At 35.1% G+C, this 72,089-nt stretch overlaps 4 protein-coding genes across 8 annotated transcripts; 3 read left to right on the plus strand and 1 right to left on the minus strand.

The window, feature by feature from the left end:
* The first annotated feature begins 10,047 nt into the window (after positions 1 to 10,047).
* Positions 10,048 to 12,740, plus strand: LOC137816953 (UPF0426 protein At1g28150, chloroplastic). Of its 2 annotated transcripts, none has more exons than XM_068620144.2 (4): positions 10,048 to 10,115; positions 10,199 to 10,303; positions 10,379 to 10,537; positions 12,416 to 12,740. In XM_068620144.2, exons 2-4 carry the CDS (start codon positions 10,259 to 10,261, stop codon positions 12,590 to 12,592), a joined length of 381 nt encoding a protein of 126 aa, XP_068476245.1. In that variant the 5' UTR covers positions 10,048 to 10,115; positions 10,199 to 10,258; the 3' UTR covers positions 12,593 to 12,740. The 2 variants fall into 2 exon arrangements, with proteins under 2 accessions (XP_068476245.1, XP_068476246.1); XM_068620145.2 differs by having other exon boundaries at positions 10,094 to 10,115; positions 10,394 to 10,537.
* A 1,165-nt stretch (positions 12,741 to 13,905) lies between these two features.
* On the plus strand, positions 13,906 to 14,935 carry LOC137816979 (NDR1/HIN1-like protein 6). The gene has a single exon (XM_068620172.2). The coding sequence runs from the start codon at positions 13,992 to 13,994 to the stop codon at positions 14,739 to 14,741; it is 750 nt and encodes a 249-aa protein (XP_068476273.1). The 5' UTR covers positions 13,906 to 13,991; the 3' UTR covers positions 14,742 to 14,935.
* A 710-nt stretch (positions 14,936 to 15,645) lies between these two features.
* On the plus strand, positions 15,646 to 20,190 carry LOC137816949 (Cwf18 pre-mRNA splicing factor). Its single transcript, XM_068620136.1, has 4 exons — positions 15,646 to 16,217; positions 16,298 to 16,421; positions 16,516 to 16,630; positions 19,812 to 20,190. Exons 1-4 carry the CDS (start codon positions 16,075 to 16,077, stop codon positions 19,871 to 19,873), a joined length of 444 nt encoding a protein of 147 aa, XP_068476237.1. The 5' UTR covers positions 15,646 to 16,074; the 3' UTR covers positions 19,874 to 20,190.
* Positions 20,191 to 22,879: 2,689 nt separating this feature from the next.
* Positions 22,880 to 37,969, minus strand: LOC137816946 (uncharacterized). 4 transcript variants are annotated; one of them, XR_011081904.2, is made up of 13 exons: positions 37,333 to 37,949; positions 36,415 to 36,473; positions 35,684 to 35,955; positions 35,528 to 35,602; positions 35,385 to 35,443; positions 35,117 to 35,252; positions 34,517 to 34,613; positions 34,337 to 34,403; positions 26,524 to 26,622; positions 25,834 to 25,923; positions 24,825 to 24,979; positions 23,623 to 23,973; positions 22,880 to 23,511 (listed from the first exon to the last, which is right to left on the minus strand). XR_011081904.2 is itself a non-coding variant. In XM_068620133.2 (13 exons), the coding sequence occupies exons 3-13, from the start codon at positions 35,934 to 35,936 to the stop codon at positions 23,367 to 23,369; spliced, it is 1,278 nt and encodes a 425-aa protein (XP_068476234.1). In that variant the 5' UTR covers positions 35,937 to 35,955; positions 36,415 to 36,473; positions 37,333 to 37,969; the 3' UTR covers positions 22,880 to 23,366. The 4 variants fall into 4 exon arrangements, 3 of the variants coding, with proteins under 3 accessions (XP_068476234.1, XP_090160438.1, XP_090160439.1); XM_068620133.2 differs by having other exon boundaries at positions 23,623 to 23,724; positions 37,333 to 37,969; XM_090304312.1 differs by having other exon boundaries at positions 23,623 to 23,724; positions 37,814 to 37,962.
* Positions 37,970 to 72,089: the final 34,120 nt, after the last annotated feature.

Here is a 72,089-nt window from a genome sequence, read left to right on the forward strand (position 1 = left end):
CCCTGCTCAAGGACTAGGCGCCCGGGTTTTAACTGTTATCTGGTACCGGGGCTAGCTATTCATACTTGAAGAGGGGGCATCCCGAAGGAATCCCTTAACCCCTGCTCAAGGACTAGGCGCCCGGGTTTTAACTGTTATCTGGTACCGGGGCTAGCTATTCATACTTGAGGAGGGGGCGTCCCGGAGGAATCACTTAACCCCTGCTCAAGGACTAGGCGCCTGGGTTTTAACTGTTATCTTGTCCTGAACTCTCGCCTATACTCGCTCCAGGCGAGTAGGACTTCTTCTCTTGCCTCAAAATGCACGAGAGCGCCGAGGGCTTTTTGCACTACTGGTACCTCCGATCGCCAAAAGACGATGAGGTCTCTAAAACTTTTAACTACTGCCATCGATCGCCGTAAAACGACAGGGTCTTTAAAACTTTAACTATTGCCACCGATCGCCGAAAAACGATGGGGACTTTAACTATTGCCACCGATCGCCGAAAAACGATGGGGACTTTAAAACTTTAACTATTGCCACCGATCGCCGAAAAACGATGGGGACTTTAAAACTTTTACTATTGCCACCGATCGCCGAAAAACGATGGGGACTTTAAAACTTTAACTATTGCCACCGATCGCCGAAAAATGATGGGGACTTTAAAACTTTTACTATTTGAAGCATGCAATATGACTTTACTGTTGCCCTATATCACATACGAGTAATAAGGCCTTTTTTCTAAAACTCTCAAAGCCATAAGCATGCAAACTTAGAAGCTTTAAACTTTGAAAAACTCTTCTTTATTGGGTGGCCTCATTAAAAACCCTCCTTAGGGGAAAAAGAGTGCCCCCTTGAAATTGTTTTAACAGAGACTATTCAAATCTCTTCATATTCGTCTTTACTTACAAGACTTTAACTGTAATACAGCTTGAGATGTGTGGCGCTCCAAGTGCGAGGAATCGCCCCTCCTTCTAACGTCTCCAAGCGGTAGGTGCCATTCCCGAGCACCTCGGTTATTCTGAACGGTCCCGTCCACTTAGGCGATAACTTGTTCTGCATCTCATACTGGTGGGCCTTCCTCATCACTAGATCGCCACTTCTAAACTGCCTTGACATTACCTTAGAGTTGTACCTTCGCTCAACTCTTCTCCTTATTGCTTCGGCCTTCACTCTCGCCTCCTCCCTGACCTCATCCAGCAAATCCAGATTCATTCTTCTTTCTTCGTTCGAGTCTTCCGCCACAAAGTTCTGGAATCTCGGCGAGCTTTCCTGGATTTCGACTGGAATCATCGCATCACATCCATAAACCAAACTAAAGGGGGTCTCGTGGGTTCCTGACTACTCAGTGGTATGGTATGCCCAAACTATGCGGGGTACCTCTTCAGCCCACGATCCCTTAGCTTTCTCTGATCTTCTCTTTAAACCTCTCAGCAACACCCGATTGACGGACTCCACTTGGCCATTCGTCTGTGGGTGCTCGACAGATGCAAACACCTGTTGTATCCCCACCTCTTCGCACAGCTTTTTCAAGAGGTGACTTGCAAACTGAGTCCCATTGTCTGACACCAGGCGTTTAGGCACACCAAACCGGGACACTATGTTCTTCCATACAAAGCTCTCGATCTTGTGTGCGGTGATCTGGGCCACTGGCTCCGCTTTGATCTACTTGGTGAAGTATTCAATCGCCACTACCAAGTACTTCATATGCCTGATCGCCAATGGGAAGGGTCCCAGAATGTCAATTCCCCAAGTATGGAACGGCCAGGGGCTGTAAATCGGCTTCAGCTCTTCTGGGGGTGCCTTGTGCCAATCGGCGTGCTGCTAGCATTGCTTGCAACGCTGGGCGTATCTCTTGCAATCTTCTCTCATCGTGGGCCAGTAATAGCCTGCACGGATAGTCCTTGTCGCCAGGGATCGACCTCCAATGTGGCTCCCGCAAATTCCCTCATGGAGCTGAACCATAATCCTCGTGCACTTCTCTCCGTGTCTACATACAAGAAGAGGGTGTGTGAATCCAAACCTGTACAGCTTGCCGTCAATAAGGGTAAACTTGAGTCAACTGGAAGCACACCATCCGCTAAATAATGTTGGTAAGGCGTTATCCACGTGTCTGGCTCGTGGACAGCGCAAATCTGCATCGATCTTGCCCCTTCCGCTGGGCGCTCTCTGACCCTCGGCGCCCTCAAAGTTTCCTGCGTTAGGGATCTATGACTTCTCGCCGGTCTTCCCATTGATCTACAAACATGGAGAACTTGGTGGTCTGCCACGAATGCTCGAGGCGCTTTCAAACTTTCTTGAATGACAGTCCTCTGCCTACCCCCCTTGCCCGAACTGGCGAGCTTGGCTAGCAAGTCAGCTCGGGCATTCTGTTCTCTTGGCACGTGCACCACTTCAAATGAAGCGAAAGATTTTCTTAGCTCTTGCACGTACTCCAAGTAGGCTGCCATCTGCGGGTCCTTGGCTTGGAACTCGCCAGTTACTTGTCCTGTGACCAACAGCGAGTCGCTCTTGGCCATCAGCACTCTCGCCCCCATTTCCTTAGCCAGGAGGATTCCAGCGATCAAAGCCTCATACTCTGCTTGGTTGTTGCTTGCTTTGAAAGCGAACCTCAATGACTGCTCTATCAACACTCCGTTGGGCCCTTCCAAAATGACCCCAGCCCCGCTGCCCAGCTGGTTGGACGACCCATCAACAAAGAGTACCCAGCGAAAGTCACCCTCGGCGTTCTGTGCCACCTCGGAGGACAACTCGACCACAAAATCGGCGAAGACTTGCCCTTTGATCGATCCCCGGGGTTCATACTTGATGTTGAACTCCGAAAGCTCGACCACCCACTTCACCATCCTTCCAGCCACATCGGGCTTCTTCAAAACCTTCTGGATTGGCAGATCAGTCATCACCAGTACCGTGAAGCTCTGGAAGTAATGGCGCAATCTCCTCACCGAGAATACAACCGCCAATGCTGCCTTTTCTAGGGCCTAGTACCTTACCTCCGGGCCTTGCAGCACCTTGCTAACGAAATATATAGGCCTTTGGATCTGGTCCTGATCCTGCACTAGCACTGCGCTGATCGTCATCTCAGTTATGGCAAAGTACAGCCTGAGGGGTGTTATGTCTTGGGGCTTGCACAGAACTGGAGGGCTCGCCAAATATTCCTTGAGCTTTACGAAGGCCTCCTCACACTCCTTTGTCCAAACAAATCTGTTGTTCCTCTTCAAACATTGGAAGTATGGGTGGCCCTTCTCTCCGCTTGCTGATACGAATCGAGATAAGGCGGCCATCCGCCCCGTGAGTTGCTGCACCTCCTTCACATTGGCGGGGCTCCTCATTGCCAAAATGGCGGCGCACTTCTCGGGGTTAGCCTCAATTCCCCTCTCTGACAGAAGAAACCCCAGAAATTTCCCTGCTTCTACACCAAAAATGCACTTTTCAGGATTCAGTTTTAGCTTGTACCTGGCTATTGTGATGAACAACTCTTCCAAGTCTGTGACGTGCTTGTCTTTCTCCAGGGACGTCACGACCATGTCGTCGACGTATGCCTGCATATTCCTTCCGAGCATGGGCGCGAGCACCTTGTCCATCAACCTTTGGTATGTGGCCTGATGGAAACCGTCCAGCCTCAAAACTTTTGGGCAAGAAGATAGATGAAGATCGAGCTTTAATAAAGAGTTTGTAAAGTTTTTTTCTTCTTCTTAGCCTTGTAAAAATTGTATAGAGTAGTTAGGAAGTTTTGGTCCTTGTATTTTGGGCCAAAGTAGAGAAAGATGTAAATAGAAAACAAAGTAATGTGTAAAATAGTAAAAGAGGGGTGCAAATAGAAATGTAGGCAAGGAAGGCATGAGTCTCCACATGTCTTCTCCTTAATGGAGAGGATTTGCACCAATAAGGTGGTGACACTTGTCACACTCTCATTTGAGAGTTTTTTAGAGACTTTATCCTATAAATAGGAGTCTCTTATACATGTATTTCTTTAACTTTGAATTAGTAATGAAATGCTGCCTAATTTTGGCCATTCTACTTGTTCTTAAGTTCTCCCTAGGTTAGTCTCCTTCAAGACTTAGCCTAGACTCTTTCCTAGTGAGTTGGCCTCACCTCTCACTCTCACAAATTCCTACTCCACTTCAATCCATGGAAACTCCTCTTGAGTTTCTTTAATGCTTCCGCTCATCATATCTCCTTCATCATTCATCCAAAGACGAAATTACAAAGATCATTACTAGAAGAAGATCGTTTTTCCATCATGGCCCCTGCATTCTTCAACCCGAAGGGCATTACCTTGTAGCAATAACATGACCTTTCCGTCATGAAGGCGGTCTTTTCTTCGTCCTTGGGGTGCATTTTGATTTGGTTGTACCCCGAGAAGGCATTCAGAAAATTGAGCAGCTTGCACCCTGATGCACTGTCTACTAGGGCGTCTATGCTTGGCAAAGGGTAAGAGTCCTTCGGGCAGGCCTTGTTCAGGTCTATAAAGTCAACGCACATCCGCCATTTTCCGCTGCTCTTCTTGACCAGGACAACGTTAGCGAGCCATTCTGGATATTGGATTTCCCTGATGTGGCCCGCTGCAAGGAGTTTCTGCGTCTCTTCTTTGATCGCCTGTCTCTTCTCCTCATTGAATTTTCTTCTTCTTTGGCGGATGGGCCTAACTTGGGGGTCCATTGCCAAACGATGGCACAAGAAATCGGGGTCGATCCCCAGCATATCTGAAGCAGCCCACGCAAACGCATCCAAATGTCTACTTATTACCTCGGCGATCTGGTCTTGCGTCTTGCCATCCAGGGTTCTTCCCAACTTAAACACCTTACCGCTGATCTCCTTCTCGAGCCATTCCTCTACTGGCTGAGGTTTCCTCTCGCTGGCGATCAGCGCCCTCGCGATACCGGTTTCTCTGGCGGTCTCCGAGCAGTTTCTCTCCGACCTCGCCTCTACATTCCCCATCGGCACATCGCCCTCGGCGACCACCTCTAACACCGCATCCGAAACTCGCCAGGGTTCGCGCTCCGGCTCCACGCCAGGGGGAGGCGTTGTGGTTACGTGACACACAAACCTCTTGTTCTTGAGGCTGTTTTCATAACACTTCTTCGCCTCCTTCTGGTCAGAGCAAATAGTGATGATCATACCCTCCATAGACGGCAGTTTGACCTTCATGTGCCTTGTCGAAGGCACAGCTCCTATTCTGTTGAGCGTTGGCCTTCCCAGCAGTATGTTGTACACTGATGGGGCGTTTACAACAAGATACCTGATCTTCTCCGTTCGTGAGGCCAAGTCGTTAGTGAAGGTCGTCCTCAGCTCGATATACCCCCTCACCTCCACTTGGTCGCCGGGAAAACCGTACAAGCAGCCCCCATATGGTCTTAGCTGATCAGGGGACAGTTGTAACTTCTCAAAGGTTGGCCAAAACATCACATCTGTTGAGCTTCCTTGGTCGACCAGCACTCGGTGGACGGTCCTTCCCGCCGTGACAAGCGAGATCACAATAGGGTCGTTGTCGTGAGGCACCACGTCCCTGAGGTCCCCCTTGGTGAACGTGATGTCCAGGTCGGGTGAGTGATCCTCAAAGACTTCCACTGACATTATCGACCTCGCGTACCTCTTTCGTTGCGACGCTGTGCACCCCCCGCCGGAGAATCCGCCAGCTATGGTGTGGATCTCGCCGTGAATAGGCACCTCGTGCTGTTGCCCTCCGCTGCTCGCCGGTTGAGACCTTGATGCCTGGTCTGCTTGCTTCTCTAGCAAGTAATCCTTCAGGAAACCACATTTGACCAGCTCGGCGAGCTGGTGTCCCAGAGCCAAACACGAGTTGATAGAGTGGCCAAAACTCTTGTGGAACACGCACCATGCGTCTGGCTTTGGCCCCAAAATCTTCTCCGCCGTTTTCTCAGGCACTTTGAGCCTGGCAGCTATGTTTGGGATGGCGATCAAATCAGCCAAACCCATCACAAACTCATACCTCGGGGGGCGATTACTCTCCCTGGGCGCCCTGGTCCCTTGCTCTTATTTTTCTTAGGGTCGTAAGGATGACGCGTCCTTTGATCCCTCTTTCCCGCCGCCGCCTCCACTACCCTCTAAGGTTGTACCCTTGCTTGGGTGCACGGTTTAGTTGGGGCCACATTTCCTCTCTTCTCGGTGACCTCGCTCTCGGCGGCGATGTGAGCCACAGCACGTCGCCGGATTTCGGCGAACTTGGCGGGGTGGCTCCTGATGAGCCAAACATGAGCCACAACACGCCCTTTTTGAAGGCGTGCACGAACATCTCTTCGTCCTTTCCTGGCAAACAGACTATCTGAGCTCCGAATCTGTTCAAGAAATCCTTCAAGGACTCCCCTTGGTACTGCCTTATATCAAACAAGTCGTAAGTCACCAAAGGTGGCGCCTTGTTCACTATGTACTGCTCAACAAACATCTTGGAAAACTGTTGGAACGTGGTAATGTGGCCAGTGGGTATACTGACGAACCAGTCCAACGCCGTTCCGCTCAAAGTGCTCATGAACACCTTACAATACACCGCGTCTGAGCCCCCTGAGAGCATCATCTGAGTATGAAACGCCGTGAGATGGGCTTCAGGGTCCTCCACCCCAGTGAAAGACGCTTTCACTGCCACAGTGTTAGCCGGGACTACCGAGTCCATGATCTCTTGGGAAAATGGCATAGGAAAGCTGCGTGGTGGGGATGGGGGTGCAGATCTGTCCCCTGTCGCACGCTCCTCCCGCTCCTGAAGGGCTTTGCGCAGCTCTTCGTTGATCCTGTTGAGCTCTTCGTTCCTTGCTTGCAAGGCCACCAGCGCCTCGTGCATCCTTTCCTGCTCAAAACGCGATGCAGCCACGTTCTCCTGCAGCGTCCTCATCATGTCCATCACTTGCGTCATGGACACAGCATCTTCGTATGTTGATGGCGCAACTGAACTGGAGCGCGTTGTCCTCATCCTTCCTCAACAAACTCATCAGCTCAAAGAACTCCAAACAAACGGTGAAGACTCCAGGAGTCGACTGCGATAGCGAGCAGTCGAATAGGAAACACTCGAAGCACCACAAACACAAACTATGGTTGGGAATCACCTTTTATACGGCCCCACGGTAGGCGCCAGATGATCCTGCCGGTTGACTTGAGCGTCGGAGCGCCACCGGCCGCAGAGGCGCCACTGTGTGTTTTTCAGGTTCTCAGAGAGGCTATCTGTGGAGTGGACTTGGAGGGCACGTGGTGTCAAGCTGGTGAGGAAGATCGTGACGAGGCAACGCTCTTGCGCTAAGTCAACCGGCAGGATCAAGAATATTTTTGGGATCTTCTTATTTGGGAAATGGTGTGATCTTAGGTATCATATAGTCAGGTGGTACTAACTCGTCCATGAATGCTTAGGAAAAGGGTTATGGATTTGCTTGGTGTGGATTGGACATGGGTCAGCATGTCTGATGGCCTTCTTCTCCATGCTTATGTATTTTTTTGTTTATCTTTGGATGATGAGGAGAGGAGCTTGCGAAAATACGGAGGAAGTGAAACAATGAGCCAATAATTTAGAGTGGAGAAGTGGAAGTAGCCTAGTGAAAGGTTAGGCCAATTCACTGGGAAATGTTTGTGGGGAGGCTAAGAAGAAGACTACCCTTAGGCAAGTGTTTTGGCTACAATTTGGTAGCATAACACTAATCAATTCCAAGCTAATTTTACAAAAGGCTAGCACACTTAGTGCTAGGATCAACCCAAAAGAGAGCCAAAATTCACAAGTTCAAATTATAATCCTAGATCTACAAGAGGCAATGAAAATGTGCCAAGTGGAGCCCATGCTTTCCATGTGCCTTGATCCTCTCAAATGAAAGGTTGACAAGTGTCTCACCTCTTCATTAGTGCAAAACCTCTCCATTGAGGAAGTGCCATGTGGTTAGTCACACCCTCCATGCTTTCTCTCATGTGTAGCACATGTTAATTTCGTCCTTCTTTTGTGTGCATGTCCTCTTGGACATCTAGGGTTTACATTAGGCTTAAAGAAGACCAAATGTAACCTAGATGGTTTATGACATCATATTCTGACCCTGTTTTTCACTTGGCACAAATACAAGGCCCAAAATCCTATTATACTTGGCCCAAAATACAAGGCCCAATTATTATTTGCTACTAGGCCCAATACATGGTCCATGATATACTAAACTACTTTATACACTTAAAGAAACTAAAGCTCAGCCCCAAAAAGATGTTGACTTGTCTCCTCTGAAGTCAATTGAGGCTCAGTTTTCTTGTATTCGTCGGATCAATGCTTGTATTGCTTGGGCTGCTTTAATGGTAGTTTTTTCATTTTCCCTTTCCCTTGTAGTATGGGGAAGAAGTGGACTATAGGGATACTCAAAATTGAGTTGAGGGATCTTTTTGTTTTCTACCTGAGTTTTTTAATCTAGTTGATGTTGGGATAACTTTGAGGTCTTCTTTGATATGTTTTATTCATTTCTTCATCCTAGAGTTGTTCTCTTTAGTGAACCTACAAAAGATAGACAAAAACCCAGTTAGACTTGTATGTGCAAGTAAAAAGTTTAGACAAACTCTAGGTCTTCATCCTCCTTATTTTGTGGGTGTTTGTGGTTGGATGGTTTTCATCAGTGTCCTTGACGAGTCATTTGTTTATGCATGACTTGTTGTAGTTCTTCATTGATTTTTTGTGGCTTTTCATGTGCTTTTAAAGCTTTTTCCATTAGATGGAGTGACAACTCCACTTCTCAAGTAGTCGTTCTTGCTCTACTTGAACCTCTTATGTTCTTCTTCTAGCTTATGCATTCTCCTACTGCAAATCTCTCATGGTGTCAAAGATTTGTTGTAGTGTGGTGACATGGTCATCCTCCTCGAGTTGAACATTTTGTTTTTGGTTTCATATGACTTTTTATGATTTCGTCTTGTAGAGATAGAAAAAGTTTTACCAAATCTCACCGTAAACATCAATATGTTCTGATTTAAAAATAAAGTAACTTTAAACCAAAGAGTTCAAAATGTTTAGAGTTTAAAATTTAGATTTCAAGTCTCCTCTTTGATTGAGTTGTGTTGCCTTATAAAAAGTGAATTTCAACATATTTTTCTAAAAACAATCTATGTACAAGAACTTCGATAACTTTAAGAGAAAGGAATGTTTGGAGTTCTAGAAAGTTATGCTTCCATTTATTTTGTTACTCCGAGAATATATGACATGTAATTCCCACAATTCCATTTGTAACCACAGAATCTGATCCTCTCAAATACTATCCCTAGTATTAGTTTGGTTGGCGAGTAACCGAGTCTTTGCCTACATATTAATATATTTTATTAAGTTTAATATTTTTAGCAAGAGGTTCATCCCATAGACTATTGGTGAGGCTCGAATACTCCTCTTAAATGACGTGTCCATGTGGACACACGTATCCAATTCAAAAATAGTTGTTGGATTTTTAATAATCATAACACGGTTCTTACACAACTTTAAAAAAGAGAAATACATTAATTTTCTAAAAACTCAAACTTATTATATAAATTTTTATTATGATTATAAAAATAAGGAACAAATCATTTTGAACCAGTCATAAAAAAACATCTTTCTGCTCCGAAAAAATATCTGAAACATATTTGTGTACATAAATTTTTATTATCAATTTATATAATTATATAATATATAAATCCGTGTCTCCGTGTCTTACATTTTAAAGATTATACATATTTTCATGTATGTGTCTGTGTCGTATTAATGTTTGTGTTGGTTTCTATGCCACATAGGTTATAGGTGATCGTGGAGGTTAGAATGATACAATACCTAATAGCATTTATATGAAGAAAAAAAATTAACATATTTTTTTCCGTATATTGTTTCTTCGAGAAACATCTTTACTAATAAAAAAATAAAAATAAAAACAGAGCCTTTTAGTAATGTTCTTTATCACTGATGGAGTTAGGTCATGTGTTCTAAAATGCTTCATATGACAAAAGGAGATTATTACACATCCAAATTGGTACTTGAAAAATAAATATGCTGAGTAATAAATTGTTGATTAAAATTTACATATAAATATTTTTTTATTAATATTGGATATTCGTATACAAAGATAATTTTTTCATGTTTTATCTGATAAAAAACTTACAAAGACCTATTTTCATAAGACAATGCACTATTTTTGTTTTCAAGACAAATTCGAGTATTTACTAAAAAATATCGTGTTTTGTAGATAAATAGATATAGAAAATTAGCATTTCTGAACTTTATTTTTCTTAATTGTAGAGAAAATTTCAGTTGGTAGAGAAGTGGAATCCATTGTGTTGAAGCTGAGGAAGCATAACAATGTCTCTCCTTCATTCTCCTCTGCTGTCGCTGCCATCTGCTCAGGTTCGTTATCTTCTTCCTCTATTCTTCCGTTCCATCTCAATTCCTCATTTTCCCTCTCATTAATTTAACCCACAGTGCTTGAAATTGAAGCAAGAAGCTAGGTTATTGTCACATGGACCAAGCATAGGAGGAATCAGCAGAACCATCCCTAGAACTGGGAAAAGGAATGGAAATGGGATTAAAGCCTTTTTCTTTAATCCTGTACAAGACCCCATCGTCAAAGACGCTCTCAAGGTATTAGAGAATATAATCTCAATTTTCCTCATGATACAGTGTTTTCATTTGCTGTTACGATTTCATGACACGTAGGATAGCATGTATGAAATGAAAAAAAAAAAAAACTTTTTTTAAGTGAATTTGACTTTAAAATGAAAAAGGAAAGGTGAATCTGCTCTTCAGATTTAATATGTTACGATCGAAATGCACTTTAGATTAAATCAAGAATGCATGGACACTCTTAGAGGAGCCATCTTCATCTGCAACTGAGTTTAGAAATGTCTGTTACTGCGAGGAAGAGGGATACACTACCTTAGTTAGACTTCAAAGTGTGCAAGATTTTTCGAACAAATACAGAAGTATCTCTTAACACCATGGGTAGCCCTGTAAAATACGTTTGGGATTTCAAACTGTGCTTACATTTTACTATCTTGTTGAATGTTTGTGGTTTACTGGTGGGACTATATGGCATGATTATAAAAAAGAACTAACATGTTATTCCAGAGTTGTGTCATGTGACCTTTGCTTCCAACATCAGAAGTCGGGTTAAGCTTAATTGTTGCTCATATTTTAAACACTTTTATCACTGGTCCGTAAACAAATGAGTTAGCAATAGCTAACACTGGTGGTGGGAGGTTTTTGTAGCGAAGTTTCAAGCAAGTTTACGCCAATCTATTGGAAATATGACATTCAATTATCAATTAAATAGATTTCTGTATACTACTGCTACATGTGCTGATTAAATTATCTCTACATCGGTATGCGATTCTTTACAGTTGTTTCTCCATCTTACGGTATCATACCAGTATCGTCTTTTCTAATTTTTGAATCACATAAGTAAACCACTTAATGTGATGGAAATCTTTTTTTTGGTGGATAATTGAAACTGACATTTCTAATTTGAGCATGAGCATTTTTGGATGCTGAAATATATGTCAAGTATACATAGAGATTCTGCTGTCAAAAAAATAGGCAGTCCTAACATAAACAGAATGACAACTTATTTTGAAAAAAAAAAAAGCAAATGATTTGTCTATTTTTTTCCTCTGTGGAAAGGCTTGTTTGACCTTTCCCTATTAATTACATTTATCTTTTATCAATTCGATTGATCTTTAAATGTAGTTCTGCGTTTTTATGTCTGTAAGTAGAGGACAAAGGTTTTCCAGTGCTCAATCTTTTGTGTTTTTTTGTCAATAACTCACATATGAACTTGTTGTAATGTTGATTATTTGTAATATTGCATATGGGATCAGTTTGGAGAAATTTTTCCATAAATGCTTTTAGGAGGACAAATAAGAAAGTAAAATTAAATTGAATTCTTTATAAGCTAAAATTAGCATTTGCATGAACTAATTTGTACAGGCTATTTCTTATTAGCTTCTCCAAAATCTGATTTTTATTTCATGCATGTGCTAATTTTTGCTTAGAGAGAACTTGATTGTTTTTTCTTCTATAAGTGTTTATGGAGAAGTTTTCTCCAAATAAACCCATGCAATTTATGCCTTCATGAACATGCCTCCTGTGTTTGAGTAAATTTTATGACAGAGCTGAGATGCAATTTATTGCGAAAGCATCGAATTCCTGCCCAGTTCATGGGTTAATATTTTATTGATTTTCTTTTTTATCCACAAAAAAATACAATAAAAAGTTGATTTTATGTTGCTAACTTGAAATAATGAAACTTATTACTTTGCTAAAATCCTACCGCCAATAACCTCAACTCAAATGATTACCTGTTAGTATTCCTTGACTTCTGACTTTTACCTGTTAGTATTCCTTGACTTCTGACTTTTAATTAACTTGAATTTTGTCACAATACTGTAGGCTGAAAAGGCCTTCTATTGGATTGAAAATTTGACGTGCTTTTATCACCTTTTGTCATTGCTATAATTGCAGGAACCAGTGGCATTTTTGGGTGGAATGTTTGCGGGTATTTTAAGGCTAGATTTGAATGAGGAGCCTCTCAAGGAATGGGTTACTAGGACTGTGGAAGCTTCAGGTATTAGCGAAGAAGGTTCGAATACAGAGGAGTCAACAACTGAGGCTGCTCCACTAGAGATTCAGATTGAATAACAAATGCAATTGTTTCTTCTGTACACAAATTTTATAAAACTTGCATAGGATTATTATGCTGACATTGCAATGGAAATTGGTTCAATTGGTCATGAATTATAATATTTGGATCTACATATGTGAAAAGGAAAACATCTCTGTTCCTGTCTCTTCTTCCATTAAAGATGGTTGATTTTCGCATTCGAATTGGTGTGGTAACTGGGTTGTTCGGGTATCATAAAGTCTCTGTCTATTGTTATGCCAGCTAAATTTTATCCTCAAGTATTTTTTTAGAAATCAAATACAAATTATGCTTGACATTATTGATAATCGGACACCATTTGTTTTAACCTGATATACAACTTCCAAATTATTTTTTGCCTATCTTTATCTTGATATAATGGTAAAGTTGTTTAGTCTTGTAGGTTAGTCTCAGAAGGAGTTTGCTGAAGATGTATTTAATTTCTTGAGAATTCTGCGCACGAGGTCTGCATTTTAAAAATTGTTAGAGATATATACAAAGTTTCTCAATACTAAGTCAGAGGTGGCCTCATTTAAAGGCAATTATGGTCTACACAATAAATTCAAACACAAGCTTAGGAGTTGCGCTGAATAAACTTGTTTTTATTTAACCAATATAATTCCTAATTGCAACGGGCATGCAATACAAACTACCTCCGTATATTCGTAGTTGTATACACTCTTTGTTTGGTTTCAAGGAACATCCTAAGACCCCAATTGAAGTCAACTAATAGCTTGGTTAAGTTTTGTTAAGACCTAATTGTATTTACCTATATACCATAATGTCCTTTTTGTAAAGTGTGAAAAAGTAGCCTTAATGTGCAAGTAAGGTTTCTTTCATTGCCAAGCAAGTTTGAAAGGACGTGAATACGTCTATCTCCTCATTTGTGGCAAGAATTACCAGCTCTTGCCATGCATTTTTTACTGTCGAAATGATGATGCTTGGTGCATAACGCATTGTGGCAATATCAGTAAAGTGTAAAAATTCTAGTAAGACCAATCATACAATTAAATAATACAAAAATTATAAAGGTGTGAAGTTTGTATACCGTTCTTATGGCTTACTGCGCACGTATCTGTCAACCTGCATCTTTACAGGTGTCGTCGATGAAACAAAATGTGAAAAGCAACTCTTGTATCTGACGCAATGCAATATAGCAGTGTCAATATGTAGATGAACTACCACTGATCTATTTCGGTAAATAACAAGCAGTTTGTAGGTGAGGAAGGTAACCACACCACCGTACCTTTTGACAGGCCAATCAATCCAACTTCCAATAACATTTTTTATATTTAAAAGTCAAATAAGCGTGTATATAGGGGCAACAGGAGCTAGAAATAAAACTGTGCTTGCTATCATAAAATTTGAGAGAGAACAGCCCTCAGTAAATTTGTATTAATGGCAGATCATCAGAGACTGAGGATCCACCCTATGGAAGGGGAAGCACCACCTCCCCCAACAACCCCATTGGTACCTCCCGGCTCCTCAAGATCAGAAAAGGGTATCCCTTTACACCATCCTCCCCTGCTACGTTCTGTGCCAGCAGTATACTCTAAACCACGGAAAAGAAGCTGCTTCTGCAAGTGCATGTGTTGGACAATAAGCTTGTTTGTTCTCCTCCTCGTTATCTTGGCTGCAACTATTGGAATCCTTTACCTAGTCTTCAAACCAAAACTTCCAGATTACTCAGTTGACACACTCAGGATAAGTGATCTGAGGCTTAACTTTGACATGAGTCTGTATGCAAAGTTTGATGTGAAGATCACAGCAAACAACCCAAACAAGAAGATTGGCATCTACTATGAAAAGGGTGGAAAGATAAGTGTGTGGTACACAAACACAAGGCTTTGTGAAGGGTCACTGCCCCAGTTCTACCAAGGTCACCAGAACAAAACAGTGCTCAATGTGTCCTTGAGTGGTCAAGTGCAGTCTGGAAGCACCTTAATGACGGCACTGCAGCAACAACAGCAGACAGGACGCATTCCATTGGATCTGAAGGTGCATGCACCAATAGCCATCAAACTTGGGAGGTTGAAGCTGATGAAGGTCAAAGTCTTGGGAGAATGCCTGTTGGTGGTGGATAGCTTATCATCTAATAATCTCATAAGCATCAAGGCTAGCAACTGCAAATTCAGAATGAAACTTTGATTTCCATTATGAGAGACTTTGCTTTGCTTCATCTCATTTGTTTGTATTCTTTTTTTGCTTTTAAGATTGATTGGAAGACTTTTAATTCTTTCATGAATACTTTTTGAGTTCTAGATTTTGGATACTCCATCAAACGAACACCCGATTTATTTTTATATCATCAGCTATTATCTCAGTATTTTTTTCCTTCCTCTTTGCGGGTGTGTATCAGCATGGGGTGTCCATCAAACATTTTTCATGTTTCTTACACTTCTACTCTGCAGCAGTTCTACACAATTGTTTTGTTATCTTTTATCTTTTATCGTTTTTGATTTTGACAGTATATTCGGTGACAAGAATGTGCGACAAAATCACCCATTTAAGACAAAAAAAAAACACAGAAACGGCATGAATTAATCAAACTTCCTCCAAATGAAGGATTGGATTGAAGGAAGAGAAAAGAGTAAAGAACTACGACATAAAATGTTACAAATATACTTGCATTCTTGGTTTGGATGGTAACAGTTGGAGGACTGTGTCCTACTAACAGTGTTTAAATGCTGGTAAATGAGAAAAAAAAAGTTACAAATATCATAAATATGTTTGGTATATTTAAGATAATTTTAGAAATAAGATAAATAATTATATAAAAGGGAAAAAATTTTCATTTGAAACTTAATTAAAAAAATTGAAAAAATGTTACATTAGTGGATTAATTCTGAATAAGTGTTACACAACACTCAAATTCAATATTTTATTTGTGAAAGATTGAGCACACTAACCAATTTAAAACTACTAGATGTATGCAAAAAAAATTGTTCCAAAATGCACCCAAAAAAATGACTACAAGTTGATTATTCTTTAATATATACAAAAAATACTACCAAATGTATACTTAAAAAAAATCATGCAAATTATTCAAATTATTACTCTCAAGTTAACCTAGTTGATATTCATGCTGGTATTTCATATTTATTTAAATTACTATGTTTCATATTTATCTTAAAATTAATTTTGAATGTTTTATAGAAATATTAATAATAAAAGCAACCTTGTGTTACATTTATTTATATTAATATTTATAGGTTGAAAATATAATTTATGTATCACATTTTTTTAAATTATAAAATAAAATCCAAATAAAACATGGTATAAAGGAAAAACGAAGACAGGTATTGAACAGTAGGCACTGGGTGAGAGATTGGCTATTGAATTTGAAGGAGGTGAAGTTGTGAGTGTGGAGAAGGATTAGGGTTTTGTGTGCGTGTGTATAGAGTAAAAGAAGAAGGATTAGGGTTCGTGTATACGTAAATACAGAGAGATAGAGTAGAAGAAATTTTGATTGAGGGAAAAAATGGGTAGTGAAGAGGATTCGATCGAGCAAAGCGTTGCGTCCCGTCGCGAGAGATTGCTAGCTCTCAGAGCCGCTCAGGAGTTGTCCAGTGCTCCCGAACCAAAGGATGACGACGATGGTGAAGAAGAAGATCAACAACAGGAGTTAATATCTATCTACCTTCGTTGCCTTCTCTTTCTCTGATACACAAAAAATACTCACGGTTCTTGAAATTGCGTTGCAGAATGAAGTTTCGTAACTACGTTCCTCATGACAAGAACCTTCAGGAAGGGAAGCTTGCCCCTGCGGTGCTCCCCAAGTTCGAGGACCCTGTCGATGTGCCTCCACCCGAACCTCAGGTCCAGGAGGTACAACACTACTGCGTACTCCGTGGTGAATCCGTCATCTTTTTTCTCTGTCTCTTCGTTTTGTAATATGTATTTTTTTTATATAAAAAAATAGGATCCGTTTCTGAATATTGCCCCGAAGAAACCTAACTGGGACCTGCGGAGAGATGTGCAGAAGAAGTTTGATAAGCTGGAGAAGCGAACTCAGAAGGCTCTCTATCAACTCATGGGTACTTTCTCTTTGTCTTGTTGATTTTCTATGACACCTTGTTTCATGACATGAATCTTTATGCCATCTGCAAATACTTGCCAACTATTGATTAATGCTGGAAAACTTCGAGTTTGCTTTTAGCTCCCCTGTTTCATTTATTTGTCCCGTCAGCTTTGCCGTAAATGCTAATTCCTGTTGACAGATTAACCAAATTGTTTGTGATGATATTTGATTCATAGTGGTGTAAAATAAATTGCACCGCTTATTTTTTGTTTTCTTTCCCTCAATTTGTTTATTGTATTCAAAGGCGTTGCTGCATTTAGGTAAACAATTTTAGTTCACTGCTGGCTACTTTTTACTTGGCTCCTTTGGGTTGATATTTAGCAAAATGGTGGATCAGTTGGTGAGCAAAATGAGAAGAGACTATCTTGATCTCCTAAACTTGCTAAAGATTATGGAAGGGAAAGACAGATGGAAGAACAGAAACACAATTGATATCTTCTTTTTTACCAAATAGGAAGACCCAAATGTTTGTCTGGCATGTTCTTGCCACTGTGATGCCACTTGTGTGCCATATAGGCAATTTATGCTAGTCAATGAAATAGAGTCACTGTTTAGGACAAGGTGACATTTTTGCTACCTAGTAGCTACAAATTTTACTAAAACAAATAGAAGTGTTGGAAGTAGGACCAAAAACTAAACATTTGTTGAGGCTAACTTAAAAGACTGAAATGAAAGTGTATTCTGTGTCGGTTAATTATATTTGGGTCTTTATTTCCTTAATATTTATAGAAAATAAGTAGGATAAGTTTGTGTTTAAACTGAGGTTATCAAATCACAATTCAAATTGTCAATCAATCACCATTGAATTTTGGTTGTTTGACTAGAGTAGCACTGTTTTAAAAACATTTTACCAAAAAATATTGAAAACAACAAAATACATGGTCAAATAGGCTGATGATATCGCATGCAAGGTGTCATTTCATGTAGCTAGAGTAAGGAGTAATGTAGAACAGCACCTTCAATGGGAATGCAACAATGCATGCATGTAGTTTTTTTATGGTACGTGGTATTATTAATCTATTCTTATATAATAAAATAGTTTTCTTTCTTGAGAATGAAGCACGCACCTAAATTAACCAGCAGAAAAAGGAATGACAACTCAATCAGGTGCAAACTACAATGACTAGATTGTATTTTGTGTGACTTGACCTTCTCATTCCCTTTCCCAAACCGGGGCCCAAACTCTTCCACTGTGTTCCATTTTGTTACTGTGCTTCCTTCAGCCCATTGACCCCTACCTGGCAGTAACCCCTATCGCCTATTGATTTTTAATAATTTCCAAATAGTTGATTTTTTATTTATTTTTAAAATTAAAAAATGTAGCATTGCTGAACCTAAATTGGATTAGGCTGGTTCAGTTCTGTTTGGATTTGTTTTCCCTCAAACTCAAGCGGAACCAAATACTTCCTTTCCATACACTGCATAATGTCTACTAACATGTGATGTATCTGAATTAACGTAAAATATATTTTAATACAAATAGCAAATTTAACAGTTATTAATTTAGAAAACAATATCTATTAGCACAATAGTTGAACCAAATAATCTAATATTTTAGTGTTAAAATGTTATTATTATAAAACAGATAATGTTTGAACTAATATATATTATTTTTGTTTTGTAATACGTTACTATATTAGTAATTTATATAAAAGAACTTGCATGCTTGTACCGCTAGTTCCATCCTCATTGAAGGTGTCATTTGACTCATTTCACATGAGGCACCTTGCTATGAACAATATCAAGGTTTCATTTCCTTGCAAGGTGTCACGTAAAAGATTTATTACATTTGCCACCTTGCAAGAAGCAATGTGGAATGACTGACACCTTCAAAAGAGCCATTTCATGTTATTCCTTGAAGTAAGTCACATAGAAATACAATACTGCATTTCATACCAGCTTGCCTGCGGACGCAGTCAAAGCAACCTCATGTTGGTATTTAGTTTCTATATTTTTTGGTAAATTCTCTTTTAGATACTATTATTTAGTTAAACGGCTGAATTTTGAACTAGGAATTGACAGAACACTTTAACCCCTAAGGTTCAAGAAAGAAAATCATAAACCATGTTTCATTACTTAAAACGAAAACAAAGGAATATTTGGCTAAATAAGGTGTGCATTGAGTGACCGACTGACTGTTAAGCTTTTGTTTTAGAAAAATGAAAACAAAGCCACAAAACAACCAACTAGGATACATCGAGTGGCTGCTTGAAGTCTTCGCTTCAGAAAATTGATAACGAAGCAAGGGAATAACTAAGTAGTGGGGCCTTAGTAGTGCTCCTTCAATTTCTTTTAACAATTTAAACTTGAACTTTTACTTTCTAAAAGAAAATCTGAGTTGTTGAATCGTGTAATTCATATCAATGATATAGAATCACGTCAACTCACAAGGGCTGGTTTTGTGAGTGTCATGACTCATGATGCATCCCCCCTCATGTTTTCACTTGCCTTTTGTGGTTGTGAAGCATAAGTTCTCATGCCATGGTTGATTCACCTACTTGGGTTGGTGTCATCCACGACCTGACCCTTGGAAACTTATGGGATTCCTTCCGGAAACTTGTGGGATTCTGTGTGACTTATTTTAACACCAATGATGCATGATTGAAAATCGTTTTTTGACTTATCAAATTATATGAAATTATGAATTATTAGCTTAATCATATCAAATTATGCAATTCGAATCACAAACGGTAAGAATCTAATAATTTAGGCCTAAACAATAAAATTAATCCATTAAAATCCAACAGAAGTCTTATTCCAGTAGATGAAGTTAGGATCATTATCAGGAAGCCTGTTTAAGCCCGTATATTGATTTTTTAAGTTTACACACCATGTGTTCCTTTTGTTCTTCAATGAACTCTAGGTTGGTCCATATAAACATCCTCTTCTAAATTCCCATTCAAAAAGGCACTTTTAACATCCATTTATGTGAATCTAGGATATGTGACTACTAAATTTAGTATTATCAATTGCAAATAATTTATCTATATTCTATTTAGTTGGATAACAGAACTTCTCTTAGTTTTTCTATGGTCTGTGTTAGTTTTAATTTGTAAATACTACACCTTCATCTGAATTACTTGTGTAGTCGTGCCTTCTAATGAATTTGGAATCACTGCAATGCTTTTTTTAAACAGTGGAACAAGAGAAGCAAAAGCAATTGACTGAAGGAGATGATACAAATGGCACAGCAGAGTAGATTGCAATTTTTTACGGCAGCTGAAAGGTATTGAAGCAATATGTTGAGAACTCCTGTCCCATTTAAGCTTCTTATTATTAACCCATAAAGAATTGGAATCGGACACACTAGTCATTGCAATTTAACGGTGTATCGTGAATGTTGTACCATTCACTTCTCCTTCAATGAACAAGTATGTGTATATTATATCTGTTTCTGGAGGTGTATGTCCCTGGATTGTGTGATAGTTGTATTAATGGTAGTTACGTGCATAGAATTTTATTACCGATTCTGAATGCAAACAAGGATTAATCTGATTGGAATTTTGGGATTCATCATTCCTCTGACTGTCTTTTGTGCCTTTTGTCTTTTTTTTATTCTCAAATATAGTTGCTTAGGCTGCTATTGAATTTTTTTATATTTTTTTTCCATTTATTTTATCAGTTGCCATGTTTTTGTTTTCTTTCATTATTTTTCATGTAATGTCACGTGTTGTCTAAATGAGTTTTTAAAAAAGAAAACACCTTTTCTTCTTTTATGGCTATTGTGGAAATAGGGATTATTGATCTTTTGGGCAATAATATCCGAACCTCAGTGAATTATGTTCAGCATTGATGATATTTTTTTAAATACTTGCCCAAATGACCTATCTACCGCATTGTTTACATAAATAACCAGTTTTACTGTGTTGAGGAATGACACTTGGTGAGGCCCTGATTTCTCATCTGGCTATTCAATTTCTTTTTACCAATTGCTTTGAGAAATCAGTGGATGCTAAATCAATTTCTTAACGTTTTTTGTTTTTTTGAAATTTAGTAAATAATTATTAAAATTCATTGAAATAATTTCTAATTGTTATTCAAAAGGAAATTTGATATTTGTGAATACGTTTTTCTTATTAAATAATTTTTTAAACAATTGTTAAGTGTATTTTTATTTAAATTACGTAATTTGTCTTTGTAAATGCATTAAATTGAGTAATTAAATAACTCACAAATATTATTCAATATTTAAATTAAATATTGAATAAAAATAATACTGCATATAATAGAGTAAATTATTAAACTTTAACTATGACAAATATTATTTATAATTAGAGTATTTTTCTTAAAAAATCATACTAGTCAAGAGCAGAAAGTTAACATAAAAGTCGTAAACTCATCTGTTACTCTACAAATTCAACTTAGCCAAATTCTTATTTGGTCATATTCTTATTTTTATTGACATTTACAAATTGTATTTTCAAAATTTAAAGTTATTTATGCCTAAAAAATCCTAAAAAGAATTAGCTATTTTAATTATTTCAAAACACTACGAGTATAGATGATATCAATGATCACTAAACCTTAACATTTCACTCTATTATAAAAAAACTAAAATTAATTTAATATTTAGTTTAAATATTCATTCAGATTTTACTTTCTGCACCTCCCATTTTTGAATCTGCACTCCTCATTTTGTTTACATGCACCCCTCTTTTTTGAACCAACACCTCCACAATTTTCAAAATAACTATTTTGCTTTTCTTCAAAAGTGACTTTCAGATTATCTATTCTGATTTTATTTTTCAAAACACACCTTTTGGAATTCATAAAATACATTCTAAAACGTTTTCTAGAATAGAAATCTTATAAAAAATTTGGAACACATGAAATATATGGAACATGATTGGCAGAACAAACTTTCTGGAACTGGATTATCAGAAGAAATTAAATTTTCCATAACGTATGCAATATCTTCTGAAATGATTTTTCTAAAACAAGTTTTCCAGAACACAGGAAATAAAGAGCTATTTGTAACCATAATCCTTTGCTCTTCTTCAAAATGTAGTGTTCTCTTTCTCTTCTTCTGCTATGTGCAGCAACAACAACATCATGGCGTGGTGTAAGAGGCGGGGGCAACTTGGTTATTTCCCCAATATGGGGTGCTGGTTCAAAAATGGCGGTGCAGGAAGTAAAATCCTAAAATATTTTATATCTTGTTGACACAACTCAGAAGCCTTTAGAGGGCAAATTTTTCCTACACCTTGATATTCTTTTTAGTTCAACCTTACTCTTCTGAGTATATGTTAGGATTTTTCATTTTTTTTTTTTTCATATATATCATATTATAAAATTTGTAATACGTCTTTACTATGTATTCTAAATTCTAAATTATACAATTTGAAAGGTAATTCTAAATCTAAAAATATTTTTTATGATTGTATAATTTAAAATATATTTTAAAATTACATTGTTCAATTTGAAAGGTTTACTTTTGGATTTAGAAATATCTTCTAAATTATATAATCTCAAATACACATTATAGGAAGTGTTACGAATTGTACAATATCAAAGTTTATTAGCCAATTTGGAAATACTTTTTAGACTTTGTAATGCAGAATGAACTTTTTTAAAGAAAAAAAAATATTTTGGATTGTAAATTTTGGAAAGATCTGAAAATATCTTTGGAGATGTAAATAGAAAAAATAATATTTTCAGATTGTGAAATCCAGAATTTTTTTTTTTAAATAAAATTAGTTAATTTGGGAGATGTAAATAGAAAAAATAATATTTTCAGACTGTGAAATCTAGAATGTATTTTTTTTAAAATAAAATTAGTTTCCGCAGAAGTAGTATGGAGGTGCAGGAAGAAACAATCTTTTTAGAGTTACCCACAACCCACTTATCCAAGTCCAATAGCAGATTTTGTAGAATAGATGCAGTAAAATAGTAATATCAATATCCTTCCAGAGATACAGCTGAATGAGCGTTTTGACGGCATATAAAATAGTTCACTTTTCTTAGTGCGATAGTATCCAAGAAATTAACGTTAAGTTTTAGAAATACATGTAACAAGTTCAGCTTTGGAATTGATGCATTTTCTATTTTTATTTCATCATTTCTAATTTTTCAAAATAATACAAATCAAAATAACGCATCTACATGGAGGGCTTGATTGACATGGCACACCAATGTTTGATAAAATGTCGAGTTCATATAGTTAAACTGTCAAGAACAATAATGCTGCTAACATTTATATCAGCTGTTAACACGTCATAAACTCACTTGCATTCATTCAAAATTCTTTGGAATTTTAACACAACCTTAAGGAAACCATATTTTCTGTGCAATGCACAAGTCAATTATACACACAATCACTTGTACAACTTTGTTTGACAAATGAAGGATTTGACTGATTTTATGCAGAAGCAAAACAGTAATGATCATATTATTTGGGGCATTGGCAAGGAAACCCTTTCTTTTCCTAAAGATGCAATTTACATTAAACCCAACTTGAAGCTCTATTTCCACTTGCTGGCCTTCTTTTTTTCAAATATTGTGGATGAGGGAATCAATTTATGAAGAAAAAACGGGGGAAAAGGTAGACACAGTCAGAAATAGTTAAATTTCAACTATTGACAAGCATTGGAAAATCACCCTTCTGAACTTGAAGTTCATTCGCATCCTTTTTCCTGATATAAGATGACATCTGAGATCTGCAAAGTTATATACTTTAATCCATTTTCATTTTGTCATCCATTGAGATGATTGGTGGCACCACTTTGTGCCCCCTTCACATGTTCTGTTCTCCAAGAGGAATCCACCTGAGGAAGTTGATATTCATCTGGTTTCAAAGCCAAGGCAAAATCAGGCAACGTTGGTGCTGTTTCCATGATTCTGTAGTAAACATTGACACAAGACGCATGATTCTATCAGTCATCTACTTCAATTTTCACTAACCAAGAATCATTAACAACTATGAAATTTCATTTATGCACTAAAGTTTACCTCTCATAGGAATACAGATCCCGGTTTATTCGCACCTTGCTTGAAGTATCCTTAGGAATTTTCTCGAAAAGATATTTCATTGTCCCCCAAAGTGGTGGATTTCTGCACCATGACTGTCAGTTAGATGGACCATGATATTACAGCCACAAATGATATTCTGTTTTAAGAGAACTTAAAGAATGAAGGAAAGCTTTTAAAAATAGTGAATGCTCATGCCAGAGTTGAAGTACACAAAAAGACCTCATTTATGAGGCCATTATGCCTTAACTCTGTTGGTCACCGGTCTCTGGACAAATGAAGGGTGTAGAAAACTGTAGTACAGTTTGAGATTCCTAAAGTCCTGCATTATATCTAGAGAGAGGGAATGCATAACTTCATTCAGAAGCCAAACAATTTTAGCTAAGTTCGTTCAAATTAATAATAACTATATCAGAAGGTATGGCTAAAATATTGTAAGGTTCATATGATTTTCAACGTATAATAAGAGATAATACCAAAGTTTTCACTTTTTATCATAATGAGGGCCTTATGTCATTGTACTTGCAGAGGTGAAACAGGGAAACTTATTAAGTTATTAAAGAATCACAAGCATGACAAATTAAGGCGTTTCACAATTTCAGTTAAGACACAGAAACTGCCGTTGGCCTTCATTTATCGTTCTTCCATAAAAATGACAATTTCCTAGGTTTCCGGCGAGAATAGTAAATCGATAAGTAATGAAGTGAGCTTTGTGTTCACACTTATATCTTTTGATTTTTAATCAAATCTGTAGACAATGTGGGATTGGTCATCTTGAATATAAAACTAGATCTTTACGAGTTGTTTGATACTCACAAAATAACAGATGGTTCAATTGGCCTAACAAACCTCGTTTGATAGATTCTAATACCATCTTAGAATATATGTTTAGGCTTAATTCAACTTTACAAAATAAGCTTGTAAGGTATGATTGGTGTTTACTTATATGCTTTGTTTTAGTTATATCACTTGATGATATGGAATTCACAACATACTCATTCCAAAAAATGGGGTAAATATAGTTAAGGATTCCATCACTTTATATATTAGACACATGACTCGTCGTGATTTAAACGTTGACTCAAGGAGGTTCTAAAAACTAGTATAACTCTTTTTTTCTGAAGATAACATAACATAACAACATAAAAACAAATCAGTTTGTTTAAGGGAATATTGTAAATAACCTTGACAATGGGGGTGCCGCATTAAATGCTTCACACAGCTTCTTACTTTCTTTGAAATACTCATCAGCAGCTTGTAAAGCAGCTACAGCCATCCCATGAGATTTCTCCGTGTTTCCCTCATCAAGAATCAATCCATGATAATAATATGCTGCAGCCTACAAATCATTACAATATACATATGAATAACTCACTTTACTAGCTTCTGCCAAAGGCATCTTCTTTACTTGTTCCTAAATTATGAATGATTATGCTAAAATCAAAAGAAAAACCATATATACCAGTAGATGTTCAAAGTCTCACTAAGTAAGCTTAAGAGCATATAATATAAGAATAAATCAAATAGCTTCAGAGTAATATTGTCGGGCGCTCATTTCCTTAACCAACCAAGCTGAAATCCACTATCAAGTCAATGATATTTTTCTTCGAGAGAATGTTGTCCACCCTCCCACTCAAAAACAACTAAATCCATCGTACCCCAGCAGTAGAAGGCTCCTCTCTTTGCGAAGGTATAGGAGAGGGTTATTATACACAACCTTACCTTGCATATGCAAAGGTTGTTTCCTTATTTGAATAAACAATAACAAAAATGCAACTCTCATGTATAAGCTTATTTTCACTTCAAATATCTCAAAAAAATGCAGACCTATACAGAGAAGCTTCAGATTGAAATGAAAATTTTCTTTTGTAAATATGAATTACCAAACATGCACTCAGCCTCTACTTAAAATTAGGTCCAGTCATTAATCAAATGTCCATACAGCCACTTCCAACTAAACTCTGTCCATATGAAACATAAAGATCTAATCCCCTCGACTTCTCAAGTTTTAATATCAACTTTATATTTTTATCTTGTAGACCATTGATTAATTGATGCATTTGACACTTCATCTGCATTTATAAGCAGAAGGCAGCCGGTAACCACAAAATTCCACTCTAGTTGTACTATTATAAAGAAATTCATAATAATTAAATAGGAAGATACAAATAACTGGGGAGAAGAAACACAAACCTTTGCCTCAATATACTTCCATTTCACAAAGAGACGATGTTTTTCACCCCAACCATTTGCTAATGGAAGGTTCATAATATTATCTTGAGCCTGCAAATGAAAAGCGTGAATAAAGTAATGTATGCTGGTTAAATGCACTTGTATTAGCAAACTAATGAATACATATGCATACTCGCATCGAGTATAGAGAATAAAATTAAAGATTGGTCTAAGGGACAAAATGCTATTGTTTCAGAACCAAGAGAAACATGTTGGAGATCCCATTTGGGTATAGAACAAAGAGAATAAAAGATAAATTGAGAATTAACAAATCCTTTTAGAAAGAAACCAGCAAATTTATCAACAGAGCAGAAATCATGCTAAGAGAACATACACAATGCAAAACCAGAAAAGAAATTGTTCCACAGGACACAATGATATTCACTACATTTAAATTGATTAAGATTTGTACAGTTTAAAAAAAACTTGTGTTTGAATTTATATAGAAAAGGTTACACGCTCTAGTACAGCTTCTAGGTTCTAGCATTCTTTACACACCCCACCCTGGAAAAAAATAAAGAGAAATTGATATGAAATGTTAAAAAATAAAGTGCATCAGCAATAAAATAACGGTTCCCGTAATTCCATTAGTTATGTCAATCAATATTTGAAATGCATTGAATATAACACTTGAAAACTTTGCATCCGTACCTGCTGCCAATATTTCACCATCTCACATGCAAGTCTACGCTTCACTGCAAGAGTGGCTTTGGCACTATCAATTGCCATTCCAAGTTGGATATCTACACCCTATTAAAACAGAAAAATAAACAAGTATACCCAAAATAGATCAGATACAGAGGGTGGGAAAGGTATCTAATCTATATATTGAACAGTCCCCCTCTCCACAGTCTTCTATGCAATGTTAATGTTTTAAATGGCATTACATCCCAGGTAGGAGAGTAATATATACTCCACTACGGTTTTGAATCACACAAATTCTTAAATGGAAAAATGCATCTTTAGAGCTAAAACTTTTAATCTAATATGTTAATTTTGACAAAATCCAAAGGAATTTACACAATGAATTCAATCAAATTATAGCAACAATCACAATGATTGTACTCACAAATCACAATGTCCCCCCTTTTTATCCCTAGTTAGCTTTAAATTTCACCCCCAATTTATTAAATTTTCATTCTATAATTTATATATCAATGGAACTAAGAGTGGAGTTGAAATTTGGGGTACATACTAAAATGACAAACAATTGTTTCTCAAGCACTTACCACTAGACTAAAAGCCACAATTTATAGTTACAATGCAATTTTTTCTACTTAAGAATTTAGTAACTCAAAAGTCATAATTTAATTGTAATTTGGTCAACCTGACCCCTCTGTCACGAGACAATTGATGCACCCTACAACAATCTCCCCCTCAACAATTGTCCCGCTAGGAATCGAGCTCTTTGATTGTGACTTGGCTTATCTGACCCGCCACCAGACAATTGATGCAACCCATAACACCTAATAAGTTTACTCCTTCATTTTCACCCTTGCCAATTCATTCTCCTAGATTATGGCAACAAAGGCATGAACTAATATACTGAAAAGTCAAACACATCTTTCTCATATTCAATTACTAGACATGCGAAATTTTTGTATTACTCTTTTATAAGCTTAAAATGACAGAATTTTTGTATGACTAGCCTTACTATGAGAAAATTTATACATCGTAAGCTTTTAGAAGAGGAAATGTCTGAAATCTGCTTGACCAAAAACTTTTGAATGGCCCACCTAATGTGAAAGATTAAACTGAAGAATGGTAACAGATTTTAAGTGGAAAAAGAGTCTATATCAAGCACAAAATTTTTACTTGAATGTCTATTTGAATGGTGCTCACATTGTTGGCAAATCTGCCTTACTCTAAGCAAGAGCAGATTATCTCGGACCCATAACCCCTTTTTCTCTGATTATAATGGCAGTTCTATCTTCATAAAAGAAAGGAATAGAAAAAATATAGGAAGCATAAAACTAGTCTTAGAAGCTTTGGGCATTTAATAGAACAAGGTTGTTTGTCGTTGTATTCTCTTTACATCAAGCATATTGATTCCCATGACATGCCACTAAAAGCATTATTCACTAAAAGAAAAACTCAAGGATTGTAGCATTGTTATTAATTAATGCAGTCTAGCAAACTTAACATTAAATGATGTGACCAATTTTATGATAGATGTCAGCATTATAAAAAATATTAAACATTTATGTATTCTAACCTAATAGCCAAAGCTTTTAGGTCATTTGGTTTAAAATATGATATTTCTTGACGATTCCATATCGACTAGAAATATGACCAAATGATAGTATACAAGTAGATGAAAATCTCACATTGCAAGCCAGTTGTGAGGTTGAGTTAGGCCTAAAACTCACACTTTATGAGATGGTATCAGAATTCATTCTAACAAAGTTTGTTAGGTTTATCATGTCACATTATCGACCACCCATGTTCAGTCTAGTTAATAGGGTGTTTTGTGAGGTTAAGCTAAACCTAAAACCCACACTTCCTAAGAATATTTAAGGCTTATTACACACCCATGATGATGTCCAGAAACTTCAACTTCATATGTCAAGTTTATGATGTCAAGAATGTGTTAATTCCTTACTTAAGCAAGCTTTGGGGGTTAAATCCAGCATAGTCCATTCTTAAGGCCAAGTTAGTTTATGGAGAAGTTTGTGACTAAGTAGTCTAGAGTTTGACCAGATATTCCCATATTCTTCTAAATATAAAGCAAATTTCAGTACAAGGTAGACTAGAGTAAGAGGTTTAAAAAGTACAAAAATATTCATGAGCCTCCTTCAAACATCTTAAGCATTTTAGATAAATGATTTGTGATTTAATATTAGAGCCTATTTGATGTTAGGCTACCATCAAATATCCAATCTTGAAAACTCCATATCCCAAATATCCAACTTTGTGCATAATGAGAATGTATTTGTTATATTCTAAAGTTTTAGGATTTAATTAGTTAGGATTTTATTAGAATTTAATCATTTATTTAATTAGTTAGGATTTTATTAGGATTTTATCAGGATTTTATTAGGATTTTATCAGGATTTTATTAGGATTTTATCAGGATTTTATCAGGATTTTATTAGGATTTTATCATCTTTAGTACTCTATAAATAGAGTATTGAACTATTTTTTGATACATGAATAATATATGCAGTTTGTTTCCTTTTCTCAATTCTCTATCATTGTTCTTGTTCTTGGTATAATCGGAAGCCACCTAAAGGTTCCCTTTGTCCAAAGCCTAATCGTTCTTCGAAATCTCTTACGAGAGGACCTAGACGCTTCTACACACGATCGTTCATATCAATTGGTATCAGCTAGGACCTTCCAGTACTTTCAATGGCAGATTCAACACGCTTCGCTCAAGCTACTAAAGAGATGGAAGATCGACTCTCCCAAAGGATGGATAATAGGTTTATGGAACTCGCGACTACGTTGAAGGAAACCTTGACTCTTTCTATGAAAGACACCATTCAGGATTTACTTACTCAATCTCGAGGTGAACGCTCCCCTGGACCCTCACATGACACGCGCAGACCTCGCATGGGGTCTTCTTATGTTTGTGGCACACGGTTGGCACACATCGACTTTCCCCGATTCAATGGCGAAAATGTTAACCAGTGGATTTACCAATGCGAAAATTATTTTCTCATTGACAAGACTCCAGAGGAATTCAAGGTACAGTTGGCACTTGTGCATCTAGAAGGCAAGGCCTTGCAATGGCATACTGCACTTATGAACTCTGATTTAGATATGGATGCACCTTCATGGCCAGGATTCACCAAAAGTCTAAAAGATCGGTTTAGTGCAATTGGCGATGATCCCATGGTTGCGTTGATGCGTCTGCGACAAAAGACTTCAGTTGATGCCTATCATGAAGAGTTCGACTCAATCATTACAAGATTGAAGTTAGCTAATGACCATATTCTCAGCTGCTTCCTGGGTGGCTTAAAGCAAGACATCCAAATGATGGTACGCATGTTCCAACCTCCATCTCTACAACATGCATTTACTTTGGCCAGGACGTATGAAGCAGCCAATTCCAGCAAGTCGACGACCAAATTCCACAGGGGAGTCTTAAATCCAGCTCCAGTGCCTCTATCATCGTCAACTCCAATCAATGCGGTCCCCAAACCTAAACCCACACGCCACTTAACGCCAGAGTTCATAGCAGAACGCAGAGCCCAAGGCCTTTTTTATTTTTGTGATGAACCCTACTCAATGGAGCACAGTAGGGTACACAAAAAATTACAGCTTCACGTCATGGAGATGGAGGAAGAAGATGACGCACAGGATAGTCCTCCCAGTGACGCGACTGATTTATTGCAATGGAAGGAACCACAAATCTCAGTTAACGCATTAACAGGAGTGGCTGGGTTCAAAACTATGAGAATAACTGGATATCATCAAAAACGACCTTTACATATTCTTATTGATAGTGGCAACACTCATAATTTCTTAGATACCCAAATGGCTCAAAAATATGGGTGCATAATTGAGACGATTGCCCCTTTGAATGTCGTGGTAGCAGATGGGTCAAAGATCAAGATATCTTCCGTGGTAAAAGATTTTAGTTGGACAATTCAGCACACAACTTTTACTGCTATATGCTACTCCTTCCTTAGGGGTGTTGCGATTTAGTGCTGGGAATTGAGTGGCTCATAACATTGGGCGATATTTTATGGAATTTCGACAAACTCACTATGGAATTCAATGTACAAGGAAGGCGACATGTTCTACGTGGCTCTATGGCCCCCAAGCTTAAACCTGCACACAAGCAACAGTTGAGTAAAGCTTTTATTGACGGTGTGCATTTGTCTATGATGCACGTGGGTGCAAAGGAGGACATGTTGTTGCAGTCCTTGACTACACATGCTGCAGCACAGGAGATTCCAACTGAGATCGCGAATCTCTTACAAGAATTTGCAGATGTCTTTCAGGAACCACAACAATTATCACCCTTTCGACCAGGCCATGATCATCATATTCCATTGATTCAGGGAGTTAATCCTGTCAACAAACGGCCTTACAAGTATGCCACAACCCAAAAAGATATTATTGACCAACTTATACATGAATATTTGCAATCAGGAATTATACAGGAAAGTTGTAGCCCTTACGCCAGCCCCGTGGTTCTGGTGAGCAAAAAAGATGGCTCAGGGAGACTTTGTGTTGATTATAGAGATTTGAATAAGGGCACAGTCAAGAACAAATTTCCCGTTCCTTTAGTTGATGATTTACTGGATGAATTAGCAGGATCTACTATTTTTTCGAAAATTGATTTACGTGCAAGCTATAATCAAGTTCGGATGAATCCCGACGATGTGTGGAAGACAGCTTTTCGAACACACTCGGGACATTATGAGTACCTGGTGATGCCATTTGGACTCACCAACGCCCCAGCTACATTCCAAGGATTAATGAACTCCATTTTTCAGAGGTTTTTAAGGAAATTTTTGTTGGTGTTTTTTTGATGATATTCTAGTCTACAGCAAAAACACAACAGAGCACATACAACATCAAACAGAAGGGTTGCAGATTCTCCGTATCCATTCTCTTTTTGCCAAGAGATCTAAATGCTATTTTGCTGTTTCCGAAGTGGAGTACTTAGGCCATATTATTAATGCACAGGGAGTTTCCACGGACTCCAACAAAGTTGCTGCTATGGTAAGCTGGCCTCTACCACGAACCCTAAAACAATTACGGGGGTTTTTGGGCTTAGCAGGGTATTATCAAAGATTTGTCCGCGGATATGGCATCATTGCTAAACCCTTAACTGATATGCTGAAGAAGGACAATTTCATTTGGTGTGAGAGGGCTGAACAAGCTTTTCACGGCCTTAAGAAGATGATGAGCAGTACTCCAGTTTTAGCACTACCTGATTTCTCAAAAGTCTTTGTTGTGGAGGTAGATGCTTCGGGGCAAGGCGTGGGAGCAGTTTTGATGCAAGACCACCATCCCATAGCTTTTATTAGTAGAATTTTTAACCTTCAACAACAAGCTTATTCAACATACGAAAAGGAGTTGGTGGGAGTAGTCTTTGCTGTGCAAAAATGGCGACATTACCTGTTGAATCGTCATTTTACTATCAAGACGGATCATTACAGCCTTAAATACATCTTAGATCAAAGATGGTCCACTGAGTTTCAACAAAAATGGCTAGTCAAGCTGATGGAATTTGATTTCACCATAGAATATCGCCAAGGAAAAGAAAATGTTGTCGCTGATGCAAAGGTTTAATTACCTTACAACTACGGTCTGAGTTACTACATGATATACAACAATCATGGATTACAGATATTCACTTACAGAAACTCATAACAGAGTTAAAGGCAAATACAAGTTCCCATAAACATTATACATGGGAAAACAATGAACTTAGAAGAAAAAACAGGCTGGTTGTAGGGATAGATGGGATATTGAGAAAGAAGATTTTGTAGTGGCTACATGCCTCAACGGAGGGCGGTCATTCGGGTATGAATGCAACAGTGAAAAGGGTCAAGGTAGTGGTTTATTGGAAAGGCCTAAATAAAGATATCAAACATTTTATCCAAAGATGTTCTGTGTGTCAGCAAAATAAATATGACACCGTTGCTACTCCAGGCCTTCTACAACCTCTACCCATTCCACAGACCAATTGGCAGCACATCACCATGGATTTCATCGAAGGGTTGCCACGTTCAGAAGGTAAACAAGTCATTTTTGTGGTAGTAGACAGGCTAAGCAAAGCTGCCCATTTTATGGCTCTAACTCACCCATATACGGCAAGAAGTGTTGCTCAAGTATTTTTGGACAACGTGTTCAAGTTACATGGATGTCCGGAAACCATTACCAGTGATAGAGATCCGATTTTTGTGAGCCAATTTTGGAAAGAGTTTATGGCAATACAAGGAGTGCAAGTTCAACTGTCCACAAGTTATCATCCCCAAACAGATGGCCAGACAGAGGTGGTGAATAGATGCTTAGAAACTTATTTGAGATGTATGTGTGTTGACTCACCACACAAATGGGTGCAATGGCTCCCTCTTGCAGAATGGTGGTATAATACCACATTCCATACAGCCATAAAAGCCACCCCGTATGAAATTGTGTATGGTCAACCACCTCCTATCCATTTACCGTACTTACCGGGGGAATCCAGCATTGAATTGGTCGATAGAAGCCTTCTCAAGAGAGAACAAATGTTGAAAGTGTGAGCACAAGAGAGAATGAAACAACTAGCAGATAGACATAGATCCGAGAGAGGCTTTGAGATTGGTGACTTGGTTTACGTTAAGTTGCAAGCTTACAGGCAGGTATCCGTAAGCTTCAAACCAAATGCTAAGTTGAGCCCAAAGTATTTTGGGCCCTACAAGGTTTTGGATAAGGTGGGGGAGGTAGCTTATAAGCTAGAACTTCCAGTACATTCTAAGATTCACAATGTCTTCCATGTATCACAACTAAAGAAACATGTCGGCGACATGGTGGTTTCCACTACGCTGCCTTATCAAACTGAAGACCCACTACAACTGAAAGAGCCTGAAGCTATCATTGACCGTATGACTGTTAAGAGAAGAGGAAGGGCAGTCACAAAGGTTTTAGTGAAGTGGAAGCACCAACTTCCTGAAGATGCAACTTGGGAGTTCTACTTTGATTTGAAGAAGAAGTACCCATTGTTCCATTCTTGAGGGCAAGAATGTTGTTATGGGGAGAGCATTGTTATATTCTAAAGTTTTAGGATTTAATTAGTTAGGATTTTATTAGAATTTAATCATTTATTTAATTAGTTAGGATTTTATTAGGATTTTATCAGGATTTTATTAGGATTTTATTAGGATTTTATGAAGATTTTATTAGGATTTTATCAGGATTTTATTAGGATTTTATGAGGATTTTATTAGGATTTTATGAGGATTTTATTAGGATTTTATCAGGATTTTATTAGGATTTTATTAGGATTTTATCATCTTTAGTACTCTATAAATAGAGAATTGAACTATTTTTTGATACATGAATAATATATGCAGTTTGTTTCCTTTTCTCAATTCTCTATCATTGTTCTTGTTCTTGGTATAATCGGAAGCCACCTAAAGGTTCCCTTTGTCCAAAGCCTAATCGTTCTTCGAAATCTCTTACGAGAGGACCTAGACGCTTCTACACACGATCGTTCATATCAGTATTAAGATTCCACACTGTCCCAGAAAATGCCTAAATGAAAAAGGATCTTTTATAATGACTCTTGGCCTTTTGAGCTAGCTGTGGGATTGAGTTAGGCCTGGTCCATTCCCAGTTTTAATAGCAAATATATAAATAAACCCAGGCAAAGCTAATTTCACTAATCATTTGCTTAAAAATGCAACATAACTTTGCAAAAGAATGATGGATAAGAAGTTTGGCTCCATAAAACATACAAGAAACATCGGTTATGTGATGGGTTTTCAGTTCATAATTCTCTACGAGGCAAACAGAGTAATACCTGTCCCAATGCTTGCAGACAAAGTGCTCGAAGAACTCCTTCTGCAAGGTCTACAGGTAAACTTCTCCTAAAATCAAATTAACAGTGAGAAGAGTGATAAAAAGAAAATGAAAATGAGAATGGTTGTTTAGGTTACAAAAATAGTTAGGCAGTCAACTGATTGTATTACAGTGTACAAACCTGAGTTCGGCAGGCAACTGTGGAAGAACATGCCTTACAGCACAATCAAGATACCCAGCTGCCTTAAGGAAGATATCGACAGAAGCTCGTCTGCTTTCTGTCAGTAAATAACCAAAAGTTCAAACTTCCAAATAGGAATAGTATAATAAACGCATCTACGAAGCAGTATCATTAGAAACAAGTGAAAAAAATTACAGGAAATTTCATAGTATTCTGTCAATAAGATGATGATATTTCCATTCCAAATTATGATAACTAGACATGAACACAGACAAAGAACTGCAATGAATTATTTACTCATACGCAATGAACAAACAAGACAGAACAAAAAAAGAAAGAGAGAATTATCTTTCTTAAAACTTCAAATAGAAACTGACAAATTAGTAAATACTAGTCATTAAAGACTACATATTCCATGAACCACAAAATCACACACACAAAGCAGAAACAAGTTTAACTGAAAACCACAAGATAGTCTACAGGTGTTTCCAATTGGAATTATTTGTATCAAATGTGTTTTGGTTGTTTGATGTAAAAAAAATATTACCAGGCAAGTTACAAGGAATATATTGACATGTGCCAAAAAATCTTAATACTCACCTTCTGATACTTTTGGCTGATGACCATCAGTGGACATTCTGGGAAGAAGTAATAAATTGGCCTGTGATAATAATAACGTAGCCATCAAGTGCAAAACTGACAACACCTCATACCAGGCATTTGACATGGCTGTTTCCTGGAAAAATGCAGTTGCACCAACAAACAAAAAAAGAAAGTGGAGCAGATAGAAAATTATCAGCATTATTTTGTTTACAAATAAACATTCAAATCAAAGTAGAAAAACATGAATTTAAAAAGTAGGAATTACCTCTGCATCATCCTCCTGATTCACCCAAGCAAATTGTAATTTGTATTGTAAATGGCTTCCTGCACAATAAAGATAAGCAATCAATCAGGACAAATTGTATAGAGAACATTCATCAAGTATGAATGGACTAAAACCTGTTTTACCATTTTCGACTAATCCCAAGAGTACTGGCAAGTAGTCTTCAAGAGCCTGCTGAAGATCAGCCAGTGTTGAACCTCCTGAGGATGAAATTGTGTGATGCATCATTAAATTTGAGCAACTCATTCATTATATAACGATTCATCCTTGCTAGCACTAACCATGTTGGGTGGCACTTTTCCTTTTTGTTCTTGTAATTGTAGGCCCTTCTTGACCAGCCATTACGACTATACGAGTTCTAAGCGCAGACAGGCGTTCCACTATATTCTTGGACAAGTAGTCACCAAGTGACAGGGCAAAATCAACAGGTTTAGGAATTCTTAGACCGGGAACATACACAGAAACCTCCCCAATACTCCCTGGTCTTCTTCTACTTCCACCAGAATCCTTTGGAGTGGACACGAAGCAGCCCATATCCTGAGTACTATACCAGCTGATACAAAGAACACACAGTGAATCACCACCAAAAATCTAGTGTTTCTGTGCACACAACGAGTTGCTATTGTCTCTGACATTAAGATACACAGATACATGGATCACAGTCTCACAAATATATTCTAGAAACAAAGATGACTATTCATCAATCAAAGTTCAAAAAGTTTAGAGAACACTCAAAACTTACAGGTAAACTAACAGTAAAAAGCCATTAACATGAGTAATTAAATGTCAACCAACAAAGAAGTGGTAGTAGGTCACTCACGAGCGGCAATACATTTAAAGTTGTACCAGGGCTCTCCAATATTATTTTTAAATTGGCATATACTTTGTTTGACAGCATTGAGTTTTTTTATTAGGCCATTTTCAGCAGCAGTAATGATTCTCATTTCTTTATTTATTATCCTCATTCCTTACTCGTAATTAAAAATAAGCACCAAGGATTTATCCAACTAACCTTGTCGTTTGCCCTGGCACTTCACTCCTCACTGGTCAGGTCAAAAGTTCTGCTATTCTCTGTGCCAAAAATTCACAGGGAGAAACGTGAGGTTGAGGAAAAAAATATAGACATAAAAGCAACTACATCACAAGAACGGCATGAGACATGACAAGTGTGGTCCGTGCCAATTCTTGATTGGGATGAGAAGGGAAAGGCTTCATAAGATTGCAATAAGCATGCACAGTGAATTGGTTATAGTAAAACTAAAAGGTAACACTCCGCCCGTGCACCCCGTTACACCAACAACACAAACCCAACATATACAACAACCCGCATGAGAACTTCCTCAGGGTAAAAAAAACTTCAAGGAAAAGGTTTCGGCTCACGAAATTGGAGAAGATAGCAGGAAAATAGTTAAAAAATGAGAATCGTGACTTGTGAGTAAAGGGTTTCCAAAGAAATCCAAACAAGCTACAATTGCAGAAACGCAAAGAAACATTTGCATTGTTTTTATCTCTTTCTTGCACTAATTGATGTCCTGTCACAGCTTCACGACACTGTCACTAAAGCCACCGATAAATCAGGAAAACGGTAATGGGAAAAATAAAAGCTCCAGAAATCGAAACTGAAGCTTGAAGTTCGAAACTTTTTTAAACTAACGAGAAAAATGCTCCATTGGATTCATAAAAATCAGACAAAACCTTGGATTTCGGAATTTGTATTAACACCCCACCTCCCCCCAAAAAGAAACTTCGTCCGAATCCATTCCAACACATAAGTTGAACTGATTTTCCATCATGATACAATCCAAAGCAATTCCCGACCCAGAAAAAGCACTTGTTTCAACAAATTCCTCACCTCTATTCATCATTTCCAAGAAAAAAAATCCACCTTTATATATCCTATTGAAAATCACATGCTGCTAATGAGTCTTACCATGAACAGACAGAGTGGCATGAATTGAGCAAAACAGAGTGATGGACCCAATTGCAATCCAATTAAGAATCAAAGGAACCCTAAAAAAGCAGAAAACTTTAGAGGTGCCCAGAAGCAGAAACTAGACTTGAAAAAGAATGTGATCCTTAGCGATTCCTTCAGAGAGACGAACAGAGACAAAGACAGATACAGAGACAGAGACAGAGTCTTTTTCTATGTTTGAGAACAAAATTACAAATATATTTTAATTATTGTGGAACTTTGGGATATTGCTTGTTTTTATTCATTCATAGCAAAAACATAATAAGAATATGATATATGTGTGTCTGTACGACACTGCCTACAACTTTGTAAGTTGTATGCAGCCACAACTATAAAATGGTATTAGCAATAACATTAGAATTAGCATTAGGTGGCTTTATATATTATTCTTAATCTCTCAGATTAATATATTCCTACGGATTGCGTTTAAATGGCGCACATTTTGCAAAACCACATCTTTCTCAACCCTCCTTCATTCTCACTCTCTACTTTCTGCTGTGCCAAGCTGGTTTTACTCCTTCCTTTTCTTCTTCCTTTTTCTATTCCACCTACCTTTTTTTATTAACGTCTTTCTTAAGATTTAAATTCAAGCATCAAAATCAATAAAATAAATACTTATATCATTTTTATAAAATTATAAAATACTTTTATATTTTTAAATTATGTTTGATTTTGTCCTGAGTGAGTGGCAAGTGACAACACTGGCAATTTCTACAGTATACACACAAAGGGATTGCTTGCCGTCTCAGACTTTTTTCTTTTTTTTTCCTTCTAAAAATTAATATTAAATATTAAATAATAGATATAAAAAATTTACAAGTGGGTACTACATAGGAAGATTAGGTCTGCAGAAATTTCAATTGCATGCATGTGTGAGGTCATCACAGAACCAAGAGCAACCATCATCTATTCCCAATAGCCAATTTGTTTATTTGTTTTCACTTTTTATAATCTACCTATTTTCTTCTCAAATATTATTAAGTTGAACAATAAACTTATACTAGTCTATTTATTTTGTACGGATTGTTGATAAAAAAAATTATAAGGTTGAGATTGTTTATTGGTTTAAATGTGTGTTTGCTTTATTGGTGTATTTGTTAAGTGTTAGTACCTTACATCATCATACGAAGAATCTGTTTGTTATAATATTTGTTTTCCCTGTGAAAATTTATTATAGATTAAAATTCGTTAATATTTATTGAACTGTTAATTTAATTTTTGTAGAACGAATTTGCTTAAGCAATTTCATAACGTAATTATTGATAATTATGTTTAATATTTATGAACAAAGTAATAAAATTAACCAGTTTAGTGTTTAAAATAAATTGAAATTTTCAGAGGTTAAATTTTTGTTGACACATATTATGAAAAAATTAAATTAAAAAAATTAACACTTGGCCATCCACATCAATAAATTAAGATGTGTGGGTATTGATAACATTAAAGAAAACACGTGAATCACATCCAAATTGTTAAGACTCAAATTTACTATGCTGAATGCTGAAACTTTAAGCCAGAGCAAGTCCACTTAAATCCTGTTTCAATGTATGTCTATAAATGTTTTTTTTCTCAATTTGTTGGAATTGGAAACACTTTAATGCAATCACAACAATATTGAGTAACACCACATTTCTTAGAAAAAGCAAAGATATATGAATGGTGGAAAATCTCACATTGACTAAAGATAAGATAATAATATAGTATGTAAGTACGTGTAAACCTCACCTCTAATTTTATAAAGTTGAGTTAGGTTTAAAGTGTATTTCTTAATATGGTTTTAGAATTATTTAGAGTATATCCTAACTAGAGTTTGTTGGCCTAATCAGGGACGCTATCAGACCACTCATAGATATATAGTCTCACAGACGAGTTGGCAGATCTCGGCATGAGGGGTATGTTGAAGGTTTCACATTAACTAGAGATAGGACATTCAATACTATAAAAGTGAATGCAAATCTCACCATATGAGTCATGTTTTATAAGGTTAAGTTAGACTTAAAGACTAATTTATAGTTTATCTAACAAAAGTTTGTTGGACTTATCAAGATACCAAATATCAGACCACCCATAAATATATAGTCTCACGCACGAGTTGGAAGATCTCAGCGTTGGGTGTTGGAAATCTCACACAAGGACATTCAATCGTATATAAGTGGAATCTCACCTTATGAATCGGGTTTTATAAGGTTAAGTTAGACTGAAAGTCCACTTCTTTATATGATATCATAATCATTTATAGTCTATCTAGCAAAAGTTTGTTAAGGTACCTGCTATCAGACCAGCATAAATATTTTTCACGAGTTGGAAGATCTCAACATGAAGGTGTTGGAAATCCCACACAAGAACATTCAATTATATATAACTAAGTCCAAACCTCACTTTATAAAATAATTTTATAAAGTTGAGATAGACTTAAAATACATTTTCTAACTTAAAATAATTTTTTAATATAAACATTATTGATAAAGAAGTATAATGATTGTGTTTGGTCTCATGATTGTATATATGGAGTAATAGATCCTTGAAAAGATGAAAGAGTGTGAAGTTAGAATTATGTAGGTATTTCCTTTTATGTTAGATGACGTGCCTTGATAGAAATGACATTTTGTGGTTTTCCTTATATATGGCGATCCAATGAACAATGTTGAGAAGAGTTAACATCTCTGAACAAGAATCTTATAACTTTTTGCAACCACTTCACAAGCACTTACACCTTGGTGCAAGTTACATGTATCTTCTCACTTCATGAGTAGTAATGTCGCTAAGTATGCTTCCACCTGAAAATGCATGGATGAATCAAAATTGAAAGAAAATAAATTAGTGAGCCATGAAGGTGAATTTAGAGTTTCCAACGTAGAGTTATTTGCGTCTTCCTTCCTAACTTTTCCCTTTTATCATTCTTGCAATGTGATCCGTCAAATACTACATTTTCAATTTAGTTTGCAAGCCACCCACCAACACCAATTACATATCAAAATTCTTAAAATATTTTTTAAAAATATATGTTCATTTAAAATTAGTATCAAACTGACTTATAAAACTTTTAATTATTTAATTCTAGAAAATATGAATTTGGATTTAAAATCTAAACCAATTGTTTAGATTTTTTATTTATAAAAATTCAAATTATTATTTTTTAAATATATATATATATATATATATTTGGATTTAATTTCAATCTAATTATTTATATTTAAATTAGATTTAAATTGGATTTTGGATTAGATTACTATATTGACTAAATTAAATACTAATTTAGAAACTAAAAATTTATTAGTATTTAATGTGGTTTCTATTATTAATAAAATATTATAAAATGGTTTCTAAATTGGTATCTAAATTAGCTACCAAAGTTTTAGCTACTAATATTTTAGATTCTAAATTAGTCTCTAAAAGACTATAGAGACTAATTTAGAACATAAGTAATTAGTAGCTAAAACTTTAGTAGCTGATAGGTAGATACCAATTTAGAAACTACTTTATAAATTTTTATTAATAATAGAAACTACTTTAGATACCAATAATTTTTTAGTTTATAAAATTGTCTCTAATTTAGTTAATATAGTAACTAATAATTTTCGTCTCTAAAATTAGTTTCTATTTAATGATTTTCTTGTAGTGATTCCTCTTTCTTAGGAATAGAAATAGAACACTAAAAGAAATAGAAATATCATCTGCTTACCATAGAGTTATATTACTTGCAACATCTTTTGTTCTCATATAATATATGATCAACATATATTTAAATAATTATAACAAGAAACAAGATAAGTTAGATATTTTTAAAAGATTTTAACATAAATTTCAATTCAAACAAGTTACAAACATCTTAAACTTTATTACTTCATCCATTACACTATACTAAACAATCAAGTGTTTATAAATAATTTATCCAATATCACTCATGTAAAAAATTCACTAACATACATACATAGACACCTAACTTTACTTTAAGAAGACACATGTGTTGAATTTGACTCAAAGATTTACATCTACCATACTACCTTCATTGTGTTATCTCTAGAATGAACATAGGAACTAAGTTCTTTCATATAACAAGGTAAATCCATAATAATTTTCATTTATATCAGCAGAGTTAGGATATCTCATTCTAGGTGAACTCTAATTCAATGCATATCCTAAACAATCTCAACACGGTATTTTCTTTCCTAAAAATATTATGTCTTAATCACACTTCAAAATGGTCCATACTTCATATTACACATCATTATAATATATAATCATACAAAAATTAACTTTTATAACATATTGAAAATTCTAAAAAGAATCACAATTTACATATGTAGAGCATACAATTCTTGCCCAACCGAATGAGTCTTAGACTTGCCTAGCAACCAAGTCTTGGGACAAAATTTTCTCAACGAGTCTTAGGCTCGTTCAGCGATCAAAACCAAAATCATCTAGCAAGTATGGCTCGTCCAGCGGTCAATGCTCTTAGGTTTTTAATTCCCTAAATTTCGCTTAACGAGAACACTACTCACCCAACGAATAGACCACTGGGAACAAATTCTCCCAATGAGTATGGCTCGCCCAACAACCAATTCTTTCAAATTTTCTATAAATTTTGAATTCCGCCCAACGAGTCTACACAATTTTGCATAATTTGCGAAATTTTGAAACTAGTTTAGGTAACTCAAAAGACTTTTCCAGATCCTTGTATACTTATTTTTAAAGATTAACACTTATCGATCCCATTCAAATTTCTACAACTACTCATATATGCACACATGTCATTGAAATAATTCAATTGTACGGACCGAGAAAAATAGTCTTAGAATAGAAATGATACAATTAAAATGACACCTGAATATTTTATTATTAAAGTTAAAAGAACATATAAATAAAAATTCAGTTATTCAGGTTTCATTGTAAAAGAACCATCATCTCTCTAAAAACTCATTTTTCCTTCCCTCTACCTTTTCTCTAAGATTCTGACATCCTCACTTATCAGTTTGACGATCAAAGTCCGTCATCAGACTCCTGACAGTGAATACTACAAGATTGTCGATCATAATCTTTAACAGAGTAAGTTCAGTTTTGCTCTTCTCTTTGAGTCAAATTTTGAACTTATTAGGTTTGTCTCGGCATAAATTTTTTTTTTATCAAGACTTTGTGGTGCAGGTTAAGTTACCTTTAAGCTTTTGGTAGATTTGGAGTTCTTCGTGAGTCTGTTCAAGTTCAGGTAAGGGAAACTGGTTTAAATTTTCAATAGAACCCTAGACTAGAAGATCTGGATGTGGGGGTGAGTGATCACCAGTTCCATATTTTGTTTGCAAGATTGATTGTTTATGAGTAATGCAAAATATTGTTTGAAATAAAACGTGAATATGTTGATTTTGATATGGATGATTTATGATAAAAGCTTTTGTTTGAATCTGAAAAATTGATTGATTTGTAGAGTTGATATAGTGTAAGTTACTTTTGAAGTGAAATGAGTTATTGAAATTGATTTTGTTTAACTATGAATGATGAAATTAGGCATAATTATGCATATTTCTCTGCATATCTTGCTCAGGCAAGCAAATTCTTGCTCAAGCGAGAATAGAATGGAATGATGGGGTGCTCTTTGGTCCATTCTTGCTCAAACGAGAAGGAATCTCGCTTAGGCAAGACTTGAGATGAAATTCTGGATGTTCTTGGGTTCGATCTTGCTCTAGTAAGAGAATTTTCGCTTGGGAAAGAATGGATCTCGCCCAAGTGAGCAAATTCATGCTCAAGCTAGACTCTCTATAAAAAAAAAACCTTAAATTTTTTATTTTTTCTTTTGAAAGCCTAGTTTATTATTGCTTATTGTTTTTAAGTGAAAATTATAAATTTTATTTAAAAATATGATTAAAGGAACTTGTGAATTTTGAGATATATTTGAATTATTTAGAAAGTTTAAAATATGATATTAAATTATGTATGTATTGAGCTGAAAGTGTGATCAAGACATAGTATTTTCAGGAAAAGAAATATCGTGTTGACATTGTTATTAGGGTGTATTGATTTTTGAGTGTCTTGTGAATGAGACGATCCTGACTCTACTGATATAATGGAATCACATACATAAAGTTATTCAGTTGGTGAGAGTCGAAGGAGATCCATTTGCTTGAGTCTGAGGTTGAGATGATGAGATATTGAGATGATTATGTGCATGAGTGTGTGGATTTCACAACGAGTAGTATGACATGTGCAAGTCTCTAAATGCTAATTTCAATACATGAGTCTCCCGGAAGTAGAGTCAAGTGTTTATGTGTTGCGAGTCAGTAGAAGTATGACATGAGAAAGATGAATTGTGAATTTTGGTAGACACTTCATGGTTTTGTGAAAATGCATGAGAATTGATGGTTTTATGTGTATAATTTAAAGTTATATTTATATTAGAAATTTTTAAAAATAGCTAGTTTACCCTTTGCTTTGTTTTGTGGTTGTTTTATTTAATCAGTGGTGATCGTATATTTACACGGGAGCAGATGATGTTACAGGTGATAGAACTCCTCAGTGAGAAGTTGGAGGATAGAAATGTTTATTTTATTTTGGATATTTTGTTTTAATCTTATGTAAATATTTAAAATCCCTATGAAGAGGGATATATTTTGAAACATTACAGATTTTGGTTATTAGATGTGGAGAAATATAGAGATGTTACATCAATCAAGTACGTATTCACATCAACAAACCAAATTTCAAGATAACCACAATTTCAGCAATTCATCTTGTTTAATCTAAACTGACTCCAAACATTAATCAAGTTTATAATAATTATCAATTCAACACAACACCTATTTTACTCAGTCATTCAATTAGTACAAGAAATTCAGCAAAGTAACCAAGTCACTTTCATGATCTTATAACCTAAGTATTATTGAGACTCAAGTTTAGTTTCCCGTACCTAATTGGACGACTAAGTACCAAAATGGAGTTCCAACTTTCTAAAGACGCAAAAATAACCTAACTTGTACCACAAAGTTCTAATCAATTATTTGAACACATCTATAGGATCTCTGGACTAACAATGATTAATTATAGACTAACAAGCACCACATACAAAACACACTTACATAGGTAAATATGAAAACTCCAAACTTGCTCAAAGAAAAAGAAACATAGTCGAACTTAATCAAATAAAAAATCTAGCCAAGTAGTTTTACTTTACTCAATATTAGGAGTTTAAATATGACCTCGTCAATATGATGAATGATGGAATCAGGTTTTTAGACAAGACTGAGGATAAAAGAATTTATTATTTGTAGAAATAATAATTATTTTAAAATTAAACTTAAATAACTGATTTTTTTATTTATATAATTTTTTTATTTTAATAATAAAACATTTAAATATCATTTTTACTTTAAATTATTTTCCAATTCCTTATAATTTTAATATAATTTTTGGAATTTAGATTAAATTTGAATCATAATCTTAAAATTTTAATTCATGTTCATCCTTATAACTGTAGTTTCGTTTGTACAATATTTAGGAAAAATATTTTTTATATATAGTTAATTTTGTAATAAATAAATATTTATAAAATATAGATTATATTTGAGATTTCTAAAAAATAATATATACTATGATATGATTTTGAAATATTAGTAATTTATTAGTATTTTCTATAATAGTTCATAATTTGTTGTGTATGTATATATTTAGTATAAGCAATTATACTATGGAGAGTGTTTTTAAGCATGCATAAGGTTTTAATGGAGATATTTAAATAAAATAAAAAAGAAAAGAAAAGTTGTGATCCCCACATGCACATTTTGTGTTTGTTTGTGGTTTGAGAATGATTATAGTGTTGGAAGACAGAGAATCCATGGAGTGAGAGCCAAATATTTGCTTTTGAAATGTAGTTTTTGGCGTGTCATTGATCGATCTTCAAACATTGTTCTTATTGGAAGCATGAAGTGTGATTGAAGTTGATGTATATAATTTAAGAAGATTAGAAGATATAAGATTGTTCTGTTGCTGTTTCCTCACCGACTAATCATCTACAATCGCCGTCCAACAATGCAAAATGTTACACGTCACCGCACCTAACGTCACCGGAGCGGCTCATTATGTCATCAAGGCGCCGCCGTTAGACAGCCCTGGGCGGTGGCGACCACCACACACCACGGCCGAGAGAAGCTCGGGTTTGAATATGGAACCAGTGACTGCGCGACACGTGGATGATAGTTGTTAAGGAAAACCATGTTCGGAACGGTTGAATGGTGGGAAAATCTGACACGTACGTGAAAGACAACCATTGATTGAAAATTTGGAAAAATCTAACGGTTTGAAATTTATCTCCCTATATGAGAGACCTGAGCAGTTAACTGGTAAGTCCTTTTTTGGTTTATAGTGGCCTGTTGGAGTGAGTTGTTTAAGGGCCGGCCCAATGGACTTGTAACTAATCCGACTTTGGCTGTTTCTTCCTGTACCCAACAAATTTCTCCATGCATCTCATATTTTGAAAAGATTGTTTTACTCTTTTTAAAAATGACTTCATTTTATGAATTTTGGATTTACATTCTAGAAATTAAAAAAATATAGTTTGAAAGAAGATATTTTAAAATGATTTTTTGTCTTTCAAATTTTCTATTTTGAAAACACATTTTGCTTACCGAATACTTTTATTCCAAAATCATCCAAAATTGTCAAATAGTAATTTGGATTGGAAGAAAAATATAGAAATGCATGAAGAAATATCCTCCCATAAAGAAAGTGAAGAGAAATTAGGCAGTTTAATAAATTGTGTAATCTGCTACAAAATTTACCTTAACGAGTAACATTCACCACCCACTATTATTTACTACCATCATCGCCCATCATAAATGACTAACATTTAAAAATAAAAATAAAATATTACACTTTTCACTAAAAAAAAATTCTAATATATACTTAGAAAAATAGTATTAAGATTAGAAAAAATAAAAGTATAGAAAAAAGTATGGAGGTTAAAAGCGAATTTAACGAGAAATTATGTTTAAATGATTATGATTAATGTTGTTGACAATAATATGTTTTATGGTGGGACTAAGTGGAAAGTTAGATATGGTGCATCTGACAGGTTGGAATCGGCGGCACTGTTGTAGGGTTATTGTGCGAGTCCCACAACCCTAGTCCTATAACCTGATACCATATTCAACTATCTGTGGCTATTTGAAGTCTAGTGTTTCATCTTCCGTGAATGGTAGCGTCACATGCGTCTCTTGGTGATGCGAGAATTTTTGTTGGATTGGTGGGAGGTGAAGAAGTGCGTTTTATACAGTGATGATGCCTTCTTCCTTCAACAAGGTTACATGGGGAATTGTGAAAAGCAGAGTGGGACCATTGCATATGTAGCTTATAACTAGTGGCCACTTCTTCTCCTAGTATCACAGACATATATGCCTGCGCCATGTGATTGCTCCCACACAAATTGCTGACCATGGCAACTCTTGTGCCCTTCTACCCTATGCCATCCAACCCTCAAATCACTCTTCTAAATAACTTTAAATCAAATACTTACCTAAAATAAATCCATTTTTTCTTTATTTTCTCTTCTTCTTTATTCACAACTTCGTTAATCACTTTTGCAATATGCTTCGTTTTTAAATCATGTAAGAAAATGACTACAAACAACAAAATACTTTTTTAAAATTTCACTTTCTATGTCCATTATAATAATCATGTACTCCTACCAAATATTAGTAACAACGTGTGATACTATGATAAATTTAATAATCACTAAAATGCTCAACTTTAACAAACTTTATAAATCTAATAATGACTAAAATGGTAAACTTTAACACTTGATGAAACTTTTATTAGGTAATATATGTTTTACATAAACTAAATTTGTATTTATTATCTACTTCAATTTTAATGAATTTCTTTTAAAATTAACAAGTTATATATATATATATAATTTGTTAATTTCAATAAAAAAAATTAACATCATTAAAATTGAAGTAGATAATAAATAATATATATATATATATATATATATATATTTCATCTTAGTCTAATGGATCTTGATCTCTATTATACTGTAAGAGAAAAATTGTTAGCACTACTAACTCATATAGTAATGAATAAAAATTTTATTATAAGTTTATAAAATATTTATCAAATCCAAGAGTGTTTGTTGTACATAAACAATATTGAGATAAAACTCCTCATAAATAAATAAAAGTGTTGAGGATTTATAGGGTTAATGGAAGAATAATTTCAATCATTTGATAAGTTTTTTCTAAGATATTAGTGATTACATTCTTCATGTTTGAGAGGTTAGGTAGTATGATTAATTACAACATTAAAAAGACAAATATTGCAATAAACACTTAATAAATGGAAATTTTCTTATAAGATTTTCTTAAGAAAAAATTTCACAAAATATGATTTTGATTAGTGTTAAAAACATCAAAGCATAAAACATAAGTGTGATTTATATGTAAGACACAAACTTTGTCGTGAAAAACGCAAGTGTTTTATTTTTATTACCCGATATAAGATTGTGTTGTCTAATTTTACATTTGATAAGGCATCAATATGCTCAACATGTTCATAGTTTAAGTTAACCTTGCACTTCTTGAATATCTATATGTTTATTCTATGTTACAGGAAATGTTTGTTACTTTAAAGGGTTGAACGTCTTGAGGAAAAGATTCAACACAACAAGTTTTAAACAACAAATGATAAATGAGGGATCATCTGATACAAAACATTCAACATTCTAAAGAGAAGACTACTCATAATGAAGGAACAAAAGGAAGATAAGAAGAGATGCAAATTGAAGTCAACCATGGAGATATAAGACTTCTTGATGACCAATTACAAAGAGAATGAAGACATTCGGCAAAGAAGAACAACAATCTTCACAAATCAACATAACTTTTCACTGTGATAAATGGTGACATTATAGAGGATATGTTTGGAAGAATAAAATATCTTCTAAACGGATCTGAAGCTCTTGGATAGAACTCCTCTAAAAGCACCAATTAATCAGAAGTTGCTGATAAGCATGCTAAAAGAATGAAATCCTAAATAATGTTTGCGATAGAGGTCTATCATCTAAAAAAGCTCATGTGGGAGGAATATCTAGTGTAACATCTCAAAATTTGTAAAATTATATTTTTGCAATAAAATATTTAACTTTTTATGAGTTGGAGGATTTAATATTTTAAGAATAAGCTAACAGACTACCAGACTCCTATGAAATATTGAGTATAATTTAGTATATTAAAGGTTTACTCTAACACACTCTGGAAAAATGACAAGATAAGAAAAATTAGATTTAAGAAAAACTACGTAAAGATTCATTGTCTAAACTAAGTAAGTTCTTTTATAAAAGTATCAGAATATAACAAAATTATGATAGTATTAACTCATCATTTGGCATAGAATTTAATATGATCCCACGAATTGAAGAATGATCAACTCAAATATAATTTAAAATATTTTTTGTGAAATTTACTTATTAGGATAAAAACAAAAATCAATATTCATGATATGACGACTTTAATGCAAGGATAAGTTTAATATTTCGTACTCCATTAAAAACCCTCTAAGTGTTATTTACCGAATTACCTTTATACCAAACACCTGAAAGATTTATCTTTTACAAACTAAGCATTAAAGTCTTAATTCAAACAAAACCATAATACAAAAATTAAGAATTCAAATTGAGAGAAGTGTAGTCATTATAAGTTACACTATAAATAAGAGAATAATCATAAGATGGGTACACATACTATTACCAGAGAAATGGTGAGATCAAAAGAGAAAAGAACAACATCAGATCAATACATCAATCTTAAGGAATGAAACAATTATTATATGTAACTATTATATTTTTCTTGTCAAATGGGTGTCCATAACCTCATCATTTTGTTTGTCCCTATTTTCATTACCATTTTTTATTGGTATAAATTGACTTGGGTATTTGATTGACATTCCTAAGACTTAAAAAGGGCATTCTTAGTTTATCTTGTATCTCTTACAACACTATCTCGAGGGAGTGAAAATTTTAAATTAAATGCAATTGAAGATTGGACCTTGGGGATTTATATGAGTGAGATTTAATAAACACAATTATCCTAACTAGTCACTACATGGAGGATTTAAATGGTTTCACGTGAATCAAATGGTAGGTTGGATTGTATGTTTTACTTCATGATTGACTCACAAATTAGATTAATATGTAGGTGAAGGTTAGACCTTTGGGATTAAAATGAGTGAGATTTGATAAGCTCATTTATCTTTAGTAGTCACTAAAAAATTAATTTAATTAATGCACATGAATCAAATAATGAGTATGACTAATCATTTGTACTCATATCGATGACTCTAACTATATTAGCAAATATGAATGTATCAGTGATTCTAATTGTACTAGTAAGTTTGATTGTATCAATGATGGTATCATATGTACTTATATCAATGAGTCTGATTATATTATCTAAGTCTAACTAATTATATTAGTTAAGTTGGACTAATTATATCATTTGAGTCTGACTAATTGTGTCATTTGTGCTTACATTACAAGAAAAACATTAAATAGAAACCAATTTTAGAGACAAAAATAATTAGTTACCATATTGACTAAATTACATACTATTTTAGAGACTAAAAAAAATTATTGGTATCTAAAGTAATTTCTATTATTAATAAAATTTATAAAGTAGTTTCTAAATTGGTATCTAATTAGCTATCAAAATTTTAGCTACCAATTAATTTAGTTTTTGAAATTGGTAACTAAAACTTTGGTAGCTAATTAGATACCAATTTAGAAAGTAGTTTATAAATTTTATTAATAATAAAAATCACTTTAGATACTAATAATTTTTTTAGTCTCTAAAATAGTATCTAATTTAGTCAATATAGTGACTAATTATTTTTTATTTCTAAAATTAATTTCTGTTTAATAATTTTCTTGTAGTGTTATATCAATGAGTTTGGTTAATTGTATCATATATGCCTAATTGTATCATATTAAAATAAGTGTATTTAATTTTATACAAAAACAAGATTTTTATTCATAGTTACTAAAGTCAATAATAAGAAACATATCCTCTTTCAATATGTCAAAACTCTTACATAAAAGTGAATTTGAACTTACTCTTTAAAAGAAAATCTAGGATGTTTCTCCTTGATGACTGTCTCCTCTAATGTTTCTCCCACCATTTATTCTTCCAATTGGGTTACAATTCACTCAATGATGTTTTCCCCTCAATCTTGCACACCTAAGGTTGCACCTCTAGCCTTCTATTTAACCTAAACGACTTCAGTTAAGTGGATTCTTGCCCAAGCGAGATAAAGCTCGCTTGAGAGAGTAAAGCGTCGAAACACCCAACGTTGTTGGAGCAATCTCGCTCAAGCGAGAATGAGCTCGCTTGAGCGAGATGCTCTGATGATGAAGTGGACTTGTATGAGCTTGGTGCGTGTCTAGGTCTTCCCGCTTTCCCTTTTAGCTTATATTATTCTCCTTTCGCCCAATCATCTCCATTCTCCCCTAGAATCCTAAAATTAACACAAAATTTGGGAATAAATCGTTCTTATTCAAATAAAAATCACAAAATATGTAAAAAGGTATAAATTCATAAATTAGGGGTTATTTTAAACTTATTTTAACAATTAATACTCATAAGTGCAAATATTTTAATATAAAATATTACTAAAATTTGGTACTTATCAACTCTCTCCAACTTAGAATCTTGCTTGACCTCAAGCAAAGTAAAGGAATATATTTTAATTTAAATATCAAAACAGCTTAACTCACTAAACAACATATCATATTAGAAACTTATGATGTTTCCAAATTCAAATATAGAAAAATATAGATACAACCAACATCCGGAATCAAATGAAAACAATATAATGACAATTCATTAAAGAATTTTTTTGTCATATGTTCACAGGTAAGTGTTTCTCTCTATTATCACTGAATCATAACAAATCACAGTTGCTTTTCATTTCATCTTCATATCACAAGTATATTAGAAACATGAATCTTGAGGTCTTTCCAGGGTTATAATGAGGTTGAGCTTCTAAAAAGTATTGATTTTTCAGATAACAAAATGCACATTTTAAAGAAGAAGAACATACTTATACTCCAATTATAGCACATATGTATTATCTAATTACCATTTTCTTTTGACTTCACTTTTTTCCTCATTTTCTTTTTTACTTATTCATGATTTTCAACATGAATATTTCTTTTTTTTTTCTCTTTTTTTTTTCAATAGGAATAGATTCTTCCTATTTTTAACTTTTTGAGCTTTCAACAATTAGAACCAACCGTTCCCTTTTCTATATATATTGCATCTATGTTCTCCCTCCTTAAACATGCTAAATGGTAATAAAATATATCATTAAAGGTTTTAGGATACAATAATAACAAAAATTATTGGCTCAAAAGGGATATATAAAAAAATAAATTCTAATAAGATAAAGGTTGGCTATTTGGCCTTGGGTTCCTAATTAATACAAATGCCTCAATCATCTTCATGCTCTTTTATGATTTAACAAAAAGATAAAAATTAAGCAACCACAACTGTCAATTCATCAGTAAAACTCTCAAAATTGTTTATGGTTCACATGCTCACTTGGTTTAATTGGTCTCATTCCTTATTGCTTTGTCATTTTTTGTTCTAATCAATCATCCTGTTAAATTTTCATGTATCACAATTTCAACTACATTTGAATACGGATTCAATCATTTTTTTTTCTAACATGTGTATAATTCATCTCACTATTTAATATTTAAACATAAATTCCTTTTTTCCACAATTCTAAATTAATATTGCAGTTCTTTTTTATTTAAAAATAAAACTAGAAAACCAATTAAATTAAAATTGAAAATAAATCAAACATATAATTCAAGAATAGTAATTCAAACAATTAAAAAAAGAAGAAGCAAATAAGCAAATAAAATGAAAACATCCGAAAAATAAATAAAAAATAAACAAAAAAATCTAACAAAATTCAATAACCGAAAAGAAAAGAAAATTAGAAAGAAAAAACTATATTTTTGCTCAATCCTTTCTTCCTAAGAAGTCATCGAGCTCTATGTTAAAATATTTGTCTATAGTTGTAGATGATCCTGCTTCATTTGCTGGATCTGCCTCCCCTGATTAATAGAACATGTCCCCAAGCCAAGCTACATAAGCTAGAAACTGATCAGGAGGCATGTAGGGATTGATTTTCCATTTTAAGGCAATTTTTTTTTTATTTGCAAAAAAAATAAATTCGTCGGAGTGAGATTTTTGTCGTAGAACTCGCTTGGGCGAGATTCCCTATAAGAAAATATGGTTTTTGAAAGGTAAAATCAAAACAAAGGTAATAAATAAACACAAAACTTAAATTTGTACTGGGTTGCCTCTTAATAAACGTTCGTTTAACGTCATCTCGCTTGATGCCTTTATCTCAAGGTTGACAACCCCCTTTGTTGCATCATTTTGTATACATTCCTCCCTTGCATTAAAATTTTTAGACCATCAAAAAGATGAAAAGTTACCTCATCATTTTGAGCTCTAACTTGAAGTTCTCCTTTGTCAACATCAACTATGATTCTAACAGTCTTCATAAAGGGTCTGCCAAGTATCATCTTCTTTCAAGTCCATTATCACAAAATCCACAGGGAATATGAACTTATCCACCTTCACAAGAACATCTTCAACCACACCATAAGGATATTTGGTTACTCTATCCGCCAACTGTAATGTCATCTTGGTGGGTTTAATCTTCAAATCTCCTATTTTCTTTGGCATTGCCAAAGGAATTAGATTTATGCTTGCTCCCAAATCCAGTAAGGCATTGTGCACAGGTAAAGCACTTATAGACATTGGAAGATTAAAACTTCCTGGGTCCTTGGATTTTTTAGGCAAGCCTTTTTGAATAATGACATTGTATTTATCCTACAGCTTTATATTTCTCTCTTCAATATAGCTCCTATTCTTCTGAAATCTCTCAAATGTTGAATTTTGCTTCAGATTCTGTACAAAATAATTTTTAGGGAGCAATCTATCTAAAAACTTTCTCTCATTCTCTTTTTTTTCATGAGGATATGATAAATCTTTTTCCAAAACACATCTCTCCTTATTTTTAATTTGTTTCTTCCTAACTTCTTTTCTTTTCTATCTCTTTCTAATCTCTCTCCCCCTCAGTCTCATTTTTTCCTTCTTTTTCAGCCACTACATTATTACAATCCCTTTCTCCTACTATCCTACCATTTTCAGAGGCAATTTCATTGCAATGCTCTCTTGGGTTGGTTTGGGCGTTGGCTGAAAACTGGCCACTTTGTCTCTCTGCTAATTGTTTGGCAATCTGTCCCACTTGAATTTCTATATTTCCGATTTCCGCTATATTGTTCTCTTGATTGGCCATAATATCTTTCATGAATTTTTCCAATGTATCTTCAAATGTATTCATTCAGTCTTACAGTAATTAAAGGATATAGGGGTTGTTGTTGTTGTTGGAAAGGACCTTGCATACTAGATGAACCACTATCTTGATACCACCCGAAATTTTGTTTTTGATTGCTTCTCCAACCTTGACAATAATTATTGTTGTTGGAGAAACCACCTTGCCTTCCATGATTACCCATGTGATTTACTTCTGCTCCAGATGAATTGTTTTGATAAGAAAAGTGACCTCCACAAAAATCACACTTGATTGGTTGACTTTGGCTCTAGGTTGATTGCATGACTTTTAGTTGTTGGGGAAATTTAGCCATTTGTGTAGTTAATTTCTCAATTTGTTGTGTTAAAATTTTATTTTGAGCCAAAAGTGCATATGAAGTATTCAACTCTAACAAACCTTTCATTTAAATATCTTGTTTATCATGTTGGGCTTGATAATCAGTTGATGTCAATGCATCAATAATCCTTGTCACTTGTCTTACATCAACAACCATCATTATGTCGTCAGCTGCAGCATCTAAGAGCATCTTAGTGTCAGATCTGAGACCATTAAGAAATATGCTCAGTTGAGAAATATCTTCAAACCCATGATTTGGATTTTCTCAGCATCATTTTGAATCTCTCCCATGTCTCACAAAAAGCTTCATTTGCTCTTTGTCTGAACATGGAGATTTTAGACTTTGCTTTGATGTAGCAAGATATTGAGAAAAATATTTGCAAATTTTTTTCCTCTACATCCCTCCAGCTAGTGAGGTTCTGATTTGTATGTGATTTGAGCCATTCTTTAGCTTTTCATGCTAATGAAAAAGGAAACTAGCGCATATAAACATTTTCAATATCAGCTCATTGAAAACCCATTATTCCCACCAATTCATAAAATGTAGCCAAATGTGTATATGGATCCTCATGATCCATTATTGTGAATTGATGGGTATTGATGAGACTAAGGAAAACATGTTTCATCTCCAAGACTCTGGTGGTAGTAGCTATTACAATACTAGAAAAGTGCCAAGGCCCCTGATGCATGGCATAATCTCCAAGTGTTCTCCTAGGAGGTGGTGCTTACTCTTTTGTCATGTTGTTTTCCTCCTGGAAAATATTAGTGGGAAAAGAAGAAGTGGTTGAGGACAACTCTCTAGTGTCTCCTTGCCTTTCTTTTGTCTTTGTCATTATGTTTCTTTTGGTTGCCATTTCAATCTCTACTTCAAATAATAATTGGTCTTTGGGAATTTGACCTCTCAATATCATATAAAACAACTAATTCAAGGGTTAGCACAAGGATTCACTAGTAGTAGCAAAATATCTTTTTTTAAAATTTAAAAGTGAAAAATAAACAGAATAAAATAAATTAAAATTAAATCTGAAAATAAAATAAAAACAAATAAATTCAAAATAAATCCAAAAATAAATTAAAATAAATAAAATCATATATGCAAATTAAAATAAAATAAAAACAAATATGTAACTAAATAAAACAAAATAAAAACAGTAAACAAATATAAACACAATAAACAAAAGTAAAAACTATTAACAAAAACTAAAGACAGTTAGAATATTAACAATATTTAGGAATTTATACTTAAAAATTAAATTGTTCCCCAACAATTGTGCCAAAAATTTGATGACTTTTTACGACAAGTGCACCGTGTTGTTAGAAGTAATAATTTGTTCCTAAGAACGAATATCGAACCCACAAGGGACAGTTGAATATTCAAGTAAAATATTCGCTAAATATAAAGCGGAATAATAAAAGTTTGTTGGAAACTGTTATGATGACAATGATTAATAAGAAAACAAGTCAAACAGTTTGTTGTTTCAAATGGAAAAATAGGGATTGGGTTTCATGTTTCTCACTCTTTTGTATTTTGATTATCATGACAATATTTTGTCCTTTAATTGATATTGATGCCCATATAAAAATCATTTATATTTCCTTGCATATAAAATTATTAAGATGCTTCCTAATCGATTGTTCGAATATTTATGAAAATAACTTATCCTTAAGATCAGACGTTGATAGCAATTAACATTTCAAATCTATTCCTATTATTCAAATATGTTAAGTATTATTGTTTGAGTTAGAACCTTAGAAGTACTTTCCAGTCAAATTTAAGATTTGAGATCATCGTAAACCAAGCATTACAAACAAAACAATAATACAAATCACCAATCAAGAACAAAATATTATGTTAGATATCACCTCAATACATAAGAGTTTGAACAAATTACTCTCAATCCCAAAGGGTAGAATTAGCTACACATGATGATTGTTACAAGCAGGGAAAGCAAGAAAAGAAGATCCAGGATGTTTCTCCTTGACGACTGCCCCTCTAATGTTTCTCCCACCTCCTAATCTCCCAATTGGGTTACAATTCACTCAATGGTGTTTTCCCCTCAATCTTGCACACCTAGGGTTGCGCCTCTAGCCTTCTATTTAACCTAAACGACTTGGGTTAATTGGATTCTTACTCAAGCGAGTCAAGTGTCGAAACACCCAATGTTGTTGGAGCAATCTCGCTCAAGTGAGAATGAGCTCGCATGAGCGAGATACCCTGATGATGAAGTGGACTTGTATGAGCTCGGTGCATGTCAGGGCCTTCCAAATTTCCCTTTTTAACTTATATTATTCTCCTTTCGCCCAATCATCTCCATTCTCCCCTAGAATCATGAAATTAACACAAAATTTGGGAATAAATCGTTCTTATTCAAATAAAAATCACAAAATATGTAAAAAAGTATAAATTCATAAATTAGGGGTTATTTTATACTTATTTTAGCAATTAATACTCATAAGTGTCAATATTTTAATATGAAGTATCACTAAAATTTTGCACTTATCACCTACCCCGCGTTTGGCCCACAAAATGCGGGTCGGGTTGGTTTGTCCCGCACAATGAATGTGGGTTCATTTCATTGGCCCATCCCACATAAGAGGTAACTCGTGGACCTATGGGTCAGCTCGCATAAGAAAATTATTTAAAAATAAATAAATTTCATTAATTATAAAACAACATATTTCTACTGTTTCAAAATTAAAATTTCATCCTCATTCAATTAAGATAAAAAATATAAAGGAATTCAAGTTTAAGGGTTGTTATAAGGCTTGATTAAAAATACTTAAAGTTTTGTTTGGTATCTATTTTTCCTTTTATATATATATATATATATATATATATATATATATGAATGTATCAAAGTATCTTATCAAAGTTTTTCTACAAAATATTTTAACGAAGATGATAGATTTTTTAACGGGTATTTTATTGAAATCTCTTCTTTATATTATTTTTTATTAACAAAATTTAAATATAAAACTTTACTTACAACTAAATCCATTATCACTCTTAATATTAACTTCTTTAGATGATTAAAATAAAACATTCTTTTTCCTAGTACATTAAATTCATTTTTTTTAAAAATAAAATGAAAAATCACATTGTAATAATGGGTGAGTGAGATATAACTTTTTTTTTTGCAAAAAAATAAATAAATTATTTTTTATTTATGTGGGCCAGCGGGCTAACCCTCCCCGCCCCGTTGTTGGCCCGCGCAGGTTGCGCAATATGCGGGGGCGAGCCTAAACGTGTTAGCGGACTATATTAGTGAGTTGTACCACGCTTTTTGGTAGTGGAAAACGGGCCAACACGCATGACTTGTCCCACATTGTCATCCCTAGTTGATATAGAAGTTCAATGAGCGTATAAGTCAAATTCTGAGCAAGGAGATATCCTATTGATCTTGTATGTTTTATAAAAGTATAAATTTAAGTCTTGATTTTGGATAAAAACTTGAAAAATGGTTAGTTTTGAAAATTTTCCTTATTGTGTTTTCACTCAAACTATAAATTTTCGCTCAAGCGAACATATAATAAGAATAATTGCCTTGCTCTTGGGTCTCTTTTCACTCAAGCGAAAATGAAATAAAAATTTGCATTATTCTTGGGTTTATTTACCTTCAAGCGAGGGTATTTTCGCTCAAGCGAAGATAGTACCGGACTAGACCCTGATCTCGACCTCATTTTTGCTCAAGCGAAGCAATTTTCGATCAAGCTAAAAAAAACTTCTTCTAATTCTATTTATTTAGTTATTATGTAACGATTTATAATTAATGTTTATTTATACATGTAAAATTTGAATATTTGATCTTCAATAACTGTATGATGTGTGAAGTGAGTTATGAATCCAATGGAAATGTGACCGAGACAGTATTTTCAAGAAAAGAAATATCGTGTTGACATTGGTTAGGATGTGCATTGATTAGGATTATTCTAGAAGGAGATATCCTAAATCTACTGGTATATTGAAATCATATAAATGAAGATTATTACGTGATGAGAGTTGAAAGAGATTCATATGAATGAATTTGAAATATAATTGGTCTGACAAGTCATATGGATTAACCCTATCATATGAGGAGATTTGATATTGATATTATTATGCACATAGCTTGTGGAATTCATAGTGTGGTAGTTTGATAAGTGCATATCTCTAAGTCTAATTCATTGTACGAGTCTTTCGAAAATATAATCAAGTTTTTATGTGATGGAAGTACCCTTCAGTGTCTGCAGAAGACTCAAAAGAACTTCAAACTTTTCCCCAAGGTTTAAAAGAAAAACTTCATAGGTACCCACTTCCTAGGAAGGTTCCTTGGTGGAGAACCTAAGAGAAGAATACTCTTATTTTTAAGTGACTTTGAAAAATAAGAAGACAAACTTTTATACAAGTTCAATTCTTATTCATTTCCAAAGTGGGTACAAGGAAGGGGTAAGCCTATTTATAAGAGTAGATGCTCAAAACACTTCATGCACCAGGGAATATGGGACTAATTATGCAAAGTGAAATTTCCCTTGTATTTTTGTTAGTCCATGCAAAGCAAGTCCCACATTGCTTAATTCTTTGATTTTTCAAGTGCTTAAAAGCTACAATGCTTCTCCACTTGTTGCTTGGTCATGTGACATTGTAGGTAAACATGTAGACTCTCTTCTTGCCTCTTCAATTAGAGATCTTGACTTCCAATTAGGCCTTAGACCCTCCAAATCAAGGCATATTGAAGTTAAAATATACTAGTTCTTATGCATTTTTACAAGACTAAAAGAAGGAAAATATTTAATGTTCTTTTCTCAATCAATGGTTCTTCATTTGTGAGGTTTTTTTCTTCTCCATTCTTCATTTGTGTTTTTTCTTAAACCTGCAATGATAGTGTTTTATATGGGAGAAGATGTTACATATAATGGATCTCAACATTAAGGAGTTGATGAGTTATCATAGAGAATATGGAAAATCTTTTATATTTTGATGTATGAATTTAAAAAATCCCTATAAAAAGGAATAATATTTTGTAGGCTTAATTACTCTTTTAGTTCCTATATAAGTATCAAGAATAAATTTCATCTCCCATATTTTAAAAAGTTCGATGTCGACCCAATTATTTTTTAAAAATTGAATATGATCACAACTTTTAAAAACAATTAAGTGCGGTAATTCCAATTTTTTTAAAATGATTAAATGTGGTAACTATATATAATTTAATATATAGTCATTGAAATAAATATATTTTAATAATGACAATTTAAAAGAAAAAAATTTATTGAATTCTTTTAAAAAAATTGGTACCATATTGAATTTTTTAAATATTTTAAAACAAAATTAATTTTTGACGTTTTAATATAGGAACTAAAAGTAATTATATCTATTTTATAATCTTTAATTATTATTTTTATTAATTATAAAAAAATTAATCAAATTTAAATGATAGATAAATATTTTATAATAATAAATTTCAAGAAACCTTTAAATCATTAAATATATAATTTTAAAAAAATTATGAGTCATTAAAATTGATAATATTAATTTGAAATGAAACAAACATAAAAATTTTGCTATTTCGATAACTAACACAATCTATCATTCACTTAACTACTTCAAAGTCTGTACATACTTACTGTTACTTCCATGTCATTATGTTACTTCAAGATCATATGTTCTATTCCCGTGCGTTAATATCCCATGAAACTTTTTAATTTAATTTCAATTTCATTTAGTTTAAAAGCCACGTGCATTGCTATTGGGTATTGCAAATTCATTTCAAATACTTTTTCTTTCTTTCTCCAATAAAAAATCACGTGTACCAAAGGTTGTCATTTTCAATTTATCATGAAACGCGACTTTCACTATTCAAATAAATTATTCACCGTGTGCGCGATAAATAAATTACCTTAATACGAGTATTCGTTTTTTCGTACTAATAATTAAAACAGAAACTAAAATCTTTAAATTTCATAACTAAGATTCATACAATTAAAAAGAAAACACCATACTTAATTTCACAACACCCTAAGGCTAAATTTATAATTACTACACTACCCTCTACACTAATTAAAAAAAAAAAGCAAACTTTAAATATAATTCATATATTTAACACAAGATTTATATTCTTTTATGTATTATAACTTTGTAGATGTAAATCCTTGAATGAAGACTTAATCAACGAATAATAATATATAAACAACTTTTGTACTATCGGATTGCAGAGAAGACGATATGGTCGAATAGTTGAGAAGGTCAAATCACTTCCCTAATCTGAATACAACCCATAAATCTATAATTAACGGTAACTAAACCATACTTAATGGTTAATCATGATTAAGGTGCAGTTGGACCCACATGCAAGTCCACAACAGTTGAGACCCACCCAAGTATAAATATTAGAAGGGACCCTAGCACCAAAGGTAATTAAATCCAAGAAGACAAACAGATGACCAAGGACTCAAGAGACAATTCACATGCTAAACAGTCATCTCAGCAATCAAGTCAAGACCCTACCAAGGATCTGACTGACCTTACCAAAACAAGAACGGGGCATACACCAGAACATCAACTGTTCTTTCTTCTGGTCTTCTTAAAAATAAAAACATGTTGTAAATAATTTGGGCTCACTTTTGGGGTCCAAATAGTATAACCGGCTAGAGTAGGTTCATTTAGCATAATAGGGAGTGTATTTATCATTTTAGCATGTCCTAGTCCATTAGGGTTAGAATGTAGCCCTAACTTCTAGAAGCTACGCCTAAGGGATGGTTTTGACCATGGTCAACACCCTAGGCAGCCCCTCTCCCCTTCCTTTTCTACCTCTCACTCATCTTGCCCTCCAAGTCATTCCTTTCTATATAAAGGGTGTCTTCCTCCATGTATTGACACATTGAAATTTTAAGTAAAGAAACTCTGTTTGAGTGAATTGAAAGTTTAAGTACTCCTTTTTATCTGAGTCTTATCTTGGGTGGATAGTATCATAAGTGACGACTCTGGGTCTTATCTTGAGTGAGTGACATCTCAAGTGGCGGCTCTTGCATCACTCATCTTAGATTCCCTTTGCTCCAAGTGGCGTGAATTCCCTTTGTAATCCATAAGTTCTTTTCATCCCTTCATCTTTTTTCCTTCTTTATTTGCACCATTATCGATTTCCATTTCATGTTCTATAATGTTTCTTCCATTCGGTCATTCTTTATCATTTTAATCTTGTTTCATTTCTTCTTTTATGTTCTCTTCAATTTCGCACCTTTGCATCATTTTCACCATATTATTGTGTTTTTCTCTTTGCCCTTGTGAAGTGAACCTTCACACTTACTTAACCACTTGGTTAAGTTCGTGTCCAGTGGGAATCTTCTTAGGGTTCTCACCTTTAAATTGCTAAAATCCAAATTCTAAACAAAAGTGAAACCTTTAAAATGTACAATCTAAAATCAACTCACATCAACACCTCCATCGCTTTGTTCAAAGCGGTCAATGTTGAATCAAGTGTGTTCAAGCTTTGAAGAATCCAAACCCTTTGAAGTTTGATGGAAGGCTAGTTGTGCTTGCTGTTGCAGAGGTGTTTTAAAATAGGATCTGGGGTAGATTTTCTGTGTAAATCCACTCTTGATTGAATCCAAAGCTTAAGCATTCTTAAACCTTTTAATTGAAAGTGTTTTTAAAACTAAGTGAAAAACAACCCGTTGTTTTGTCGAAACAACCGATTGTTTTATACTTAGGTGTTTTTAGAAAGGTTGAAAATTGTTTTTAATGGTTGACTTGCTGTCAAACCAAAACAACCGATTGATTCGAGTATTCAACCGATTGTTTGTTTTGGGACCATAACATAAAACTGTTTTGTGCTTTGACTAAGCATGCTTTGACCAGTCTTTGAAAGCAATAAATAGTTTGTTATGTTTATGTAACAAACAAGAATTGAGATTTAATAAAAGAAAAAACAAATTTGAGTTTTTCACTGATTTTTCTTTTGAAGAGTTGAAGTTTGCTTTGAGATTGCTTGGATCAAGAGAGTGTGGAATAGGATTATCATCTTGTATTGATTTCAGATCTTTCTGTAACAAGAGTAATCCTTTTGTACTTTGAAGAAACTTTGTGTGTGAAGCTGAGAAGTGTTGTATGTTCTTGAGGTTGTCAAGATCAGCATTCTTAGTGGTGTTTGTGCTGAGCCGAAGGAAGTGTGTGTCTTGAGGGGATCAAGGTCACTTCTTTGGTGGTGTTGTAAGTAATCTAGGGTTGACTGCTTAGTGGATTCCCCAATGGTTTCTGGGAAGACTGGATGTAGCTCTTGGTTAAGAGTGAACCAGTATAAACCTGTGTGTTCAATCTCTCTACCCCTTGAACTCTTTAAATTCAGTTTATATTTGTGAACTGGTATAAACAACCGATTGTTTCTGCGAAACAACCGAATGTTTTTCTGGTGTTGTGTTAAATTGCTTTGTGTTTTTGGCAAACTGAATTCTAAATCAAGTTTTCTCGAAGTAATTTCATTCTAGACTTAAAAGTTTGCGAAAACCCTCTTTAAACCATTCACCCCCCTCTAGCTTAAAGTCATACTTTCTTACAGTCAAGAGGACAAAAGGCTGAGAACCGACTAAGGGAGAACACGGGACCGCCGTGAGGAGAGAAGCGGGATGGTCGAGAGAGAAGGGAATGACATAATCACTGAGATGTCACACATGTGTATGGCGTGATAAACACCATCATGGTGGTTTTGCCGGAGGAGGGACGACTTCCTCATTTCGAAAGAGACATCTTTGAGCTATCAACTCGGTATACTCCATTCATAGAAAGGGAAGAAGAAGTATGTTGCCTATCATCTTCATTGATGCCAACTTCAGAACTATCGATTCAAAGCATGATGATCCAATTGTTGTAACCATCGAAGTGGCCAATTTTGTGGTCATGAAAACGTTGATAGATCAAGGAAGCTCTGCAGACATCCTTTACTGGAAAACATTCAGGAAAATGGGTTTATCTCAAGATGTCGTGGTTTCGTATAATGAAAAAATAGTCGAATTCTCGGGAGAGAGAGAGCACACTCGAGGATACATTGATCTTTACATTAATTTTGGCAAGGGTAATGAATGTTGTAAAACAAAAGCGGAAACATCGTACAACATCCTTCTAGGGAGGCCATCCCTTAACAGGTTGGGAACCATAGTCTCGACTCCTTATCTTGTTATGAAATTCCTCATCGATAGCAGAAGTCGAGGCAAGGGTGTCGAGACCCTTCAAGTGGATCAGAAGACTCCGAGAGAATGTTATGTCGCAAGTCTGAGAATTCCCCTGTCGGCACCAAATCGATGGCTTGAAGTTCATCATGTTACAATTCTGAATTATCTAGACCTGAGGCCGAATGATGAGCCTCGTGTATGTTAGAAAAGATGGCTTTAAACTAGAGGGGTTTTCGCAAACTTTTCAAAGCTACAATGAATTTATTTCAGAAACCAATTGATTCAGCAATTCAGTTAGCCAAAACAGCAAGCAAAAATTGTAGTACTAGAAAAAACAATCGGTTGTTTCTTCGAAACAATCGGTTGTTTATACCAGCAAAAAAAAACTGAAATTAAAGAGTTAGAGATAGAGAGATTGTACACAGTTGTTTATACTGGTTCACTCCAAACTAGAGCTACATCCAGTCTTCTCAGAAACCCTGAGGATATCCACTAAGCAATCACCACTTGATCACTTACACCACAACCAAGAGAATGACCTTGAACACCTCAAGAAACACACTCTCCTTGGCCAACACTAAGATTGCTGATCTTGAACACCTCAAGAACACAGCCAATCTCAGCAAAAAAACACAAACGAATTGTTCAACAGTTTACAAAGATTACACTTGTTACAGATGAATATCTGAAATCAATACAACTAGAGTCCTATTCCAGCACCTTGATCAATCTCTAAACTCTTAAGCAATCTCAGAACTCTTTGAAAAACTCTTAGTGAAAAACTTTGTCTCAAGATTCTTATTTCTTAAAAATAGTTTTTCTGAAATTATACAAAGATATAGTTTGTTATCAAACCTTAACAAACTCTTAATTGCATTTAAAATAGATTGGTCAAAGCATTTAATGACTGGAGCGTATTCAGTTAAAGCATTTAAAGCTCAGTCAAAGAAAACAGTTTTTCTGTTATGGTTCCAAAACAAACAATCGGTTGTTTCCTCGAATCAATCGGTTGTTTTGGTACTTAACGGTTTTAACCATTTAAAAACAATTTTCAAACTTTCTCAAAACACCTAAGTGTAAACAATCGGTTGTTTCGACAAAACAATCGGTTGTTTCAACTTAGTTTGAAAAACATTTTACTTTGATAAAGATTGAGATGTTAATTGCTTGAGATTTAATCTAAGGTTGGATTACAACATTAAACTACCCCAGAATAAAGCTTAAACCAGCACATCAACATCAAGTAAAGCAGAGGCTTCAACATCCTTCAAAGGATTTGGATTCTTCAAAACATTGAACTCCACTTGGTTCAACAATCTCCCCCTATTTGATGAAGACAAATCCATGATGCTTGTGTTGTACCTGATTAAATCTGAAGCAATTCCTGCAATAGAACTTTGAGCAATACATTGAACTTCTGATATTCTGTTAGCATACAGAGAAACATTTAAAGCTTAAAACATCTAATATCAGAACCAAAATACATATTACCCAAACTAATTTTTAACAACTTGAAAAACAGAATTTTAAACAAATTGGAAACACAGCAACACAGCATATATCTCCCCCTATTTGTCTTCACAAATAGACAAAGATAAGAGATAAAACAAGATATAGTTTCCATTACATCAGAATAAACCAGCAACAGTAGAAGGAAAGAAATTTTAAAATCAGAAAAGAACAGCCAAAAACAATCGATTGTTTCGATGACCAATCAGTTGTTTTTCCTTCATTCTTCTTCATCAGCAAACTGAAGATCAAAGATTTGATTCTGGACAACTTCAATCTGTTCATCCAGAGTCATAAACCTTGCATCCATGTTGTCAAACCTTGTGTCAATCCTCTGGAAATTACTAACACAAAGATCATGGAGGCTCCTTTGATTTTCAGCAAAGCTATCAAGCCTATCCACCATTTGTCTTTCAAAAGATGACATGGTTGACATTCTTTCTCTTTGATATCCATCAGCGGCACTAGGCCCTGCATCTTGAAAATCTCCAGTTGGACCTTCATGTTGAACATCCATATAAGCAGGTTCATCTTGTTCAAGATGAGCAGCACCACTAGATGAGGCACCATGATCACCATCCTTACTTATCCACTTTCCACCTACTTTTGTAAAGCCCATCTTGCTGAGTGATCCATTGTTCAACTTTTGAGTTGACTTGACCAGCTCAGAAGTTTCATCTTCAATATTAACTTCAAAATAGAGTAGAAACTTAGATATTAAAACAGCATAGGGATAGTGGTAATCACCTAACCTCATGGCTTTTTGCATATGTTCTTTGATTATGTGAATCCAATTGATCTTCACTTTCTTGGTGATGCAGAAGATGTAAACCAGATCTTCTTCAGTCAACACAGAGTGATTACTCCCCCTTGGAGTTAGAATCCAAGTTACAATGAGAGCAAGCAACCTCTCATCAAGCTTCAAACCTCCAACCGAGCATGTGCTAACTTGAGATTGATTGTTCTTCAAGCAACTTTTGTAGAACTGGATTTTGTTAAAATCTTCCACCACACCAAGGTTTCCCTTGTTGATTCTTAGACCAGAGAACTTAAGCCCAGCAACAACAGCCCAAACCTCATGAGTTATCTCCATTTCCACACCTTTCAAATGAGAAACTAGATTGTTTCCCTCAAACTTCAAGTTGGTGTAGAATACCCTCACCAAATCTGGATAGATGTTCCCTTTTAGCTCCAGAAATTTTCTGAGTGATTGGTCCTTGAGAAGCCTCCTCACATTGTCAAGCTTTAGACTTTTCAGCCAATCAAAGCACACAACCTTGGGGTTGTTTATCTTCTTGACACTTGTTTCATACCTATACTTCTCAATGAGATCTGTGTCACCAGAAAACCAGCTTTCAAGCCTTCCTCCTGACCTTACAGCTCTGGTTTTGACTCTTTTAGAGGTGGGAGGGGTTGATTCCATGACAGCAGAGACGAAAACTCACTTCACAGAACTTTTTTTTTTTTTTTGCAAGAGATGGTGCAAGAGATGTTGCAATTGGTTGTTCTTGTTGGAAGAAATCTGCACCTGATTTTATAGCAGTAAGAGAATCAATTTGAATTTAATTTCATTCAGTGGGTACCTGATTTTCAGAGAGAGGACTTGACTCTGTTCTGCACAGAAAATGTCAGAAAAAGCTGAAAATCACATGGTCTTCACATGTGATCTTTGACTAGTCATTAAGGCTCTTGAATTTCCAAGATTTTGGAATATATTCCTTTATGACTGTTGTAACTTCTTTCTGAACATGCTCAGCTTTCAACACAGATCTTTTGACCAAGATTCTCCCTTTGAAATTGATCTGCAACGGATAGAATTTCAAAAAGCAATTACATCAATTTCTTCACAGTGCTGTCAGACTCAAAAGAATCGGTTGTTTCGAAGAAACAATCGGTTGTTTTTCTGCAGCAGTTAAAAACTTGATTTTGAAATTTTTAACCATAAATAGAAACAGATTAAAGCTCATGACATTGATTTAAAAGAAATTAATCACAAGAAAGAACTTTGAAACAGAAATTGAGAACGAATAAAGGAAGGTCTTATCCTTGTGTTGTTTCTTCAATGAGCCAATTGCTTGTTGATCAATAAAACTTCTTTTCACTGTTTTGACCTTTTGCATAACATTGATACAGCTTCAATGACTGCCTTTTTCTTCAACAACTTGATCAGATGGCTCAGCTCTTCTTTTTCTCTTCATTTTTCCTGCATAAACAAATTCAAGTTGCAAGATTTGGTCCCCTTACAAATTTGGGTCCATTTGGCTTTTCTTTGCTGTTAGAAGCATCACATCCCTTAGGAATCCATTTCATAAGACCTTTAGGAACATAATATTTTCTAATTTTACAGAATCTGACAGAGTGGCCTTTCTTCATGCAATAAAAGCATGTAACAACCGGTTGTTTCGTCTTAACAATCGGTTGTTTTTCTAATTTTCTTAAAAAACTTTTTGAAAACCTATCTTGCTTGTTTTTTGGATTGAAGCCTAAACCAGCCTTTCCAAAAACACAGCTTTGAGATGCCAAGCCATTCTCAAAGTTTGACTTCCCTTTTGAAAGTTTGTCCATAGTTTCAACAAGATAGTGAACCTTTTTCTCAAGATTTTCACAATTTGTGCAAATGAGAGTATCACACTTGTAAGAGGCATTTTTGAATTGATTTTCCAATTTTTCAAAATCACTTTTTGCTTTTCTCAGATCCTCTTCAAGTGATTTAACTTTCTTTTCAAGCCCACTGTTAAGATCTTTCAATCGGTCGTTAAAAAGAACCAATCTATTAGCTTCATCATGTGTTTCTTGAAAAGCTTCAAGCAATTCACTATAGTTTTGTTCATTTAAGGAAGCACATGAACTTACCTCACTTGAACTACAGGAATCATCATCATCCTCAGCTACTAAGCATATGTTGGCTTTTTCATCTTCACTTGATGAAGAACTTGATGATGACACCTCATTTTCATCCCAAGCAATGTAGGCTCTTTTTGTCTTGCCTTTCTTCTCCTTGTAGCTTGTCTTTTTCTCTTTGTTCTTGTTGGGACAATCTGCCTTTATGTGACCTTGCTCACCACAACCAAAACAAGTATAGTTATTTGAATTAAATTCATTGGGTTTCTTGTTTCCATACCTATCCTTGTTGTTGTCTTTGTTGCGGTTTCTCTTTAGAAATTTGCTGAATTTTCTTGACAGCAAACTAAGATTTTCCTCATCACTTGAATCTTGCTTTCCCTTATGTTTGGATGCTTTCAAGGCTATGCTCCTTGTGTGCTTATCTTCACTCTCTTGAACATTGAGTCTATTCATCTCTAGCTCATGTTCCCTAAGCTTTCCAAACAAAGAAGCAACACTTAATGATGTTAGATCTTTAGATTCGGAAATAGCAGTTACCTTTGGTTGCCATGCTCTATCAAGACATTTCAAGAACTTGATGTTCAGCTCTTCTTTTTCAAACGTCTTGTTTAGGCTCATAAGGTGATTGATGATGTGTGTAAACCTTTTCTGCACCTCAGCTATTGTTTCACCTTTAAGCATTCTAAACATCTCATACTCTTGGATGAGAGCATGCTTTCTAGCTCTTTTCACCTCATTTGTTCCTTCATGAGTGACTTCCAAAGTATCCCACATTTCTTTTGATGATTTGCATTGTGAGACCCTGAAAAACTCATCAGAATTTAAAGCAGAGGTTATAATATTTTTGGCAATGCAATCGAATTTGGCCTTTTTACTTTCTGCATCAGTCCATTGAGACCATGGCTTCTCAATGACAGAACCATCTTTTTCAAACTTTGGGATAAAAGGACCATTTTTAATTGCATCCCAAATTCCTTTGTCAAGAGATTCCATAAATATTTTCATTCTAACTTTCCAAAACTGGTAATTCAAACCACAAAACAAGGGTGGTCTGTTTATTGAGGCACCTTCCCCAAATGGTAGTTTATCAGCCATTTTAAAAAGATTTTAGGATCAACTTGAATGACTTTCAAGAACCAAGCTCTTGATGCCAATTGTTAGAAAAGATGACTTTAAACTAGAGGGGGGGTGAATTGTTTAAAGGGGTTTTCGCAAACTTTTCAAAGCTAGAATGAACTTATTTCAGAAACCAATTGATTCAGCAATTCAGTTAGCCAAAACAGCAAGCAAAAACTGTAGTACTAGAAAAAACAATCGGTTGTTTCTTCGAAACAATCGGTTGTTTATACCAGCAAACAAAAAACAAACTGAAATTAAAGAGTTATTGATAGAGAGATTACAGTTGTTTATACTGGTTCACTCCAAACTAGAGCTACATCTAGTCTTCTCAGAAACCCTGAGGATATCCACTAAGCAATCACCACTTGATCACTTACACCACAACCAAGAGAATGACCTTGAACACCTCAAGAAACACACTCTCCTTGGCCAACACTAAGATTGTTGATCTTGAACACCTCAAGAACACACAGCCAATCTCAGCAAAAAAACTCAAACGAATTGTTCAGCAGTTTACAAAGATTACACTTGTTACAGATGAATATCTGAAATCAATACAAGTAGAATCCTATTCTAGCACCTTAATCAATCTCTAAACTCTTAAGCAATCTCAGAACTCTTTGAAAAACTCTTAGTGAAAAACTTCAAAACATTGAACACCACTTGGTTCAACAGTGTAGAACTGAAAGAAGAAACTATCTCATGGTAGATGAGCCAACCAGGACAAAATACTCATATGGGTTCAACCTTGAAGGGAGAAGAGAAGGAGGTAATCACCACCATATTGGCTAAAAATTCTGATCTGTTTTCTTGGACGGCATCCGACATGTCGGGCATAGATCCTAGAATTATTACCCACAAGCTCTCAGTTTGCAAAGAGGCAAATCCGATAGCCCAAAAAGAAGAGAAGAATGAATGAAGAGAAGAGATTGATCGCGGAGCAAGAAATTCCTCTCGGGTTTATCCGGGAGATAAATTACACTACCTGGTTGGCGAATATAGTGTTGGTCCAAAAGACCAATGGGAAGTGGTGGATGTGTATTGATTACACTGATCTTAATAAAGCTTGCCCTAAAGATGTGTACCCGTTGCCTAATATTGACCGGTTAGTGCATGCAGATATCGAGGTCAAAAAGTCTTAAGATTTCTCTACGCGTATTTTGGGTACAATCCAATACCTATGAATCCGAAAGACCGGGAGAAGACCGCTTTCCTGACCGAAAGGGCTAACTTTTATGAAGTTATGCCTTTCGAATTGAAAAATGTAGGGGCAACCTACCAAAGGTTCATGAACCAGATGTTCCGGGAACAAATTTGGAAGATAGTGGAAGTATATGTTGATGACATGAGTTTGAAATTCGGCAACGCCGAACAACATGCAACAGACTTGGCTGAAATCTTTGGTCAACTTAGGTGGTATGACATGCGTTCAATCCAGAAAAGTGCGTATTTGGAGCAGACGGTGGCAAATTTTTAGGCTTTGTGCTGATTAGTCGACGAATTGAAGCAAACCTGGATAAATGTCAAGCCTTGGAAACCATGAGGAATTCGAATAACCTAAAGGAGATCCAATGATTGGTAGGAAGATTGACATCGTTGTTTAGGTGTAGACCAAGGCTAGCAGATAAGATAAACCCAATTTTGAGGCTTATGAAGAAATCCAAAAGGTTTTCATGGAATGAAACATGCAAGGAAGCATTCAAAGATGTCAAGTAAATGTTATCCCAGCCTCCCGTGTTAAGGAAACCTATACCAGGACTTCCTCTGGTGGTGTAACTTGTCGCGTCGCCAAAAGTCGTGAGTGTCGCCATTGTTCAAGGCACAGCTGACCAAAAGCTAATTTATTTTGTGAGTCGAGAATTACAAGATGTTGAGACCAGACACCATATGATTGAAAAGGTAGCTCGGGCCCTCATCCATGCATCCAGGAGGCTCCAACCGTATTTTCAAAGTCATGAAATTATCGTGCGAACCGACTACCCCATTAGTAAGGTGTTGCGAAAATTTGAGCTAGCAGGTAGAATGATTGGTTGGTCGGTAGAGTTATTAGAGTTCATAATTAAGTATACTGCTAGGTCGGCTTTACCTCGGAGCTATAAGATGGAAGCACCGTGGATTTTGTATGTTGATCGATCTTCCAATAAAGGCGGAGGAGGAGCAAGAGTTGTTCTTGAAGGGTCGGGAACTCTCCGGATATAACAGTCTTTACGCTTTGGTTTCAAACCGTCAAGCAACCAAGCTTAAATGTGTATCCAAAGCCGAGGCCGAATACATCTTGTAGGAGCTACACCATGGTGCATCCGGTCTACACTTAGGAGCGTGAACAATGGTGACAAAGGTGCTGAGAGTATGATATTATTGGCCCACCCTGAGAGCCAACTGTGTTGGTTTTGTTTGGAAGGATATAGTATGTCGATTCGGCATCCCACACACTATTATGACCGGCAATGGAAGACAATTTACGGACCAAAAGTTTGTCAAGTTCTATGACAATCTCGGCATTCGTCACAAAACAAGTTTTGTAGAACATCCACAAACAAACAGATAGATCGAGTCTGCAAACAAGGTCATTCTGAGAAAATTAAATAAGAGGTTAGGCAGCACGAAAGGAAGGTCGACCGAAGAGCTCCTTGAAGTCCTCTGGGCCTATAGATGCATCCCACACTCAACTATAGAAGAAACTCCAAATAACCTCATCTATGAAACATACACCATGCTACCAATTGAGGTCGGAGAGCCTACAATCCGGCATGAACTTGACAACCTTAAGCTGAATAACTTATGCTTGAAGATCGAGCTGGATATACTTCAGGAGCTGTGCGACAAGGCACAGATACGGGAAGAGGCATGTAAACAGAGGGCGTCCAGGAGATACAACTCAAACACCAAACCAAGGTCATTCCAAGAAGGTGATCTTGTATGGAGGATGAGATGAGAAGCTCACAATACTTCAGCAGAGGGTAAGTTCAATTCGAATTGGGAAGGACCATGTAAAGTCAAGGAAAGCCTACCACTTGCAGCAGTTGGATGACCTAGAAGTGCCAAGGAACTGGAATGCAAGCCACTTAAAAATGTACTTTAGTTGATATGTATTGCAGATGTACTGTTTCCTATTATCAATCTTTTTCCCCAAAAATGGGTTTTCGCTGAAGTAGGTTTTAACGAGGCATTAGATAAATCAAAGCATACTTGGCAACTATATAATTGAATCACTACCGACAACCCGTCAAAGGAACCTCTCGGCCAAGGAAGAATTCACCTAAGTGAATCCCTACCGAGAGCGCGTTAAAGGAACCTCTTGGCCAAGAAAGAATTCACCTAAGTGAATTCGTGCCAAGAGCACGTTAAAGTAACCTCTCAGCTAAGGAAGAATTCAC

Source organism: Phaseolus vulgaris, chromosome 7, assembly GCF_051622355.1.
Source record: "Phaseolus vulgaris cultivar YP4 chromosome 7, ASM5162235v1, whole genome shotgun sequence".
Lineage (NCBI taxonomy): Eukaryota > Viridiplantae > Streptophyta > Magnoliopsida > Fabales > Fabaceae > Phaseolus > Phaseolus vulgaris.

What these genes read in the sequence shown, in the direction of transcription:
- LOC137816953 (XM_068620144.2), top strand. Translation starts at nt 10,259, where the DNA reads ATGTCTCTCCTTCATTCTCCTCTGCTGTCGCTGCCATCTGCTCAG. An exon ending in TGTCGCTGCCATCTGCTCAG is followed by an intron (nt 10,304 to 10,378) that starts GTTCGTTATCTT and finishes TTTAACCCACAG; the next exon opens with TGCTTGAAATTGAAGCAAGA. An exon ending in TCGTCAAAGACGCTCTCAAG is followed by an intron (nt 10,538 to 12,415) that starts GTATTAGAGAAT and finishes CTATAATTGCAG; the next exon opens with GAACCAGTGGCATTTTTGGG.
- LOC137816979 (XM_068620172.2), top strand. Translation starts at nt 13,992, where the DNA reads ATGGCAGATCATCAGAGACTGAGGATCCACCCTATGGAAGGGGAAGCA.
- LOC137816949 (XM_068620136.1), top strand. Translation starts at nt 16,075, where the DNA reads ATGGGTAGTGAAGAGGATTCGATCGAGCAAAGCGTTGCGTCCCGTCGC. An exon ending in GAAGAAGATCAACAACAGGA is followed by an intron (nt 16,218 to 16,297) that starts GTTAATATCTAT and finishes ATTGCGTTGCAG; the next exon opens with AATGAAGTTTCGTAACTACG. An exon ending in GGCTCTCTATCAACTCATGG is followed by an intron (nt 16,631 to 19,811) that starts GTACTTTCTCTT and finishes TTTTTTAAACAG; the next exon opens with TGGAACAAGAGAAGCAAAAG.
- LOC137816946 (XM_068620133.2), bottom strand. Translation starts at nt 35,936, where the DNA reads ATGGGCTGCTTCGTGTCCACTCCAAAGGATTCTGGTGGAAGTAGAAGA. An exon ending in GTCTGCAAGCATTGGGACAG is followed by an intron (nt 26,623 to 34,336) that starts GTATTACTCTGT and finishes CTGTTTTAATAG; the next exon opens with GGTGTAGATATCCAACTTGG. An exon ending in GGAAGTATATTGAGGCAAAG is followed by an intron (nt 24,980 to 25,833) that starts GTTTGTGTTTCT and finishes AATGATTTGTAG; the next exon opens with GCTGCAGCATATTATTATCA.